The following is a 51,858-nucleotide window of genomic DNA, read 5'->3' as shown; positions in this document are numbered from 1 at the left end:
TGTTATTCTTTTTTACCACCATTTTCTTTGTTAATTATTTTTTACCACCATTTTCTTTATTATTATATTTTTTTAACAAAAAATATGTTGTTGTATTTCTTAATAATAATATATTACCTTCAATCCTTAACTCTAACTCTAAGACATATCATGGAAAATAATTTCTCGTTCACGATTAATGTCACACCCCGCCTCGAGCCCGCACTCTTGAGCCCAAGGAGAGGTGTGAGGGACCGCAGATACCACCCTTTTATGATACCTACAATCCATCTGAACCTCTTTACTCTCAGTAAACTTTAAGTCAAGGAGATAAACGACAACCGATTAAGTAGGCCCATTTTATTACAACTATGTAATGTTTATACAACTCCAAGACTTAACTATAAAGTTTACAACAACAACCGTAAAACCCCTCGGAAGTGTAACTGTGGCTTGTGGCAGACCTTAACCTTAGCAGCACCTTGGAACTTCTCACCTTTCGCTACCTGGGAAGAAAAGCATGAAAGAAAAGAATGAGCTTCACAAAGCTCAGTGAGTGGTAAGCAACTTCTAGAGTCTATTTCAACTCATAAAAATAAGCATATCATAAATACGAGGTTACATTCAAACCTCAGCTTCGAATGAGTCTATTCTCAACTCTATCTACATGCACGGTAGATAGCTAAATTGATAACTACTTAGAATGAGTATGTTGTCTACCTATACACGGTAGATAGTTAACTGTTACTAATTACAAACACTTACTCTTTTGCGTTCCCTTTGTCCCCTATGTCCTCTATGTGCATATAGCTCCCCATTCATGGGCTCAGAAACTAGGCCCGTCGACCAGCTGACCATCCCATACGAGGATCCTCCCATAGGCTTAGGAACTAGGTCTATTGACCCCCTGACCATCCCGATCACATAATCTCATTCTCATGCTAGACACTCATTCATAACATAAGAATATACAATTTACTCTAAAAGATATGCTTTAATACTTAAAGGAAATTACCACTCACCTTGGTAAGGATAGGAATCTTTCTCTTAGAAGTTCCTTGATCTTTCCAGACTCCTCTTTTGAACCCTAAATTCTAGATTCAACATAAAGCTCAGATTACTCATAGTTCTAGGCTTAATATCAAGTCACTTCCTTCTACAAATATGCTCTAAAATATCTTAGGAAGCTTACCTCAAAATCTTAGCTTAGAACTTCTCGTGGTTTGGCCAGAATCTTCAAAACATCAAGACTGGCTCAACTTATCCGACAGCTCGACCCTTCTGTCTTTTCCTCATTGTCCAGTCCGATTCCTTGGAGCTTCTTCTCCGATACCCTACCCTAAAAACTAGACTCTTTTAGCTTTCAGGTGGCTTTGAAATCACTTCAAACCCACGAGTATTCTGGGAGATATCCTTGTCCCAAGTTGATGCTACTTCCAGACTTCACTGTCCGATAGCATCTCCTCCTCTTGGAACTTCATGACCGATGCACAACTATCTTCGAAACTACTCTTAAACGCTCTTCCTACTGTATTTCAGGGGAATTTCGGATTATGTACTCAAAAGAAGGCTTGTGATGGTATTTATAGGCTTAAGGAAATGATCCTTCTCATCTTTCAAGCCTCCAATGCAAGACATCTCCTATTCTTGAAGTGTTTACACCATGTTTTGCCACCACCTACTGCATTGACATTCACCTACTTCCATGCCACACATCTATTTGTGTTGTCCTCCTCATGCATAAGTCTTCCCTTTGCATGAAACTTAATTCGTCCAGCTCCTACTATCTCTGTTTCAGACTTCCGTTGATAAAGCCATTTGTCCTGATGAGCTCATCAATCTTGCGTAACGCAGTCCTCAGCACCGCCCTATCGTTTAGTTCCTACTTTTATTGTCTAGCTCCAACAGCCCATTGTGTAGCTCAATCTTTTATCAAACGATCTCGCTCTCAACGATCTCGCTTTCAAAGATCTCACTCTCAACGATCTCACTCTAAACGATCTCGCTCTCAACGATCTCGCACTAAACGATCTTGCTCTCAATGATCTCACGCATAGCTTATCGCTTAGCTACTGCGAGCATCGTGTACCTCCATCGTTTAGCGCTGATGCCTTATCATCGAACGCATCCTCTAATCGTTTGTGTCATCGCCCAACACCTGCCTATACGATCGCCTACCTCATCGTATAGCTCCTTGCTTTGCTACACGATCGTCTAGCGCCTACCTACATGATTGCCTACCTCATTGTGTAGCTCCCTACTTTGCTATACGATCGTCCAGCGTCAGTTTACACGATCGTCTACCTCATCATGTAGCGCCACTCACTTATTAAACGATCGTTTACCTCTTCGTGTAACACTGCTCATTTGCTACACAGTCGTCTACCTCATCATGTAGCGTTGCTCATTTGCTACACGATTGTTTGCCCAGTGCCTTGCGTTTAGCCTCTCGCTTTCTTTACTCTCGCTCACACATACCCAACGCATGAGCAACTCTTGGCAATGTCTCTTACCAAAACTTCGGCCAATCATGCGTCCAACCTTACAAATGCATGGTTGCCTTCTCATCTTATACATTAATGTCTCCTAACACTTAATGCATGGGTCCTTTTTGACCTTACACTTAGCCAAATTTCACCATTTAAGGATAACTCAAAACTACTCAAGGAAAATCTATTCAACATTTAGAAATTTCCTTCACTTCAACATAGGATTTAACTTTCACTTAGTTAATTCCCTTAATCACCTGCTTAAGTAAGAAAAATGGAAATCCGGGTTTCACAATTAACCTCAATCCTTTAATTTTATTTTCAGTTGGACACCGAGGAATAGTTGACAAATATGCAACCAGTCATCATATATCACTTTAAAAATGAGCTCACCATCAACAAGTAACTCGAACAATACTTTTGTGTTCTGTAGAGTGATAGTGCACTCTCCAGTGGGCACATGAAATGTATGCGTCTTAGACCTCCATCTCCATCTCTCGATCAATGTTGTGATGAGATGTCAATCTAGCTTAATGAATCACAATCTAACAACTCCATAAAATACAGACGTATGAAGTAACGATAGTATTCGAGAGTGGAGTGAGATAGTGCAATGAACAACGACCTCTCGACGTCTATATAATATCAGTGGTACGATCTTGTCATACAACTGATGATTGATGAATCGATTGGTAGTACATTGGGATCAATCGGTCCTGGATTTAAAGTCATGATCTAAAAGAAAAAATATTTATTTCTCGAGTAAGTAGTGTACAACTTAATAAAAAAAATGTACAACTTAATAAATTATAATAAAAAAATTAACTACACAATAAAATTATCATTTACACGATAAAAATATTATTTGCACAATAAAAATAATATTTACAAGATAAAAAATATTAATAATAAAAATCCCTAACTATCTAGAGCTTCGTAACGAAGGACATTTCCTTCGATTATGACCTAACTAATTACAAAATCCACATCATAGTCAAACACTTGGCTTTGTCCGATCCATCTAGTTGTGAACTCTTTGGTCTACCAGGTTTCCTCAATAACGATGGGTCAGTGTGTAAGACAGACATATTAGTGTGCGCGATCTAGTAATCTTCATGCGGTACAGGTTGAAATCGAGGAGAGTAACATGCAACATACGTTGATAGTTTATAGTAGTCCTCAATAAAATCTTCATAGTCCATGTTAAAATGTGAGTAAACTATCATAAAATGTGAGCATGGAATGCCAAATACTTTCCACTTGATACATGAACAACATTGCTCATACCCGTTTAGCCTTGGTATTTGAACATTTTCTCCTTTAGCATTAAGGTTGTGACGTCCGGTTGTCACAAAAAACTCACCTTCATATGGATTGTATGACTATACTTCATGTTTACTAGATCTTGCAATCTATTTATTAATTTTTCATGTGTGTACTTGAATTTTTACTTGCTTAGTATTATAAATATACTTGAAAAAAATGTTAATTACAAAATAAAAATAATATTACTGGGTGTATTTATCTTGACGCTCCAAAGAAACTCTTATTTCTTCTTTCTTTTTTTGAAATAATTTATGCACTTGAAGAATGTTATTTAAACAAGAGTATTTATCGACAACATTCGAGGTCCTTTGAGAACGCCATTTAAGCACTCTGATACATTTTTCGCTATCCACCCATATTCTGAACCCTTCATCGTATGCTTGAGTCCATTGCTCTATATCAATGTTGTAAAAAAAACTCAGACAACTCCAATTTATTCCTTTGATGTTCTCAATGACTTTATTAAACTTTCAAATTTGAAATTGACGTCCAAAACGATAAATATAATTATTTAATGTGTTACATTTGTATTTTTTATTGAAGCTATTGACGATGTCGTAAGAAGGATATATGGTGACATTTTGGTCCCGTCCAACCATTTGCTGAATTGTTCACTACTAAGATAATGTCAACATGTAGATCTAAAATTAAACACATCTCTTTGTGTGTAACAATTCTTCTCAAGTGTTCCCAGAACCATCCCCATGAATCTGCAGACTTCTACAACGGTGAATGCAAGTCGAAGAAGATGTCCGGTGAATGCAAGTCGAAGAAGATTTCTGTTTGAATCAACTAATGTAGTAATTAGTAACTTTCCTCAATATTTTCCATACAAGTGGGTACTGTCTATCTGGATCACTAGCTGACATTTATTAAAAGCTTCTATACAAGGAGAAAATGCCCAAAATACAGAAGTTAGGATAACATGTCCTTCAGTTGGCATTTTTTTCACTGTCCACTACTTAACCATATACAACCACTTGGGTAACAATTTTTCTGAGAAACTTTAGCTAATGCTTTTCTTTTGCCCTCCCACACCCTATGGTAAGGAACATGATATCCAATATATTATTTTATATATATATATATCGGACTGCAGTTATGCCATGTTGATAGATAGTTTTTCTCTTACAACATCATAAAATTCTAATGCAATCATCGATGAATCTAATTGCACATGACTTTGACTAAGTTTTGAGTAAAAACATGTTTGTGATCAACATACTCAATGATCTCAAACAAGCCATTCGAATTTTTCTTTGTTGCATGAAGTCTCCATTTGCAACCTTATTCCCACTTTTTACACTATGTCGATTCTACAACCTCATATGGTGTGTGACACTTAATAGCAAAACATTTGACGACATATTGTACTATTTCTTTGTCTTGACAAATCATCCCCTGATACATTTGGGTATTGTCTACATCCACAAGGGCTACAATTGGGTCATGTTCTCGAATGTTATCTATTACATTCATATCCAAATCGTTGAATGTATTTGAAAGTAACTCATGTTCATGACCATCAAAACCCAACTTTTCAAATTCATCGTTCGTTTCTGATCTAAAATCTCTGTATTGATTATTAGCCACCATATCTTCATTATCACAGAATGGTGCAATTGATTCTAGAACAGGGTCAGTACATTGAGTCGGATTTTCAAACTGACTAAAGGGTGCATTCAAGTTTATATCTAAACCTACCCTACTCATATTAACATATAAATGCACTAAATTCGGGAGTGACATCACAATTGAGAACTCCATTAGGAATTGGGAATGACATAAACCTTATTGATCCTGATTGTGTTATATTAGGATGTTAATATATTATTTCTAACTGATTTGCTCTAATATCAATATATTATTTCTAACTGATTTGCTCTAATATCTACATCAAGTGACATCTCTACCATTTCAATGAATTGTTCAAAAACAAGCGTTTTGTTCACAATTATGCTAAAATCCTCACATGGTAATCACCTCCATCAACACCATCAATCATATTACCATTTGTAAATAACATAAATCTCAAATATTTGTCCGCCATTTTCTAAAAAAAAAAAAGGACAAACAATACATTACTAGTTATTTTACTAGTTATCAAACTTAAATACAAACAAAAACAAACAAAAATTAACTTAGTTTGAACATCAAACTTATTAAAAACTAAAAAAAAATCTAATAAAAATATTTAAACATCAAATTAATAATTTTGTATTCAACTATAAACTAAACTTTCATATTAAAAAAAATCACTAAAAAAATACTAAACTTTTTAAACGATAAATATCAAAGTTAATATTAAAAAAATCACAATAATTTTGTATTAAATTTTTATATTAAACTAAAAATACTAAATTTTTTAAACTATAAATATCAAAATTTATAAGAATTATATATAACAAATCATTCAATAATAATTTTGCATTAAACTATAAACAGAAACAAAACAATAATTTTCATACAAGAAAACAAAAATACTGGTGTGGCGGTTTCGCTTCATCTCTAAAATATTGGTGTGACGGTGCTTCTTGTTGATAATGAAATGGAAACACAAGTTATGAGCTCCCGTAAAGAAAAGGAATTTGAAAAAAAAATAAAAATAAGTTATTAAAAAACCTGTAACAAAAGTTAAAAAAAAAAGTCCAAAAAAATAGTGAAAAAAAGGTTGGAAAAAGAAATAAAATTAAGAAATAAAAGAAACTTGTAAAAAAAAAAGCGAAGAAAGTTAAAAAGAAAGAAGCAAATAGAAAAAAACAAAAACAAAAAGAAGAAAAAAAGGCAAGAAAAAAAGGAAGTAAAAAAAATTATATGGAAAAATAAAAGTAAATTGAAAGAAAAAAAAAAGAGTTGAAAACAAATAAAAAAAATTAGTAAAACAATCATTGAAAAGGAAAAAAAAAAACAAAAATTAAAGAAAAGGTAAGGAAAAGAAAGAATAACATGAAAAGATCAACAAAAGAAAAAAAAACCTAAAACTCTTTCCTTTTTTATTCCAACAGCCACCTACCATCTTTCTTAATTCTCCCTCCCAAATCTCCTCCTCTTACTTGCATCCTCTCTCACTCATGCTCTTGAGTACTATAAAGAAGGTGAAGGAAATCAGACATGAGGATCTCCATAAGTAGTAGAATGATCGTTCCAAATTCCATTCACAATTGAACAATAACAATTACAATCACGAAATAGAAACTTACAAGTCATGTACAATACAAAATTACAACATGCTTAACAATGAGATAAAGGGAAAGATTATACATACCTTTGAAGACTCTTGCTTCAAACTCCCTTGATCACGAATGCTCGTTCAGTCTCCAAGACAGTAACACACAAGCGCTCGAACACAACGACCGCAACACTGCATGATCAACAGCAAACATGAACTCAGCAAATGGCCTCCAAAACCTCGAACTCAGTCGAGTTGAGTAAGACACCACCACAATGGCTACCTTGGTATTCTCGGTATGAGAATCTAAAAGTGTGGGCTCTGTGTGGACTTGGTTAGAGGAAGAGACCGGAGGAATAGCGATCGTGTAAACGATTGAGCAAGTGGAAGATGATAAGAGTCTATCGTACAGACAAATACTCAATCATTTAGAAGTCGACAAGCTATCGTATAGCAAATGCCCTGCGACTGTTTAGCTACAACCAACATAGTGAATTATTGTATAGTGCCACTCCACGATTGTTTAGTCTCTCTTTTAGCTATCGTTTAGTGAATACAATTCTCACTTGATAGCAAATTGTGAGTTCTTTTGCAAGAATGGTAATTCTAGCAAATCTTCTAATTTTAGGAAAATGTTTTTTCCTTTTATCTCACGGTTATCATGAAACCACCAATAACCTACCACTCGGTTGGTTATTAGAGAAAAAGATATAATTATCCAATAATTAATATTATTATAAATAAATATGATAACCAACTTATCATATTATATTTATAACCAGTAACATTTACATTAATCCTCTATTTCATGTATGTCATACATCACACCGATCAGTTTTTATCACTGTTAACATTAATAGACTTTAATCGGCCTCTATCAATGATAGACTTTTATCAGCCTCTATATATTATAGACTCCTATAAGTTGATAGACTTCTATCCGCGTCTATCTTTGATAAACATTATCACAACTATCTAAAAGTAATAAAATTTTCAATAACAATGTCTAGTGTATGTATCATAAATTATCTTAAAAAAAAACTACCAATAATTAGAAGCAACATAATGATTATCTATTGATAGAAAATTAAAAGGGTGTATCTATAATAGATAATAGTGTTCTATTACTTGGTCTATCACTTGGCCTTCGATTGTCTATGATTACCATTCTAATTACTATTTTGTAACTAGCAACAAAACTACCAAAAGCTACTATCACTTGATCCATAATTTGGTCTTCTATTGTCTAACATTGTCATTTTAATTAACATTTTTGAACTAGCAACAAAAATATAAATAGAGAAGAAGAAGAAGATTTATAATGGAAGTAGAACTAATTAATATTTTTGAACTAGCACCAAAATTAAAAATAGAGAAGAAGGAGAAGAAGAATTAAAATCGAAGGAGGAGAAGAGGAAGAAGTAGAAGCCAGAAGATAGAGAAAGAGAAAATAAATAAATTCTATTTGTGTAAATATTTTTTCTTATTTTTCTATTTTTGTAAACCAATCAAATTATATTAACAGATAATAACATGGGTTTTTTTATATATATATATAAAATGTGATTTTTCTTTTAAAAAAAATCGGTCTTGGTAGTAAAGATTAATTTTCTAAAATGTTTTTTTTTTCTTTTAAAGAAATCCCTTATTTATTTATTTATTTTTTTTACATGAATGGTTATTTTTTTAATGTTAAATTTTGGATCTTCAATCAAATATTAGAGATAAACAAAATTTAATCCTATAGATTTTAATTTTTCAGCATCAATGATATTTGTTTACAACAAATTTTTAAACTAATCAAATATGCTGTTCATCTTGAATGAGACTTTTAATGATATTAATAAAATATTCAAAATAATCATTTTTTTACATGTATGCACAAAAATAGGAGAGATTTTTTTCTTTCTTTTTTTTTTTTTTTAAATACCAACTTTTAACGTCTATGCACAAAAATAGGGGATACTTTTTTCCTTATTTTAGGGTGAAAATGAGATTTTAGGGAAAATCAATTTTTTAAATCCCTACTTTTAACATGTATGCACAAAAATAGGGGAGGTTTTGATTTTCTCTTTTTTTTTAAAAAAAAAATAAAAATTCCTACTTTTCATGTGTATGATTTTTTCTTAAGGATAAAATTTGGATCCTGAATCAAATATTAGAAATATCCAAAATTTTAACCACTTTAATATAGATTTTTTTAATGATTTAATACAAAATTACACCATATATGGGTTTTCATTGATTTTCATGTATATGAGTTTTTTTTAATTAAATCAAATAATAGAGATAATATAAATTTAAACCATTCAAATATGGATTTTCATTAATTTTCACATATATCGGTTTTTTGAATGATATAAATTACATTAGTCATATCAAATCTCAGGATATTTTATATTTTTAAAAATTTTAAAAAATTGATGAGACAAAAAGACTATATGTAAACCCCGAACTCTAGGTTTCCTAGATAAGCATGTTTAGCAAAGGAATGTTATATTATATATTTATTAAGTAACAATTCATGCTTGTCTATAGGAGTTATGATGGAAGGGAAGGAAAAACATACTAAATGAGGGGTGACATAGCAGTTAATCCTTGAACTCTGGAGGCGGCGAGAAGTTTTTGGAAGAAGAACTTCAAAAGCGTGGTTTCGGTAATTGACATGAGCAAATTTAGGAAAATCAGTGCTATTCGAAAATTGAGAGAAGCTAGTTTGCGAGGTTGTCTTGCCGGAGGAAGATTGCACAAGGAGAAGAACAAGAAGTGAAGAAAGAACAGAGGAGGCAGAATCTTGGGTTAATCAGGGCCTGATGTGAAGATTGGCAGTTCCAGGTCAAACTAGAAAGAATTCTTAGCTGAAATTCTAAGGTAACTCAATTCTAAACAAGTTTATAGAAGGAAGTTTCTTGAAAACAGCTCTGAATTTCGAGTTATGAATTTTTAAAGTTGTAACAGGGAAATGGTGCATAAGCAGACAACTTCTTAGGTTGAACAAACAACCAGTTCACCATGGGAGTTATAGCGAGATGTGGGGATGAGGATCTCGCCTATAGAGAAAATCTCACTGATCTCGCTCTAGAGAATCTCGCCAATCTCACCCTAGAGGGAAATCTCGCTAGAAATTGGGGTGAGTATCGCTAGGATGAAAATTTGCCAAGAAAAGCTTGATCTCACTCTAGAGGATCTCGCTGGTATCGCTGTAGAGGATCTTACTAGCATGGCTCTAGAGGATCTCGCTGACCTCGCTCAGGGGGATCTCACTAGTAAAACTGTCTGTGTTGATGAAAGTTCCTTTAATAGATGAATTAATTGAAGTATTTTACTAAGAATTCTAAGTAGTTTAACCGGGAATTATGTTCTTTCAGGCCAAGAAGAGCTAGAAGAGGCGTATAAACCATTAAGAGCTTGACGAGAGGTGAGTGACTAAGTGAATTAATGTCTCCAGTACGTATGTATATAAGATCAAGTAAGTTATAGTGACATTAGTGATGAATTTATACTTCCTCAAGCAACAAATAGGTGGAGAATAACTTAATGCATGTTCCCCGACTTGTATATGTGTAGCACAGGCCAAGATATGTCATGTAGTCATTTCAACAGTTAAGTTCCAGTGTTAAAATATGCTTTCTAGAGTAAGGCTATGAGAGAATGAGTTCTTGTGTAGATGGTAGGCAACAGAACTTAACTTAATGATACAAAATATCTCGGTATCGAAGGACATTTAAGAAGGTACCTGACCAACTTGATACCGAAGGATATTTGAGAAGGTATCTTAGTAGCTCGATACTGAAGGACAAATTTGAGAAGGTGTCTGAGTGGAAGTACCTAAGGTATGATGGTACTTAGTATGGCCACGTGCACGTAGGTAGTGCTGAATGAGAGGCCGAAGTATGGGTCTCTTGGTCGGTAATAAACGTTGGGAGCTAGAGCATTTAGGCTCGTTCTCAACTAGGGAATAATGATGTCTGATGATATCTAAGAATGGTTTAAAGCTACATTTAGAGACAATTGCTTGAAACACTCATTAATATATTTACATGTTTATAGTAATGTAATGCATAATGTTATACGATTTTATAGTCACTCACTGTGCTTTAAGCTCACGGAACCTCTGTGTTTTCCTTTCACAGGTAGCGGTCAGATTCCTCAAGGTTGATCCTGCTGCTGCTTGCCACCTAAAGACTCGGCTTAATAAGAGGACTTAGGTTGATGATCTGTTTATGTACACATGTTTTGTGAGGGACTAGGGCTCTGTTAGAGATGTTTAGGCCATTCGTGAATGTTTCTCCCTTATATCATAGCTAGTAGGTTGACATTTAGATTAGAGAGCTTTGGTGGTGGGTGCTGGCAGTGGGGCTAGCAACTACCACGGTCATATCCTCTTTTAAATTATGAGGGTAATCTGGGAGGGGGTGTGACACTATATATATAGAGAGAGAAAAATAATATATATAATCACGTTAAAAATAAAATATTTTAAAATTTTAAAATATTATATTTATTTATATTAAATTAAAAAAAAATTCACAAAATAAAATAAAAAATGTAAAAAGATCAAATCTTTTAGAATTTTAAAATCTCATGTTTAATCATCTCAGAAAATTTTTTTTAAATAACCTCATTTTTTATTATCTTTTAATTTGAATGTTTTTTCTTTCTTAAAAATTTAGATTATTTAATGATTTATATGTGAAATGACCTAAAATATCCGTATAACCATCTATTGAAAAAGACAAAAGGAAAAACCAAATGTTTTTCCCAGTATAGATTTTCAACGACATTTTCATAAAATAAAGATGCCGATATTTCATCAACATCAACATTTAAAATCCGGGTTTCTAACCTTCAACTACTTAATATTTAATTATTTCTACCATTAATTTTAGGTGGTATATCATGTAAATAAAATATTTCACAAAAGGTAAAAAGCAATCTATTTTTAAAAAATAGTATCATTATATATTGTTATAGATTGGATTTTATCCTTTTTCTATATTCAAATTTTAAACAGACCTAAACTGATCTTTTTTCTCTTTATTTCCCCCTCTTCTTGCTCCTTTTTATATTTGAGTTTCTCTTGATATTTCCTTGTCTTTCAGTGATTGGATTAATCATTTCATTTTTTTTATTAATTAATTAACTCATTCAATTTGTATAAATTTGATATCAATATTGAAGATATTTGGATGAATTTGATTTATTCGATTTTTTTAAAAAAAATTACCGTACTTCGTCTTATTCAAACTGTCAAGTTTATTTTTATTTAGAAAGGAACAATTGCTGAGAGAAAATATTTTGAATAAATAAAAGTCTATTTGAGAATTTACAGAGCAAAATAATTTTTGAGTTTACTTCTAAGCATTATGTTATTCAACTGTTGAAAAACACCATAAATTTAAAGTGCCGTTGAAAACAGAGAAAACAGGAATTAAAATTGGAAGAGAATTTTTATTCCATGAGAATAAAACCATATACAAGAATAAAAGTTTGGAAATAACAAAAAAAAAAAAAAAAAAAAAAAACTAACATGGTAAACAAATACTAAGACTATATAAGGAAAAAAGTAGTGCAGTTATAAGGGTTTGGACTTCAAATCCTAAACTTGGGGACGGACTTCAACACGTTCTTGAGGCATATATCTACTCCAAAACCAATGTTGTCTCCAAACACATGACATGTCTTCAATTGGAATATTTTATGTCTCCGGCAAGAAGAAATAGATGAATAGAGTCATCAACGCCACAAAAAAAGCAAAGAAGAACAACCCAAATTTCATATGGAAGAGCATGGTGAGAAAGATTTGAGAAATCAAAAAGGTAGAGAACATGTTCACTGAGACTGTTACACTTTGAGCTGGGAAAATTTCACTTGGAACCAACCATCCCAGAGGTCCCCAAGACCATGCAAAGGCTTGAACATAAACACATATGAACAACACCACGACACCCGCATACCACTTGGGTAGATAAGCGACCTCACCAGAAACTCCAAATTTTCAAACAATAAATACAGCCAGCCAAAACCTACAAATACAGGTTATGTACGACAGAAATTATAACATGCTGAACAATGAGATCAAGGGAAAGATTATGAGCTCCGATAAAAAAAATGAATTTGAAAAAAAAAATAAAAAAATAGGAAGAAAGTTATTAAAAACAACCCGTAACAAAAGTGAAACAAAAAAGCATCCAAAAATATAGTGAAAAAAAAGAAGGAAAAAGAAAAACAAAGTAAGAAATAAAAGAAAGCTGTAAAAAAAAAGGAGAAGAAAGTTAAAAAGAAAAGAAGCAAATTAAAAAAGACAAAAAGAAGGAAAAAAAAGGCATGAAGAAAAAAGTAAAAAAAATTATATGGAGAAATAGAAAAGTAAATAGAAAGGAAAAAAAAAAGTTGAAAACAAATAAAAAAAATTAGTAAAAAAATCATTGAAAAGGGAAAAAAAATTAAAGAAAAGGTAAGGAAAAGAAAGAACAACATCAAAAGATCAATAAAAGAAAAAAAAAAAAAAACCTAAAACTCTTTCCTTTCTTATTCCAACTGCCACCTACCATCTTTCTTAATCCTTCCCTCCAAAATCTTTCCCTCTGAACTTGCATCCTCTCTCACTCATGCTCTTGAGTACTGTGAGGATGCTGAAGAAATTCAGACATGAAGATCTCCATGAAGAACGGAATGATCGTTCCAAATTCTATTCGCAATTGAACAATAACAATTACAGTCATGAAACGGAAACTTACAGGTCATGTACAATACGAAATTATAACACGCTTAACAATGAGATCAAGGGAAATATTATACATACCTTTGAAGACTCATGCTTCAAACTCCCTCGATCACGAGTGCTCGTTCAGTCTCCAAGATAGCAACACACGAACGCTGGAACACAACGACCGCAACACCGCACAATCAACAGCAAACACGAACTCAGCGAACGACCTCAAAAACCTCGAACTCAATCAATTAAGTTAGACACCACCACAATGGCTACCTTGGTATTTTCGGTGTGAGAATCTAGAATTGAGGGCTCTGTGTGGACTTGTTTAGAGGAAGAGACCGGAGGAATAGTGATCGTGTAAACGATTGAGTAAGTGGGAGATGATAAGAATCTATCGTATAGACGAATGCTCAATCATTTAGAAGTCGGTAAGCTATCGTATAGCAAATGCCTTGCGATTGTTTAGCTACGACCAACTGAGTGAACTATCGTATAGATAGTGTTACTCCACGATTATTTAGTCTCTCTTTCAGCTATCGTTTAGTGAATACAATTCTCACTTGATAGCAAACCGTGAGTTCCTTTCTGAGAATGGAAACTATAGCAAATCTTCTAAATCTAGGAAAACATATTTTCTTTTATCTCACGGTTACCATGAAACCACCAATAACCTCCCACTCAATTGGTTATTAGTGAAAAAGATATAATTATCCAATAATTAATATTATTATAAATAAATATGATAACCAACTTACCATATTATATTTATAACCTATAGTTTTAATATTTCATCTCATGAAACATATAAACCATAGTTCTTTTTCTATTTCATGGTACTTAATATAAATCACATTTACATTAATTCTCCACTTGATGTATCTCATACATCACACCGATCAGTTTTTTTCACTGTTGACACTAATAAACTTTTATCAGCCTCTATCAATGCTATACTTTATCAGCCTTTATATATTATAGACTCCTATAAGTTTCTATCCTTGACAGACGTTGATAGACTTCTATTCGCGTCTATCTTTGATAAACATTATCACAACTATCTAAAAGTAACAAAATTTTCAATAACAATGTCTAGTGTATGTATCATAAATTATTTTTAAAAAAAAACTACCAACAATTAGAAGTAACAAAATGATTATCTATTGATAGAAAATTGGAAGTGTCTATCTATTATACGTAATAGTGTTCTATTACTTGGTCTATCACTTGGTCTTCCATTGTCTATGATTATCATTCTAATTACTAGTTTGTAACTAGCTACAAAACTACCAAAAGTTACTATCACTTGGTCTATAATTTGGTCTTCCATTGTCTAACATTGTCATTCTAATTAACATTTTTGAACTAGTAATAAAAATATAAATAGAGAAGAAGAAGAAGATTTATAATTGAAATAGAACTAATTAATATTTTTGAACTAGCAACAAAATTATAAATAGAGAAGAAGGAGAAGAAGAATTAAAATGGAGGAGTAGAAGCCAAAAGATAGAGAAGGAGAAAATAATTAAATGCTATTTGTTTAAATATTTTTCCTTATTTTTCTATTTTTGTAAACCAATAAAACTATATTAACAGATAATAATATGGTTTTTTTAAATATAAAATGTGATTTTTCTTTTTAAAAAATGGGTCACGGTAATAGAGATTAATTTTCTAAAATGTTTTTTTTTTTCAAGAAATCCCTATATTTTTTACATGAACTGTTATTTTTTTAATGTTAAATTTTGGTTGTTCAATCAAATATTAGGGATAATAAAAATTTAATCCTATGGATTTTAAATTTTCAGCCTGAATAATTTTCATTATTTTTTTTATAACACTTTTAAACGAATCAGATATGTTGTTCATCTTGAAGAGGCTTTTAATAACATAAATCAAATATTCGAAATAATGATTTTTTTTTTTACATGTATGCACAAAAATAGGAGTTTTTTTTTTTTTTTTTTTTTTTTTTTTTTTTTTTTTTTTTTTTTTTTTAAATACCTACTTTTAACGTATATGCACAAAAATAAGGGATATTTTTTCTTTCTTTTGGTGTGAATATGAGATTTTAGTTAAAAAAAAATTCCTACTTTTAATGTGTGTGATCTTTTCTTAAGGATAAATTTTGAATCCTAAATCAAATATTAATGAATATTAGACATAGCCAAAATTTTAACATATTTAATATACATTTTTTAATGATTTTAATACAAAATTACACCATATATGATTTTTCATTGATTTTCATGTATATAAGTTCTGTTAATTAAATCAAATATTAGAGATAATATAAATTTAAACCATTAAAATATGGATTTTCATTAATTTTCACATGTATGGGTTTTTTAATGATATAAATTACGTTAATAATATCAAATCTCAGGATATTTTATATTTTTAAAAATCTTAAAAAATTGATGAGACAAAAAGACTACATGAGAGAAAAATAATATATATAATCGTGTTAAAAATAAAATATTTTAAAATTTTAAAATATTATATTTATTTATATGAACTTCAAATAAAATTTCACAAAATAAAATAAAAAACGTAAAAAGATCAAATCTTTTAGGATTTTAAAATCTCATCTTAAATCATCTTAGAAGAAAATTTTCTAAAAACCTCATTTTTATTATCCTTTAATTTGAATGTTTTTTCTTTCCTAAAAATTTAGATTATTTATGATTTCTATGTGAAATGACCTAAAATATCCGTATCACCATCAATTGAAAAAGACAAAAGGAAAAACCAAATGTTTTTCCCAGTATAGATTTTCAACGAAATTTTCATAAAATAAAGATGCCGATATTTCATCAACATCAACATCTTAAATCCGGGTTTCTAACCTACAACTATTTAATATTTAATTATTTCTACAATTAATTTCAAGTGGTATATCATGTAAATAAAACATTTCACAAAAGGTAAACTAGTAAAAAGTAAACTGTTTTTAAAAAATAGTAGCATTATATATTGATATAGATTGGATTTTATCCTTTTTCTATATTCAAATTTTAAACAGAACTAAACTGTCTTTTTTCTCTTTATTTCCCCCTCTTTTTGCTCCTTTTTATATTTGAGTTTCTCTTGATATTTCCTTGTCTTTCGATGATTGGATTAATCGTTTCATTTTTTAATTAATTAATTAACTCATTCAATTTGTATAAATTTGATATCAATATTGAAGATATTTGGATGAATTTGATTTATTCATTTTTTTTTAAAAACAAATTACTGTACTTCGTCTTATTCAATCTTTCAAGTTTATTTTTATTTAAAAAGGAACGATTGTTGAGAGAAAATATTTTGAATAAATAAAAGTTTATTTGAGAATTTACAGAGCAAAATAGTTTTTGAGTTTACTTCTAAGCATTATGTTATTCAACCGTTGCAAAACATCATAAATTTAGAGTGACATTGAAGACAGAGAAAACAGGAATTAAAATTGGAAGAAAATTTTTATTCCATGAGAATAAAACCATATACAAGAGTAATAGCAAATGCCTTGCGATTGTTTAGCTACGACCAACTGAGTGAACTATCGTATAGATAGTGTTACTCCACGATTATTTAGTCTCTCTTTCAGCTATCGTTTAGTGAATACAATTCTCACTTGATAGCAAACCGTGAGTTCCTTTCTGAGAATGGAAACTATAGCAAATCTTCTAAATCTAGGAAAACATATTTTCTTTTATCTCACGGTTACCATGAAACCACCAATAACCTCCCACTCAATTGGTTATTAGTGAAAAAGATATAATTATCCAATAATTAATATTATTATAAATAAATATGATAACCAACTTACCATATTATATTTATAACCTATAGTTTTAATATTTCATCTCATGAAACATATAAACCATAGTTCTTTTTCTATTTCATGGTACTTAATATAAATCACATTTACATTAATTCTCCACTTGATGTATCTCATACATCACACCGATCAGTTTTTTTCACTGTTGACACTAATAAACTTTTATCAGCCTCTATCAATGCTATACTTTATCAGCCTTTATATATTATAGACTCCTATAAGTTTCTATCCTTGACAGACGTTGATAGACTTCTATTCGCGTCTATCTTTGATAAACATTATCACAACTATCTAAAAGTAACAAAATTTTCAATAACAATGTCTAGTGTATGTATCATAAATTATTTTTAAAAAAAAACTACCAACAATTAGAAGTAACAAAATGATTATCTATTGATAGAAAATTGGAAGTGTCTATCTATTATACGTAATAGTGTTCTATTACTTGGTCTATCACTTGGTCTTCCATTGTCTATGATTATCATTCTAATTACTAGTTTGTAACTAGCTACAAAACTACCAAAAGTTACTATCACTTGGTCTATAATTTGGTCTTCCATTGTCTAACATTGTCATTCTAATTAACATTTTTGAACTAGTAATAAAAATATAAATAGAGAAGAAGAAGAAGATTTATAATTGAAATAGAACTAATTAATATTTTTGAACTAGCAACAAAATTATAAATAGAGAAGAAGGAGAAGAAGAATTAAAATGGAGGAGTAGAAGCCAAAAGATAGAGAAGGAGAAAATAATTAAATGCTATTTGTTTAAATATTTTTCCTTATTTTTCTATTTTTGTAAACCAATAAAACTATATTAACAGATAATAATATGGTTTTTTTAAATATAAAATGTGATTTTTCTTTTTAAAAAATGGGTCACGGTAATAGAGATTAATTTTCTAAAATGTTTTTTTTTTTCAAGAAATCCCTATATTTTTTACATGAACTGTTATTTTTTTAATGTTAAATTTTGGTTGTTCAATCAAATATTAGGGATAATAAAAATTTAATCCTATGGATTTTAAATTTTCAGCCTGAATAATTTTCATTATTTTTTTTATAACACTTTTAAACGAATCAGATATGTTGTTGATCTTGAAGAGGCTTTTAATAACATAAATCAAATATTCGAAATAATGATTTTTTTTTTTACATGTATGCACAAAAATAGGAGAGTTTTTTTTTTTTTTTTTTTTTTTTTTTTTTTTTGAGTTATTTTTTTTTTTTTTTTTTTTTTTTTTTTTTTTTTTTTTTTTTTTTTTTAAATACCTACTTTTAACGTATATGCACAAAAATAAGGGATATTTTTTCTTTCTTTTGGTGTGAATATGAGATTTTAGTTAAAAAAAAATTCCTACTTTTAATGTGTGTGATCTTTTCTTAAGGATAAATTTTGAATCCTAAATCAAATATTAATGAATATTAGACATAGCCAAAATTTTAACATATTTAATATACATTTTTTAATGATTTTAATACAAAATTACACCATATATGATTTTTCATTGATTTTCATGTATATAAGTTCTGTTAATTAAATCAAATATTAGAGATAATATAAATTTAAACCATTAAAATATGGATTTTCATTAATTTTCACATGTATGGGTTTTTTAATGATATAAATTACGTTAATAATATCAAATCTCAGGATATTTTATATTTTTAAAAATCTTAAAAAATTGATGAGACAAAAAGACTACATGAGAGAAAAATAATATATATAATCGTGTTAAAAATAAAATATTTTAAAATTTTAAAATATTATATTTATTTATATGAACTTCAAATAAAATTTCACAAAATAAAATAAAAAACGTAAAAAGATCAAATCTTTTAGGATTTTAAAATCTCATCTTAAATCATCTTAGAAGAAAATTTTCTAAAAACCTCATTTTTATTATCCTTTAATTTGAATGTTTTTTCTTTCCTAAAAATTTAGATTATTTATGATTTCTATGTGAAATGACCTAAAATATCCGTATCACCATCAATTGAAAAAGACAAAAGGAAAAACCAAATGTTTTTCCCAGTATAGATTTTCAACGAAATTTTCATAAAATAAAGATGCCGATATTTCATCAACATCAACATCTTAAATCCGGGTTTCTAACCTACAACTATTTAATATTTAATTATTTCTACAATTAATTTCAAGTGGTATATCATGTAAATAAAACATTTCACAAAAGGTAAACTAGTAAAAAGTAAACTGTTTTTAAAAAATAGTAGCATTATATATTGATATAGATTGGATTTTATCCTTTTTCTATATTCAAATTTTAAACAGAACTAAACTGTCTTTTTTCTCTTTATTTCCCCCTCTTGAGTTTCTCTTGATATTTCCTTGTCTTTCGATGATTGGATTAATCGTTTCATTTTTTAATTAATTAATTAACTCATTCAATTTGTATAAATTTGATATCAATATTGAAGATATTTGGATGAATTTGATTTATTCATTTTTTTTTAAAAACAAATTACTGTACTTCGTCTTATTCAATCTTTCAAGTTTATTTTTATTTAAAAAGGAACGATTGTTGAGAGAAAATATTTTGAATAAATAAAAGTTTATTTGAGAATTTACAGAGCAAAATAGTTTTTGAGTTTACTTCTAAGCATTATGTTATTCAACCGTTGCAAAACATCATAAATTTAGAGTGACATTGAAGACAGAGAAAACAGGAATTAAAATTGGAAGAAAATTTTTATTCCATGAGAATAAAACCATATACAAGAGTAATAGCAAATGCCTTGCGATTGTTTAGCTACGACCAACTGAGTGAACTATCGTATAGATAGTGTTACTCCACGATTATTTAGTCTCTCTTTCAGCTATCGTTTAGTGAATACAATTCTCACTTGATAGCAAACCGTGAGTTCCTTTCTGAGAATGGAAACTATAGCAAATCTTCTAAATCTAGGAAAACATATTTTCTTTTATCTCACGGTTACCATGAAACCACCAATAACCTCCCACTCAATTGGTTATTAGTGAAAAAGATATAATTATCCAATAATTAATATTATTATAAATAAATATGATAACCAACTTACCATATTATATTTATAACCTATAGTTTTAATATTTCATCTCATGAAACATATAAACCATAGTTCTTTTTCTATTTCATGGTACTTAATATAAATCACATTTACATTAATTCTCCACTTGATGTATCTCATACATCACACCGATCAGTTTTTTTCACTGTTGACACTAATAAACTTTTATCAGCCTCTATCAATGCTATACTTTATCAGCCTTTATATATTATAGACTCCTATAAGTTTCTATCCTTGACAGACGTTGATAGACTTCTATTCGCGTCTATCTTTGATAAACATTATCACAACTATCTAAAAGTAACAAAATTTTCAATAACAATGTCTAGTGTATGTATCATAAATTATTTTTAAAAAAAAACTACCAACAATTAGAAGTAACAAAATGATTATCTATTGATAGAAAATTGGAAGTGTCTATCTATTATACGTAATAGTGTTCTATTACTTGGTCTATCACTTGGTCTTCCATTGTCTATGATCATCATTCTAATTACTAGTTTGTAACTAGCTACAAAACTACCAAAAGTTACTATCACTTGGTCTATAATTTGGTCTTCCATTGTCTAACATTGTCATTCTAATTAACATTTTTGAACTAGTAATAAAAATATAAATAGAGAAGAAGAAGAAGATTTATAATTGAAATAGAACTAATTAATATTTTTGAACTAGCAACAAAATTATAAATAGAGAAGAAGGAGAAGAAGAATTAAAATGGAGGAGTAGAAGCCAAAAGATAGAGAAGGAGAAAATAATTAAATGCTATTTGTTTAAATATTTTTCCTTATTTTTCTATTTTTGTAAACCAATAAAACTATATTAACAGATAATAATATGGTTTTTTTAAATATAAAATGTGATTTTTCTTTTTAAAAAATGGGTCACGGTAATAGAGATTAATTTTCTAAAATGTTTTTTTTTTTCAAGAAATCCCTATATTTTTTACATGAACTGTTATTTTTTTAATGTTAAATTTTGGTTGTTCAATCAAATATTAGGGATAATAAAAATTTAATCCTATGGATTTTAAATTTTCAGCCTGAATAATTTTCATTATTTTTTTTATAACACTTTTAAACGAATCAGATATGTTGTTCATCTTGAAGAGGCTTTTAATAACATAAATCAAATATTCGAAATAATGATTTTTTTTTTTACATGTATGCACAAAAATAGGAGAGTTTTTTTTTTTTTTTTTTTTTTTTTTTTTTTTTTTTTTTTTTAATACCTACTTTTAACGTATATGCTACAAAATAAGGGATATTTTTTCTTCTTTTGGTGGTGAATATGAGATTTTAGTTAAAAAAAAATTCCTACTTTAAATGTGTGTGATCTTACTTAAGGATAATTTTGAATCCTAAATCAAAATACTATTTAATTGAATATTAGACATAGCCAAAAATTTTAACCTATTTAATATACATTTTTTATGATTTATTAATAAAATTACTAATTATATGATTTCATTTGATTTGATGATTTTCATGTATATAAGTTTCTTTTAGTTTAATCAAAATATGAGATAATTATAATTCTAAAACCATTAAAATTATGATTTTTCATTTTAATTTTCACATGTATGGGTTTTTTAATGATATAAATTACGTTAATAATATCAATCTCAGATTTTTTAATTGTTAAAAATCTATCAAAAATGATGAGACAAAAAAGACTACATGAGAGAAAAATAATATATATAATCGAGATAAAAAATAAAATATTTTTAAAATTTTAAAATATTATATTTATTTATATGAACTCAATAAAATTTCACAAATAAATAAAATACGTAAAAAGATCAAATCTTTTAGGATTTTAAAATCTCATCTTAAATCATCTTAGAAGAAAATTTTCTAAAAACCTCATTTTTATTATCCTTTAATTTGAATGTTTTTTCTTTCCTAAAAATTTAGATTATTTATGATTTCTATGTGAAATGACCTAAAATATCCGTATCACCATCAATTGAAAAAGACAAAAGGAAAAACCAAATGTTTTTCCCAGTATAGATTTTCAACGAAATTTTCATAAAATAAAGATGCCGATATTTCATCAACATCAACATCTTAAATCCGGGTTTCTAACCTACAACTATTTAATATTTAATTATTTCTACAATTAATTTCAAGTGGTATATCATGTAAATAAAACATTTCACAAAAGGTAAACTAGTAAAAAGTAAACTGTTTTTAAAAAATAGTAGCATTATATATTGATATAGATTGGATTTTATCCTTTTTCTATATTCAAATTTTAAACAGAACTAAACTGTCTTTTTTCTCTTTATTTCCCCCTCTTTTTGCTCCTTTTTATATTTGAGTTTCTCTTGATATTTCCTTGTCTTTCGATGATTGGATTAATCGTTTCATTTTTTAATTAATTAATTAACTCATTCAATTTGTATAAATTTGATATCAATATTGAAGATATTTGGATGAATTTGATTTATTCATTTTTTTTTAAAAACAAATTACTGTACTTCGTCTTATTCAATCTTTCAAGTTTATTTTTATTTAAAAAGGAACGATTGTTGAGAGAAAATATTTTGAATAAATAAAAGTTTATTTGAGAATTTACAGAGCAAAATAGTTTTTGAGTTTACTTCTAAGCATTATGTTATTCAACCGTTGCAAAACATCATAAATTTAGAGTGACATTGAAGACAGAGAAAACAGGAATTAAAATTGGAAGAAAATTTTTATTCCATGAGAATAAAACCATATACAAGAGTAAAAAGTTAGAAATAACCAAAAAAAAAAAAAAAAAAACTAACATGGTAAACAAATACTAAGACAATAGAAGGAAAAAAATAGTGCAAGTTATAAGGGTTTGGACTTCAAATCCTAAACTTGGGGACGGACTTTAGCACGTTCTTGAGGCATATATCTACTCCAAAACCAATGTTGTCTCCAAACACATGACATGTCTTCAATTGGAATACCTTTTGTCTCCGGCAAGAAGAAATAGATGAATAGAGTCATCAACGCCACAAAAAAAGCAAAGAAGAAGAATAACCCAAATTTCATATGGCAGAGCATGGTGAGAAAGATTTGAGCAATAAAAAAGGTAAAGAACATGTTCACTGAGACCGTTACACTTTGAGCAGCTGATCGGATTTCAAATGGGAAAATTTCACTTGGAACCAACCATCCCAGAGGTCCCCAAGACCATGCAAAGGCTTGAACATAAATACATATGAACAACACCACGACACTCGCATACCACTTGGGTAGATAAGCGACCTCGCCAGAAACTCCAAATTTCAAAGCAATAAATACAGCCACCAAAACCTACAAATACAATTTTATTAGAATCAATACAATCAAGAAAGAAAATGCTTTTGAAGAACAAGAAACAACATTCATTAGTTTAATAATTAAAGAAAACTTTAAAGAAGCTAAAGAAAAAATGTACTCACCTGAAAAACGAACATGATGATTCCACCAAGTAAGAAAAGGATCCTCCTTCCCCACTTGTCGGTGCCATAAATAGATACAAAAGTCGCCAGAGCATTAATACCACCAGTAATGACAGATGAAAGAAGAGAAGCATTGTCTCCAAAACCAATGGTCTTGAACAACACAGGAGCATAGAACATGACCACATTGATACCAGTCAATTGCTGGAAAAATGGGATTAAAATCGACATTACCAACTGTGGCCTATTTTGTCTCTCTCTCAAATTCCTCCATGGATGCTTCACTGCTTTGGCAGCCATACTTGCCGCCACAATATCTTGAAATTCTGCCTCTACATCCTTCTCAGACACACCACGAATGCGTTGGAGCATGGCCTTTGCTTTCTCTACTTCGCCTCTCTCCAACATTGAGTTTGGAGTGTCAGGAAGGAATAGAACTGAGATAGTGATGAACAATGCAGGCACAACTGCACCACCCAAACTTACTCGCCATCCCCATCCACCATGAATATTAGCAGTACCATAGTTGACAAAATTAGCCACTAGAATACCAATTGTAATAGAAAGTTGAAAAACAACATTGAGAGAACCTCGATATTTAGATGGGGCCATCTCTGAAACATAAAGTGGAATAGATTGAAGTGAAAATCCAACCCCAATACCTAAACAAATACGGCCAATGATGAGCATGACTTTGTTTATAGTTGCCGCATTAACGATAGCACCAACTAAGAACACAAAGCTTCCCAGAAGCATGGACTTTTTACGACCAAAGGTTTTGGTAACCCAAGAGGCTACAAACGAGGCCAAAAGAGCAGCCAAATAAAGAGAAGAAGTGAACATAGTGAGAGTAAGACTATCAAACTTGCAATATTGATTAGTAGAAGTGTCCAGAGCTTCTTTTTGATAAACAGATGGAAAAAACTCTTGCAAAAAGGGAGCCATAGAGGTGACACCACCTGATTGACAAAAGCAAAAAATAAAAAAGTGAGTGAGTGAAGACAATAAGGGGAAGAGAGAACAAACAAAGAGAGAAAAGTAAAAGGAATTTTGAGGTAAATAATTACCAGAGATACCAATGTCATAACCAAAGATTAGCCCACCCATGGCAGCAACAATGCAAGTTATCAACACGTAGCAAGTGAGCTCTCCTGGATAGTTCTTTATCCCGTTGTCTTCATTACGACTTAACTGGAACCCACCACCAGCCATCTTAGTAACTGAGACTAGAGAGAAAAAATCGAAAAGTAGAAGAACTTGGTTAGTATGATTTATGGAGAGAAAAGAGATTGACTGAATGTGAAAAAAGATGTGATGTATGGGAGAATATATACTCTAAATATTTCCCTAAGTTATTAGAAATCCTTTTCCTATTCAAAATCCGTATGTGGTGAATTAAGACAATTATTAGGAATAGTAAGATGTTTAGACCGATAATTAGATAATTATATCCATATTAATTTAATGTGTTTAAAAAGATAATTAACCCAAAATTCCAATTTTTTTTTTTAAAGTTTTATCTTACAAATAAAAATATTTGGAGACCATAAAAACTACATAGGACTAAATTCTCCATGCAATTCAAGAAATCATTCGGATAGAAAATAAATTTGATAATTTCCTAAAAGAAAAAATAATTTAAACCATCTACTTTTTAAAAATAAATAAATAAATAAATAATTAATCCATATACTTTTATCTAATCATTTCAAATAAGTTCGTAAACTTTAAAATATATTTAAACTTTTAATTTCATGGTCATGTAGGTTCTAAATTTTAAGAAGTGTTTAATAGATCTTAAATGTTCAATTATGTGTAATATATCTTAACATTTTTAGTTTAGTATATAATAAATATTTGACCTATTTGATGTATGTTTTTAAATTCACCAATCTTCTCAAAGTAAATTTGAAATTTTAGGATGTCGTTAGACATAAATTAAATGTTGTATCTCATAAGTCAATTACCAACTATTTTTAAAAAATATAATATATCCATTACCAAATACAAAATTGAAAGTTTAGGACCTGTTAGTTACAATATAGTGATGTTTAGACATAAAATTGAAATTTCAAGAAACTTTGAGGGAGTGTTTGGGGCAAAGAGTTAGTTATTATAGTCTTAGGTTATTATAGTTGAGTTATAATTGTTTGTATTTAGGGTGTAGATTATTTTAGTTTGGGTTCTAATAGTATGTGTTTAAGGTGTAAACTATTTTAGATTGAGTTAGATTACAGTAAACATTGTATTCAAGAATAAAAAAATGATGAATGTAAAATAGTAAAACATGTAGCAAATAGTAAATACTATAACGAAAGAGTGTTGACTATTGTAATAGGTGGTGGTTATTATAGTTTAGGATAGTCTTTGCCCCAAACACCTCCTAAAGGTTTATGATCCAATTGAGAAAAAAAATGGAAAAAAAAAAACTAAACCATTATACATATATACACATTATTGAATTTCAGTCGACATGTCTCATTTCCATTGATCGACATTGACATTTCCAACATATTTGAAAAAAAAAATTCATCAAACACAAAAAAAAATAATGTAACCAATATGAAGATAAGTAATATCAAACATTTAAACTCATGTCAAAAGCATAAAATATTTATGTCTTAATTATTTTGGTTAAAATACCATTCTGATCCGCCATAGTTTGAAGTTTGTTTATCTTTAGTCCTCATAATTTCAATTGTCCAATTTTAGTCTCCATACTTTCAATAAATCTTAAATTTAGTCCTTCAAAATTACTTTTACCAAAATGTATTAAGTAACAACAATAATTTTCATACAAGAAAATAAAAATACTGGTGTGGCGACTTCGCTTCATCTCTAAAATGTTAGTGTGACGGTGCTTCTGGTTGATAATGAAATGTGAACACAAGTTATGAGCTTCGATAAAAAAAATGAATTTGAAAAAAAAAAAATAAGGAGAAAGTTATTAAAAAAACCTGTAACAAAAGTGAAACAAAAAAACATCCAAAAATATGGTGAAAAAAAAGAAGGAAAAAGAAAAAAAAAAGTAAGAAATAAAAGAAAGATGTAAAAAAAAAAAGGCGAAGTTAAAAAGAAAAGAAGCAAATTAAAAAAGACAAAAAGAAGAAAATAAAAGGCATGAAAAAAAAAGTAAAAAAAATTATATGGAGAAATAGAAAAGTAAATAGAAAGAAAAAAAAGAGTTGAAAACAAATAAAAAAAATTAGTAAAAAAATCATTGAAAAAGAAAAAAAAATTAAAGAAAAGGTAAGGAAAAGAAAGAATAACATCAAAAGATCAACAAAAGAAAAAAAAAACCCTAAAACTCTTTCCTTTCTTATTCCAACTGTCACCTATCATCTTTCTTAATGCGTCCCTCCCAAATCTCTCCCTTTTAACTTGCATCCTCTCTCTCATTCTCTTGAGTACTGTGAGGATGGTGAAGGAAATCAGACATGAAGATCTCCATGAAGAGCAGAATGATCGTTCCAAATTCCATTCACAATTGAACAATAACAATTACAGTCATGAAACGGAAACTTACAGGTCATGTACAATATGAAATTATAACATGCTTAACAATGAGATCAAGGGAAAGATTATACATACCTTTGAAGACTCATGCTTCAAACTCCCTCAATCACGAGCGCTCGTTCAGTTTCCAAGATAGCAACACATGAACGCTTGAACACAACGACCGCAACACCACACGATCAACAGCAAACACGAACTCAGCGAACAGCCTCTAAAACCTCGAACTCAGTTGAGTTAAGTTAGACACCACCACAATGGCTACCTTGGTATTCTTGGTGTGAGAATCTAGAATTGTGGGCTCTGTGTGGACTTGTTTACATGAATAGACCGGAGGAATAGTGATTGTGTAAACGATTGAGCAAGTGGGAGATGATAAGAGTCTATCGTTTAGACGAATGCTCAATCGTTTAGAAGTCGGTAAGCTATCGTATAGCAAATACCCTGCGATCGTTTAGCTACAACCAGCTGAGTGAACTATCTTATAGATAGTGTTACTCCACGATCGTTTAGTCTCTCTTTCAGCTATCGTTTAGTGAATACAATTCTCACTTGACAGCAAACCGTGAGTTCCTTTCTGAGAATGAAAACTATAGCAAATCTTCTAAATCTAGGAAAACATATTTCCTTTTATCTCACAGTTACCATGAAACCACCAATAACTTCCCACTCAATTAGTTATTAGTGAAAAAGATATAATTATCTAATAATTAATATTATTATAAATAACTATGATAACCAACTTACCATATTATATTTATAACCTATAGTTTTAATATTTCATCTCATGAAACATATAAACCATAGTTCTTTTTCTATTTCATGGTACTTAATGTAAATCACATTTACATTAATCCTCCACTTGATGTATCTCATACAACACACCGATCAATTTTTTTCACTGTTGACACTAATAAACTTTTATCAGCTTCTATCAGTGCTATACTTTTATCAACCTTTATATATTATAGACTCCTATAAGTTTCTAACACTGACAGACGTTGATAGACTTCTATTCGCGTCTATCTTTGATAAACATTATCACAACTATCTAAAAGTAACAAAATTCTCAATAACAATGTCTAGTGTATGTATCATAAATTATCTTTAAAAAAAAAACTACCAACAATTAGAAGTAACAAAATGATTATCTATTGATAGAAAATTGGAAGTGTCTATCTATTATAGATAATAGTGTTCTATTACTTGGTCTATCACTTGGTCTTCCATTGTCTATGATTATCATTCTAATTACTATTTTGTAACTAGCAACGAAACTACCAAAAGCTACTATCACTTGGTCTATAATTTGGTCTTCCATTGTCTAACATTGTCATTCTAATTAACATTTTTGAACTAGTAACAAAAATATATATAGAGAAGAAGAAGAAGATTTATAATTGAAGTAAAACTAATTAATATTTTTGAACTAGCAACAAAATTATAAATAGAGAAGAAGGAGAAGAAGAATTAAAATGGAGAAGGAGTAGAAGCCAAAAGATAGAGAAGGAGAAAATAATTAAATACTATTTGATTAAATATTTTTCCTTATTTTTCTATTTTCTAAAATGTTTTTTTTTTCAAGAAATCCCTATATTTTTTACATGAACTGTTATTTTTTTTAATGTTAAATTTTGGTTCTTCAATCAAATATTAGAGATAATAAATATTTAATCCTATGGATTTTAAATTTTCAGCATGAATGATTTTTATTATTTTTTTATAATAAACTTTTAAACGAATCAAATATGTTGTTCATCTTGAATGAGGCTTTTAATGATATAAATCAAATATTCGAAATAATGATTTTTTTTTTTACATGTATGCACAAAAATAGGAGAGATTTTTTTTTTTTTTTTTAAATACCTACTTTTAACGTATATGCACAAAAATAGGGGATATTTTTTCTTTCTTTGGTGTGAATATGAGATTTTAGTTAAAAAAAAATAATTCCTACTTTTAATGTGTGTGATCTTTTCTTAAGGATAAATTTATGATCCTAAATCAAATATTAATCGAATATTAGACATAGCCAAAATTTTAACATATTTAATATGCATTTTTAATGATTTTAATACAAAATTACATCATATATGGGTTTTCATTGATTTTCATGTATATGAGTTCTGTTAATTAAATCAAATATTAGAGATAATATAAATTTAAACCATTAAAATATCGATTTTCATTAATTTTCACATATATGGGTTTTTTTAATGATATACATTACGTTAATAATATCAAATCTTAGGATATTTTATGTAACGACCGAATCCTTACATACTATGGTCCGACCGCTACGACATGCATACTTAGACTTTCCTATTATGTGATGAATTTTGGACACAAATCTCAAAAGAACATATCTAAGATTTTATTAATTAGGTAGAAAACTATATCAAAAGTTTATTTTACAAAACACCAGGATCCATAAAACACTAGCGTAGTGATACAAAAATGCATATGTCTATAATAGTGAGTTTGATGGTTGGCTATTTGAGCGACGTCCAGTTCTTCCACCTACGTTGTGTCCTTACCTACAAAGTCTGTAAAAATAGGATGAGTATATAATATACCCAGTAAGTAGTTCTCACATACGGTAGTGACCAAATGCACAATCACATACAACATATCCTGAAAACATATGATTGGAACCGAAAACATATAATAACATGTGGTAGTCGGTTATGCTTCTAACGTAAATTTCTCCACCCTGATAGGAAGATGAGGAGTTAGGCAGAAACTAACCCATCTGATGATTAGCGGGTCATGTAGTCAGTAGGGCCTGAGTCGCATCCAACATCAACTATTAACATAAACGTAAGATTGGACTAAAGGGGTGCAACCATACATACCCTGTTAGTCCCTAGCATAATCTTGACATTGAATTGGGTCTAGAGAGGTGCAACCATACATGCCCTGCTAGCCCTAGAATAATCTTGACATAGAATTGGGTCTAGAGGGGTGCAACCATATATGCCTTGCTAGCCCTAGAAGCATAACCTTTATCTAATTAAAATTTAATCTTATGAACAAATATAATACATGGGGTCCCTTGTCGATAAACGTATTTTAAACATGTAATGCAACATAACAATAACATAATTATGCAATATATTAAAGGTACACTACCATGAAACACAGGTGAGATAACTACTTACCTTGACTGCGATCCTAGTTATTCCTTATTATTCCTTATGGTTTGATCAGTAGAGCTTTCCCTCTTAAACTATAAGGAAATTTGGGCAGCACCTCACCCGAGCTTTATCTCTTCTAACCTCACAAAACTTCCTCACTCATACTTACTCTTTCACACCATTCTTTGTTACCGAGATTTGTTTGAGAATGGGTTAAATCTTCCGACAAAGGGTCCTATTTATAGTGGTTTAGCTCTTCTAAGTGTGACAACTCATCCTACAAATGACTTCTTTAAAATTACTTAGGTTTAAGAATTTCTCTTAATAAGACACCTAATTTTGGCTAACGTTTGCCCTTACGTCTTCAACCTTTGTTTGTATTCAATTTTAGGGTTCTCTATGTATAATCTATAAGATCATGGCTAAATTCAAAGCATAATCCACGCTTCTGTCCAAATCTTGCTCTTTCTATTCTCAGAATCTCGCTCTCTCCATCTTTCTCGCTCATTTGGCTCTCGCTGCTCTCGCTCTCGCTCCCGCTCCCGCTCTCTCCCACTGTCTCACTGTGAATCTCACTCTATCTACTCTCGCTCTCTCCAATTTTCTCTCCACTCTCACTTTCTCCAATTTTCTCTCCAACCTCGCTAGTTTTCACGCGTGGTTGCCTTCACTACTTGTGGATTCCACTTCCCCTTTTTAACTTTTTCAAATTTTAAGAGTATATGGGCAATTAATTCACATCTCAAAATGGCATTTTCTTTTGATCCAATTTTTTTTAAAATAAAAAAATACAAACAAATTCTATATTGTTTCGGGTGCGTAACGCGTGGGAATCTGCCGTTAAATTAGAATTAGACGTGAAATCTAGAAATATTTCTTTTGTGTGAAGACCATTTGGGAACAAGAAAATGACATCGCAAGTGAAATTTGATCTCACCAAAGAAGAGTTCGACCCAATGCTTTATTTCTGAGAGCAGGACGGGTTATTCACATTTCATTTGATGGTCAGAGGCAAATTGAACCAAATTTGCCTGATGTAGAGGCAATCAAGAAAGCCGCATAAGTAAATATATAACCTACAGAAAAGTGGGCCATTTAGGAATTTATCCATCTTCCATTGGGAATTGTTTGATCGTCTTTCTCCGAGGAAGAGGCGAAACATAATCAACTTGAATTCAAGAATTTCGTATAGAGCTAGAACGACCCTCAGAAATTGCTATTGCTATTCATAATGGAAAGGACCATATCTAATTGAATGAAATTTTTCATAGATCTAGCCCATTTTTTTTCTCGAGTTAAGCAAAAGATTTTTTTTTTTCGTTCCTATTCTTCTTTCTGAGAAAAAGGGGACTTAGCGGTCAAATAGGATCATTTTCTGCTCGGGAACGAATTCACCGCCGTATGGCTGACCGGCCGGTTCAATGGCCCTATACGAATTAGCAGTTTTTGATCCCTTCCAATGAGCAGTGCCCAAACAAAAATTTATCTACTGCCCGTTGTCTCTTGAATTAGCTAGCATCCAACTTCTAATTAATCCTCCCTGATTCTGCCCCCTTATTCATTATTTTTGGATAATTAATAAATTTCTTATTTATTTCCAATTCTAAATTTCCACCCGACTTTCTTATTAAGTTTATATATTTTTCATTCTTAATTATATATTTTATTTGTTTTTCCTTCTTTCTAAATTAGGGTTAGGGTATTACATTTACCATCCCTTTAAATAAAATTTCGTCCTGCTTAACATTTGACATTTAATTTCTTGTAGTGTATGCGTACAAATTTGGGTTGTTACAATCTCCCCCCCCCCCCCCTTAAGAACTTTCGTCCTCGAAAGTTTCTTGGTTCTTAAACAGATAAGGGTATTTGACTTTCATCTCTTCTTCTCGTTCCCATGTAGCTTCTTTTACTTGCTGATTTCTCCAGAGAACCTTTACTAAACTTATTTCTCGATTACGAAGTGACTTCTTTTCTCTTGCTAGGATGCAAACTGGAGTCTCTTCATATTCCAAGTTTTCACTTATTTGTAGAGGTTCATAATTTACTACATGTGATGGGGCAAATACGTATTTTCGAAGCATCGATACATGAAAGACATTATGTATTGTAGAAAGGGTAGGTGGTAATGCTAATCGATAAGCTACTTGGCCAATACGTTCTAATATTTCAAAAGGTCCAATAAAGCGGGGGTTAAGTTTGCCTTTTCGTCCGAAACGCATAATGCCCTTCATTGGTGCTACCTTTAGAAATACGTGATCTCCTACTTTGAATTCCAACTCTTTTCGACGGTTATCAACATAACTCTTCTGTCTGCTTTGAGTTGTTGGCATTCTTTCCCGAATTAGCTTAATTGACTCTGATGTTTGCTGCACCAATTTAGGTCTTAGTAGTGTTCGCTCCCCGACTTCATCCCAGTGTACAGGGGATCTGCATTTCTTTCCGTATAAGGCTTTGAAGGGAGTCATACCAATTGTCGCCTAATAACTATTATTATAAGCAAATTCTATATGATGTATCTGCGAATCCCATGCTCCAGTAAAATCCAAAGCACATGCCCTCAATATGTCTTCTAGGATTTGATTAGCTCGTTCTGTTTGGCCATCAGTTTGTGGGTGGAAGGCTGTGCTGAAATTTAGCTGTGTGCCCATTTCTTTCTGCAAACTTTTCTAAAACTTGGAGACGAAACGAGGGTTTCGATCTGAAACAATTGATACTGGGATTCCATGTAACCGGATGGCCTCTTTTAAGTACATTTGAGCTAGTGCTTTCGTAGTGTGAGTAGTCTTGCATGGTAGGAAGTGGGCTGATTTGGTGAGTCAATCTACAATCACCCAAATCATATTGTGGCCTTTAACAGTTCTTAGGAGTCCTGAGATGAAGTCCATAGAAATATGCTCCCATTTCCATTCTGGAACATTTAGAGGCTGGAGGAGTCCTTGTGGTCGTTGCCGTCGAGCTTTCACTTGTTGACAAACCAAACATTTACTTACATAGTCGGCTATATCCTTTTTCATGTTACCTCACTAGTAATGTGCTTTCAAGTCTCGATACATTTTGGTACTCCTAGGATGTATTGAAAAGCATGATTTATGAGCTTCCTTCAATAGTTCTTTCTTGATTTCTTCATCATCTGGTACACATAGACGTCCATGATAGAGGAGTGCAGGGTCTGAGGCTGTAGAGAATTGACTGGTTTCTCCATGCTCTGATTGCAGTTGTTTGTTTAGGTATTTATCTATTTGTTGTGCATCAATTATTCTTTGCCTTAATGCAGGTCTTGCAATTAACTGTGCTATTTGAGTTGTGAAGGTTTCTGGTATTAGTGAGATCTCAGCTCTTTCAAGGTTATCCATTATGTGTTTGGAGACGGTACTTAGAGCTGCTGTATGAGCTGACTTTCTGCTAAGAGCATCAACGACAATGTTAGCTTTTCCTGGGTGATAAAGGATCTCACAGTCATAATCTTTGACTAATTCTAATCATCTTTGTTGCCTCATATTTAACTCTTTCTGGGTAAAGAAGTACTTAAGGCTTTTATGATCTGTATAAATTTGGATCTTTTCCCCATATAAGTAATGTCTCCATATCTTTAAAGCAAAGACTACGGCAGCTAACTCCAAGTCATGAACGAAATAATTTTGTTCATAAGGTTTTAGTTGTCTTGAAGCATATGCTATTACCTTTCCATGTTGCATCAATACACAACCAAGCCTCTTCTTCGATGCGTCACTGTACACAGTTAAACCCCCTGATCCGTCAGGTATAGTGAGAATAGGGGCTGTGGTCAACCTTTCTTTTAGTTCCTGGAAGCTTTGCTCACATGCTTGATTCCAGACAAAAGGATTATTCTTCTTGGTGAGGTTAGTTAAGGGTAATGCTATACTTGAGAAATTCTTCACAAATCGTCTATAATATCCTGCTAATCCAAGGAAGCTTTGCCCTTCGCTAACTGTTGTTGAGCAAGGCCACTTGCTAACTGTTTCTATCTTAGTAGGATCTACTGAGATTCCTTTTTGCTTTACAATATGTCCTAGGTAGGCGACTTGTCGCGTCCAAAACTTAAACTTGTAGAATTTGGCATATATCTTTTCATTTTTTAGTATGGAAAGGACGTTCCTAAGATGTTTTTCATGTTCTGCCTCAGACTTGGAATAGACCAAAATATCATCTATAAATACGATCACGAAGTTATCAAGATAGTCCTTAAAAATTCTATTCATCAAGTCCATGAAGGCTGCTGGGGCATTCATTAATCCAAAGGGCATCACAATGATTTCATAATGCCCATATCTTGTTCGGAAAGCAGTCTTGGGTATATCAGACTTCTTGATTCGTAGTTGATGATAACCATATCGTAAGGCTATTTTGGAGAATACTGAGGCTCCTTGTAATTGGTCAAATAGGTCATCAATTCGTGGGAGTGGGTACTTAATCTTTATTGTCAACTTATTCAACTCCCGATAATCTATACATAAATGCATGGATCCATCCTTTTTCTTAACAAATAAGACAGGTGCTCCTCATGGAGACACGCTAGGGCGTATAAATCCCTTATCTAACAATTCTTGTAATTGTATTTTGAGTTCTTTTAATTCCGCAGGTGCCATTCTATATGGTGCATTAGATATTGGTTTAGCTCCGGGAATTAGATCTATACAAAATTCTATTTCTCGACTAGGTGGTAAACTTGGTAACTCTTCTGGGAATACATCTTCAAATTCCCTTATTACAGGAATGACCTTAACTTCATCCTTTTGGTCTCGTAAATCCACTACACTTGCTAAATATGCCCAAGCCCCATGGTTAAGCAAATGTTTAGTTTTTAAGGCTGAAATTATTCTTGGGGTTATTGTGTATTAGAACTCTTAAACGTAAACTTGGTTCCTGTTGGAAAGATGAATATGACCTCTTTATTATGGCAATCTATGCTTGCATAGTTTACTGCTAACCAATCTATACCTAGTATTATGTCGAAATCACTTATGTCTAGGATGATAAGGGTCACCCCTAGCACTTATGTCTAAGATGATAAGGGTCACCCCTAGTTTATGTCCTGATACTGACAATTCACAGTTTTCTTCTACTGAGTGGGCCAACATAGATACTCCGACAGGAGTAGCTACGGATAGAATGTAGCCTAAAGGCTTTGATGTTAATTGAGCATATTGTGCAAATGTTGTAGAGATGAATGAATGACTAGAGCTCGAATCAAATAAAGTGAAGGCATAATACCCGAGGATGGGTAATGTACCTGTAACCACTGCATCTTGATCCTCTGCCTCTTGACGTGTAACAACAAACACCCACCCTTTCTGTTGTTGGGTAACTTTGTTACTAGTAGGTTGGGTAGTTAATGCTTGGTTGATGAGCTTTGGGCAAGCCTTGCATAGTGACCTGTCTGGCCGCAGTTGAAACACACCCCTAAGTTCCGAAGACATTGCCCCTGATGGTGTTTTCCACAATTTCTACACTTAGGATATGTGAATGTTTGATTATTCTGTTGTGACTGTACGCCGTGAGTGCCTTGGAAAATTTTTGCTTGCCGTTGTGAACGATGGAAGCCTTGTTGGGTGAATTTCCTTTTTTTGATTTGGCATGAATCCTTGTCCAGAAGTTGAGGTTTTGGTAGCAAGATCTACTTCCATGAGTAAGGCCGACTCGAGGGCAAGGGCATACTCTTTGTGTCAGAAAGCAGTAACAATGCCTCAAATGCCTTCTCTTAATCCCCAAATAAACCTTTCCACATTCTTCTCTTCTGTGTCCACTAGTCGAGGGACAAAGTGGGACAAGTGATCAAATTTTCGTTCATACTCTGCCACCAACATGTTCTCTTGACGAAGATTAAGAAATTCCACTTCCTTTTGATATCTCACTGTCAAAGGAAAATACTTATTGTAAAAAGCCTGATTGAATTGCTGCCATGAGATTGTACCTTTGATTGTTCTTTGTGTGGATTCCCACCAGAACTTTGTATCGCCTCTTAACATGAAGGTGACACAATTTACTTTCTGTTCTTCTGGGATGTTCATATGGCGGAAAATAGTTTCTATTTCTGTTATCCAATTCTCAGCGATAATTGGATCCACAGATGATCCATCAAATGTTAAAGGATTGAACTTCCTGAATTCTCGAATGATCTTCGAGTCATTTGTATCGTTGGTTGTTGGTGTGGTGGACGAGGTTGTGTTTCCATTACTTATATTTTGTATTAGTATTTGTAGTGCCTCTGGTGTAAGTAACACGTAAGGCATCTGTCCATGTCCTTGATTTTGATCCCTTATGGATTCACTTCGAGGTCCGCCTCGTCGTGTTGGAGCCCTTTGTGGTGGCATCTGGTATACACATTTTATTTTCATAATAAGAAAGCAATCTAATTTTATGTTTACTAAATTATTTACGAAATTACTCGTTTGAAAATTCTACTTACCAGCGTATTTGGCATAACTATGGACATCACTTAACAGGCCGAACCATCAAACACCACGACTCTTCTAATTAGTAGAGCCTAATTGGCTCGAATGCTCTGATACCAACCTGTAACGACCGGATCCTTACATACTATGGCATGCTTAGACTTTTCTATTATGAGATGAGTTTTGGATAAAAATCTCAAAAGAACATATCTAAGATTTTATTAATTAGGTAGAAAACTATATAAAAAGTTTATTTTACAAAATGTCAAGATCCATAAAACACTAGCATAGTGATACAAAAATGCATATGCCTATAATAGTGAGTTTGATGGTTGGCTATTTGAGCGACGTCCAGTTCTGCCACCTACGCTATGTCCTTACCTACAAAGCCTGTAAAAATAGGATGAGTATATAATATACCCAGTAAGTAGTTCTCACATAGGGTAGTGACCAAATGCACAATCACATGCAACATGTCCTGAAAACATATGATTGGGACCGAAAACATATAACAACATGTGATGGTCGGTTATGCTTCTAACGTAAATTTCTCCACCCTGATAGGAAGATGAGAACTTAGGCAGAAACTAATCGTTCTGATGATTAGCGGGTCATGCAGTCAGTAGGGCCAGAGTCGCATCCAACATCAACCATTAATATAAATATAAGATTGGACTAGAGGGGTGCAACCATACATACCCTGTTAGTCCCTAGCATAATCTTGATATAGAATTGGGTCTAGAGGGGTGCAAAGCATAACCTTTATCTAATTAAAATTTAATCTTATGAACAAACATAATGCATGGGGTCCATTGTCGATAAACGTATTTTAAACATGTAATGCAACATAACAATAACATAATTATGCAACATATTAAAGGTACACTACCATGAAACACTAGTGAGATAACTACTTACCTTGACTACGATCCTAGTTATTCCTTATTATTCCTTATGGTTTGATCAGTAGAGCTTTCCCTCTTAAACTAGAAGGAAATTTGAGTAGCACCTCACCCGAGCTTTATCTCTTTTAACCTCACAAAACTTCCTCACTCACACTTACTTTTTCACACATTCTTTGTTACTGAGATTTGTTTGAGAATGGGTTAAATCTTCCGGCAAAGGGTCCTATTTATAGTGGTTTTCAGCCCTTCTCAGTGTGACAACTCATCCTACAAATGGTTTCTTTAAAATTATTTAGTTTTAAGAATTTCTTTTAATAAGACACCTAATTTTGGCTAACGTTTTCCCTTACGTCTTCAACCTTTGTTTGTATTCAATTTTAGAATTCTCCATGTATAATTTTTTAGATCGGGGCCAAATTCAATGCATAATCCATGCTTTTGTCCAAATTTCGCTATTTCTGTTCTCAGAATCTCGCTCTCTCCAGCTTTCTCGCTGGTTTGGCTCTCGCTCTCGCTGCTCTCGCTCTCACTCCCACTCTCTCCCACTGTCTCGCTGTGAATCTCACTCTCTCTACTCTTGCTCTCTCCAATTTTCTCCCCACTCTCGCTTTCTCCAATTTTCTCTCCAATCTCGCTAGTTTTCACGCGTGGTTGCCTCCACTGCTTGTGGATTCCACTTCCCCTTTTAACTCTTTCAAATTTTAAGAGTATATGGGCAATTAATTCACCTCCAATTCTCCCAATGAGTAGTGCCCAAACAAAAAGTTATCTACTGTCCGTTGTCTCCTGAATTAGCTAGCGTCCAACTTCTAATTAATCCTCCCTGATTCTGCCCCTTATTCATTATTTTTGGATAATTAATAAATTTCTTATTTTTTTCCAATTCTAAATTTCCACCCGACTTTCCTATTAAGTTTATATATTTTTCATTCTTAATTATATATTTTATTTGTTTTTCCTTCTTTCTAAATTAGGATTAGGGTATTACATTTACCACCCCTTTAAATAAAATTTCATCCGGCTTAACATTTGACATTTAACATTTAATTTCTTGTAGTGTATGCGTACAAATTTGGGTTGTTACATTTTATATTTTTAAAAATCTTAAAAAATTGATGAGACAAAAAGACTATATGTATAGAGAGAAAAATAATATATATAATCGTGTTAAAAATAAAATATTTTAAAATTTTAAAATATTATATTTATTTATATGAACTTAAAATAAAATTTCACAAAATAAAATAAAAAACTTAAAAAGATCAAATCTTTTAGGATTTTAAAATCTCATCTTAAATCATCTTAGAAGAAAATTTTCTAAAAACCTCATTTTTATTATCCTTTAATTTGAATGTTTTTTCTTTCCTAAAAATTTAGATTATTTTTTATTTCTATGTGAAATGACCTAAAATATCCGTATCACCATCAATTGAAAAAGACAAAAGGAAAAATCAAATGTTTTTCCCAGTATAGATTTTCAACGAAATTTTCATAAAATAAAGATGCCGATATTTCATCAACATCAACATCAACATCAACATCAACATCTTAAATCTAGGTTTCTAACCTACAACTATTTAATATTTAATTATTTCTACAATTAATTTCAAGTGGTATATCATGTAAATAAAATATTTCACAAAAGGTAAACTAGTAAAAAGCAAACTGTTTTTAAAAAATAGTAGCATTATATATTGTTATAGATTGGATTTTATCCTTTTTCTATATTCAAATTTTAAACAGAACTAAACTGTCTTTTTTCTCTTTATTTCCCCCTCTTTTTGCTCCTTTTTATATTTGAGTTTCTCTTGATATTTCCTTGTCTTTCGGCGATTGGATTAATCGTTTCATTTTTTAATTAATTAATTAACTCATTCAATTTGTATAAATTTGATATCAATATTGAAGATATTTGGATGAATTTGATTTATTCAATTTTTTTAAAAACAAATTACTGTACTTCGTCTTATTCAAACTTTCAAGTTTATTTTTATTTAAAAAGGAACGATTGTTGAGAGAAAATATTTTGAATAAATAAAAGTCTATTTGAGAATTTACAGAGCAAAATAGTTTTTGAGTTTACTTCTAAGCATTATGTTATTCAACCGTTGCAAAAGACCATAAATTTAGAGTGACATTGAAAACAGAGAAAACAGGAATTAAAATTGGAAGAAAATTTTTATTCCATGAGAATAAAACCATATACAAGAGTAAAAAGTTAGAAATAACAAAAAAAAAAAAAAAAACTAACATGGTAAACAAATACTAAGACTATAGAAGGAAAAAAACAGTGCAAGTTATAAGGGTTTGGACTTCAAATCCTAAACTTGGGGACGGACTTTAGCACGTTCTTGAGGCATATATCTACTCCAAAACCAATGTTGTCTCCAAACACATGACATGTCTTCAATTGGAATACCTTTTGTCTCCGGCAAGAAGAAATAGATGAATAGAGTCATCAACGCCACAAAAAAAGCAAAGAAGAAGAACAACCCAAATTTCATATGGCAGAGCATGGTGAGAAAGATTTGAGCACTAAAAAAGGTAAAAAACATGTTCACTGAGGCCGTTACACTTAGAGCAGTTGATCGGATTTCAAGTGGAAAAATTTCACTTGGAACCAACCTTCCTAGAGGTCCCCAAAACAATGCAAAGGCTTGAACATAAACACATATGAACAACACCATGACACCCGCATACCACTTGGGTAGATAAGCGACCTCACCAGAAACTCCAAATTTCAAAGTAATAAACATAGCCATGAAAACCTACAAATACAATTTTATTAGAATCAATACAATCAAGAAAGAAAATGCTTTTGAAGAACAAGAAATAACATTCATTAGTTTAATAATTAAAGAAAAATTTAAAGAAGCTAAAGAAAAAATGTACTCACCTGAAAAACGAACATGATGATTCCACCAAGTGAGAAAAGGATCCTCCTTCCCCACTTATCGGTGCCATAAGCAGATACAAAAGTCGCCAGAGCATTAATACCACCAGTAATGACAGATGAAAGAAGAGAAGCATTGTCTCCAAAACCAATGGTCTTGAACAACACAGAAGCATAGAACATGACCACATTAATACCAGTCAATTGCTGGAAAAATGGGATTAAAATCGACATTACCAACTGTGGCCTATTTTGTCTCTCTCTCAAATTCCTCCATGGATGCTTCACTGCTTTGGCAGCCATACTCGTCGCCACAATATCTTGAAATTCTACCTCTACATCCTTTTAGGACACACCACGAATGCGTTGGAGCATGACCTTTGCATTCTCTACTTCGCCTTTCTCCAACATTGAGTTTGGAGTGTCAGGAAGGAATAGAGCTGAGATAGTAATGAACAATGCAGGCACAGATGCACCACCCAAACTTACTCGGCATCCCCATCCACCATGAATATTAGCAGTACCATAGTTGATAAAATTAGGCACTAGAATACCAATTGTAATAGAAAGTTGAAAAAAACATTGAGAGAACCTCGATATTTAGATGGGGCCATCTCTGAAACATAAAGTGGAATAGATTGAAGTGAAAATCCAACCCCAATACCCAAACAAATACGGTCAATGATGAGCATGGCTATGTTTATAGCTGCCGCATTAACGATAGCACCAACTAAGAACACAAAGCTTCCAAGAAGCATGGACTTCTTACGACCAAAGGTTTTGGTAACCCAAGAGGCTACAAACGAAGCCAATGAGGATGGGACCAATGCATTGGTTAACTCAACCGCACCATGCGGGAATACCTCTTTGATTATAAATGGACCAGACCATCTTGACTTTAATTTTTCAGAAAAAGTTGTAGCCGAGAATTGTATAACAAGACCTTCTGTCCAACTTGGAGATTCTTCTCGCATAATTGTTTGTCATGCCAACGTTTTTTGCGCTCCTTGTAGATCTTGGCATTTTCATATGCTTGAGTTCTCCATTCGTCTAGCTCAATCAACTGAAGTTTTCTTGCTTCCTCTGCGGTCTTCAAATCAAAATTGAGTTTCTTTACTGCCCACTTTGTTTTATGCTCCAATTCAAGCAATAAGTGGCATGCCTTTCCAAACACCAGTGCATATGGGGACATGCCTATAGGTGTTTTATAGGTAGTTTTGTATGCCCACAAGGCGTCGTCCAGCTTCATGGCCCAATTTTTGCATAAAGGCTTTACCACATTCTCTAGGATTAGCTTGATTTCCCTATTGGACACCTTGGCTGGGACGTTTGTCTGTGGATGGTATGCGACGACGACGACCTTATGGTGGATATTATATTTGAGCAGAAATTTGTTGATGACGCCATTGACAAAGTGGGAGCCTTCATCACTTATTATGGCACGTGGGGTGCCAAAACGAGTGAAGATATTTTTCCGTAAGAACTTGAAGACTATCGCCACATCGCTTGCGACACACGATACCGCTTCAACCCATTTGGAAACATAATCGACGGCCAACAGTATGTATTTATGACCATTTGATGGTGGAAATAGTCCCATGAAGTCTATTACCCATACGTCGAATAGCTCCAATTCTAAGATAATGTTCATCGGTATCGCATTCTTCCATGAAATGTTTCCAGTGTGTTGGCACCTATCACATTTCATTGAATAGTCTCTTGTGTCCTTGAATAAAGTTGGCCAAAAATATCCACTTTTTAACATCTTTGCTATTGTGCATTGACCTCTAAAATGTCCACCATACGGCGAGTCATGGCATTGGGATAATATGCACTGGTGAGCAGTCTCTGATACACATAGACGCAGGATCTGGTCTGACCCCCTCTTGTAAAGATTTGGCTCATCCCAATAACATGATTTACATTCGTGTATAAGCCACCTCTTTTGGTGGGTTGTGTAATTTTCCGAGAATTGTGCACAGATCAGATAATTTACCACATCTGTGTACCATGGTAATTCTTCAATTTTGAACAGTTGCTCATCTGGGAAGGTTGCATTCACCTCTGACTGGTTGCGGTCAACTTCTGGCTTTTCTAATCTTGATAGGTGGTCCGCAACCTGGTTCTCCGCCCCCTTGTGATCAATGATTTCCATGTTGAATTCTTGAAGGAGAAGAATCCATCGAATTAACCTTGACTTTGTATCTTTCTTTGTCATTAGCGATCGCTTAGGTAATGGTGCTTTGCGACATCATAGTCGTTTACATGATCGCGAAAGGCAGGCACTGTGCGGAGCGCGATAAGCGACCGTGTACCTCAGGCTTCATCGCTTAATAAAAGGTACACGATCGTGTAGTAATAGCTAAACGATCATTTAGGTTTTTCTAAACGATCGTGTAGTATTTGCTAAACGATTGTTTAGCTCTGGGAGCGTTGGTAAGCGATTGAGCAAAACGTTTGTTTTATCGTGTAGACGATCGCGGGGAGTTTAGTACACGATGGTTGGAGACGCGATGCTTTGTCCGAGCGGTTCAAGACCCGGTTCGCCTGTTTGAACCGAAGAGTTCTTGTCTTTGTAATAGTTAGCTTTCCTTTTGTGTATTTAAGGTAATTTTACCTGGTTCATCCACATTGGTTTTTTATACATGTGATGTATGGTGCTTATATGCCAAAGTGCTTGACATACAGTTTAAAACCCACCTTAGGTTGTGTAATTATTCATGCATCATGTATTATAATAGTTATAATCGAGCATGATGAAATTACTTGAAAGCATGCACATGCATCATGAAATATAAGAGTTATATTTTGCATGCAGTGAGCATTATCATGCATCATCCTTTTAATATAAGTGTTATATTCTAAGGGTGAATGGAAGCATGTTATGCTTGTTTCATTGATATTTTGTATAAGTGTTATATAAAAGAAGTAGCAATGAATGGACAATGCATTGAACATAACACTTAGGCTGTTTATAAGCGTTATGAATGTCTTGCGTGTGTTAGCTTTGCATTGTGGGGTTGTTTCCATTTATAAGTGTTATAAAGGAAATTAGACCTAAAATCAATAATTCAGAGTTGCAAGCGGACTTAGGGTGAACTCAAGTTTTTAAAAAAGGGTTTTAAAATTGGATTGAGATAGACCTAAGTTCAAGTGGTTCTAAAGAGTTTAGTAAACTAGATTAATCTTTTAAAATCGATTTAATAGGATTAAATTATTTGAAATAAAAGAATAAATTTATTGTAAATCTATCTATAAAGGACCTTTTGTCTAAGGCAGGTTCTAGCTAGGCTGGGGTTCTTAAGTTGATGGAAACGTAACACCCCTACCTGGGAATCTACCTGGAAAGGTGAATTAGATAGATTTTCAACAAGCATGCGACAATTTGGTCAAAGACTCCGTCAAAGTGTTTAATGGATGATGATCAAAAGTTGTTTAACTATCCAAGGTAAAAGTTACTCTTGAGAAAACCTAAAAGTCACTTAGTTAAAATCTTTACCCGTGTTTTTTCTAAGTAAGCTAAACCCTAGGTTTTAAAATATTCAATGGGAGGAGGAGATATATCTAATATGTCTATGATTCCATTCACGTTTCTCCCTGTATGTTCAGACCGTGAGATTCATACTTGGTCTTGTAGTGCCCTAGGAGTATCCCTCTTCGGATGGTGATTGCATGAGTCAATATCAAGGTGAACGGAGAGAGTGTTTATAGTACGTGGGTGAAGGGTGTGTGTCAATACGTTCTATGGTCTCTGTCATTGGTTCACACCGTTAGATCATTTTGTACTCCCTCGTGTCGCCTTTAAGTATCCCTCTTCAGATGGGTTTTGTGCAGTTGGTCAAGATCAAGGTGAACTCCAGAAATGAATAGGGTCGCTTTAGGTTTTTCCCCAACCAGATTTTTTTCCTTCGAGTTGGCTTTTTTAGGGCGGACCTCTAGGGCCTAAAATGGCGGGTCACACTTACAGGAGATTGTTAAGTAAGTTATGATCTCTTGACCAAATCAATGATGGCTAGTCGTTATAGGAGCAAGAGTTTTTCTGGTATTAATGACTGGTTTAGAACTTCTCAATTCAGAGAAGGGATAACTGACCTCCCTTCGGTGGCTTTTATCCTAAACTTTTGAAGCATCATTGTGAAACTAGATGTCACACGGGTTCATATTAGTTTTGCTAAAACCTTATTGGATGTTGTTTTGTTTTACAATGGGTATTTGCTTAAAACCTAACATAGGTCAATGTGTTTTTCTTTTCAGCAACTCGTTAGTATTTCCGTCTAAAGATTTTAATATGACCGATTACTTAAAGTGGAAAGAATCGTGTGAAAAAAATTTTGTGGTAAACAACCTCGATCCCACTACACTCCAAAAAAGGAGACAAGACAGTAAATATGATTTATTGGTCTTGGAGACATGTTTGATAGAGAATGATGATTTTACCTGAATCCTTGATTCAGGTGCTACTAATCATGTCAGTTCCTCTTACTAAGGATTCAGTTCCTGGTAAACGTTGCCACAAGGAGAGATGACTCTTCGAGTCGGTACTAGTGAGGTTCTTTCAACTGTTGCTGTAGGCAGGCTGAAGTTATTTGATGACAAGAAACGTTATCTGTTACTGGATAAATGTTTTTGTAGTTCCTCATATTAAGATGAACTTGATCTCGGTTTCTTGTCTCATTGAACAAGCCTATATCGTCTCCTTTTCTGAGAATAAAGTGTTTATTTTCAAGAATGGAATGGAGATTGGTTATGGTTCAGTGGAAAATAACTTATATGAACTAAGATTGTTAGTCATAAAAGCCTTGTTTAACACTGAAATGTTCAGTATGGCAACAACAGTTAAAAGACCAAAAGTTTCTCCTAAGAAAAACACCCATCTTTGGCATCTAAGGTTAGGTCACATCAACCTCAATAGAATTGAGAAGTTAGTGAAAGTGTACTTCTAAAGAGTTTAGAAGAAAACTCCTTGCCGGTATGTGAATCATGCCTCGAAGGCAAGATGACCAAACGACCTTTTACTGGAAAAGGTTACAAAGCCAAGGAAGCCTTGGAGCTTGTACATTCAGACCTCTGTGGTTCGATGAATGTTAGAGCTCGAGATGGGTATGGACATTTCATCTCTTTCATAGATGATTATTCAAGGTTTGGGTATCTCTACCCAATGCAACGTAAGTCTGAAGCCCTTGACAAGTTCAATGAGTATAAGGCTGAAGTTGAAAACTTGTAGGTAAGAAGATAAAAATACTACGATCTGATCGTGGTGGAGAGTATATGGACCTCCAATTCCAGAACTATATGATAAAACATGGGATTGTGTCCTAACTCTCGGCCCTCGGTACACCTCAGTAGAATGGTGTATTAGAAAGGAGAAATGGAACCTTGTGGGACATGGTTCGGTCTATGATGAGTTATGCTCATCTTCCAGACTCATTTTAGGGTTATGCAGTGCAAACTGCATGTTATATCCTGAACAACGTTCCCACAAAAAGTGTTTCTAAAACGCCTTTTGAGTTATGGAGAGACCGTAAAGGTAGTTTACGCCACTTTAGAATTTGGGGCTGTCCGGCATATGTGCTAGCAACTAATCCAAAGAAGTTGGAACCGTGTTCGAAGGTTTGCCTCTTTGTAGGCTACCTCAAGGAAACGAGAGGTGGATACTTCTATGATCCGAGTAAGAACAAAGTGTTTATTTCTACAAATGCTATCTTCTTGGAAGAAGACCACATGAGGGATTATAAGCCACGAAGTAAGCTCGTTTTACGTGAAATCTCTAGTGAGACTGAGACTGCTGGGGGTTCAACAAGAGTTGTTGAGGTCGGTACATCCAGCCAACCAGCTCAAGAGTTGAGACTGCCTTGACGTAGTGGGAGGGTTATGAACCCATCGGATCACTACATGGGTTTGACTGAAGCCCAAAACGTCATTACAATTGATGGAGTCGAGGATCTGTTGTCTTTTAAGAAAGTAATGGAGGATATTGACAAAGATGAATGAGTTAAAGCCATGAACCAGGAAATGAAGTCTATGTACTTCAATAACGTCTGAAAGCTTATTGATCCACCTGATGAGGTAAGACCTATTGAGTATAAGTGGATCTTTAAGCGAAAGAGAGGTGTAGATGGAAAGGTGCAAACCTTTAAAGTTAGACTTGTGGCGAAGGGTTATACCTAGGTTGAGGAAGTTGACTATGAGAAAACATTCTCACCTATTGTCATGCTCAAGTCTATCTGGGCTCTCCTGTCCATGGCCACATTTTATGATTATGAAATATGGCAAATGGACGACAAGACTGCCTTTCTTAATGATAATCTTGAAGAGACCGTCTATATGACTCAACCAGAGGGTTTCATAGTTCCAGATCAAGAGCAAAGAGTTTACAAGCTTAATAGGTCCATTTATGGCTGAAACAAGCATCTAGATCTTGGAACATCAGATTTGACACTGTTGTCAAGTCATTTGGCTTTGATCAGAATGTTGATGAGTCTTGTGTTTACAAGAAGGCCATCAACAGTTCAGTATCTTTCTTGGTACTGTATATGGATGATATCCTACTCATTGGGAATGATGTAGGTTATCTAACTGACATTAAGAGTTGGCTAGCTGCCCAGTTCCAAATGAAAGATTTGGGTGAGGCATAGTATGTTCTCGGGATCCAATTCATTCGGGATCGTAAGAACAAACGGTTACCCCTGTTTCAGGCATCGCACATTGATCAAATGTTGATCAGGTACAAGGTGCAGGATTCCAAGAGGGGCTTATTACCCTTTAGGCATGGAATCGTTTTGTCTAAGGATCAATGTCTTATGGCACCTCAAGAGGTTGAGGAGATGAGACGGATTCCCTGTGCTTCTACTGTAGGAAGCTTGATGTATGCAATGTTGTGTACTAGACCTGATATTTGTTATGCAGTAGGGATTGCCAGTCGGCATCAGTTCAATCCAGGATTTGATCACTGGACGGCGGTCAAGACGATCCTCAAGTATCTTCGGAGAACGAGGGACTACGTGCTCATGTATGGAGATAAGGATCTGATCCTTACAGGATACACAGACTCTAATTTTCAGACCGATAAAGATTCTCGCAAATCGACATCGGGGTCAGTGTTTACTCTGATTGGGGGGGTTGTAGTATGGTGAAGCATCAAGCAAGGATGCATCGCAGACTCCACTATGGAAGTCGAATACGTAGCCGCTTGTGAAATAGCTAAGGAGGCTATTTGGCTGAGGAAGTTACTTTTAGATTTGGAAGTTGTTTCAAATATGGATTTTCCTATCACACTGTATTGTGATAATAGCGGGGCTGTGGCAAATAAAAGTCTATTTGAGAATTTACAAAGCAAAATAGTTTTTTAATTTACTTCTAAGCATTATGTTATTCAACCGTTGAAAAACACCATAAATTTAAGGTGGCATTAAAAACAGAGAAAATAGGAATTAAAATTGGAAGAGAATTTTTATTCCATGAGAATAAAACTATATACAAGGGTAGAAGTTTGGAAATAACAAAAAAAAAAAAAAAAAAAAAAAGGGCTAACATGGTAAACAAATACTAAGACTATAGAAGGAAAAAAATAGTGCAAGTTATACGGATTTGGACTTCAAATCCTAAACTTGGGGATGGACTTTAGCACGTTGTTGAGGCATATATCTACTCCAAAACCAATGTTGTCTCCAAACACATTAAATTTCTTCAATTGGAATACCTTTTGTCTCCGGGAAGAAGAAATAGATGAATAAGGTCATCAACGCCACAAAAAAAGCAAAGAAGAAGAACAACCCAATTTCATATGGCAGAGCATGGTGAGAAAGATGTGAGCAATCAAAAAGGTAAAGAACATGTTCACTGAGACCGTTACACTTTGATCAGCTGATCGGATTTCAAGTGGGAAAATTTCACTTGGAACCAACTATCCCAGAGGTCCCCAAGACCATGCAAAGGCTTGAACATAAACACATATGAACAACACCATGACACCCGCATACCATTTGGGTAGATAAGTGACCTCACCAGAAACTCCAAATTTCCAGGCAATAAACACAGCCACCAAAACCTACAAATACAATTTTATTAGAATCAATACAATCAAGAAAGAAAATGCTTTTGAAGAACAAGAAATAAAATTCTCATTAGTTTAATAATTAAAGAAAACTTTAAACAAGCTAAACAAAAAAATGTACTCACCTGAAAAACGAACATGATGATTCCACTAAGTAAGAAAAGGATCCTCCTTCGCCACTTTGGTGCCATAAACAGATACAAAAGTCGCCAGAGCATTATACCACCAGTAATACTGGTGTGACTAAATTGTAACCACCAGTAATAGTTTTCGAAGTATCCTATTTCACTAATTATTTTTTAAACTGAAATATTTAAATAAAAAATCCCTTTTAAACTAATTCCTCAGACTAAATTGGCCCAAGACTCAACACAACCGTGACCAAAAATGTATTTTTCCCTTTGGAATTTTATATTGATAAAATGATATCAATATTTTAAATGTGCTTATTAATCACAAATAAAATGAATAAAATTAACAAAAATAATATATTAATAAAATACAAGAAAATAATTTCAGTTTGACATATTTTTTTTTCTTCATAAAAATGAAATCAAACTATTTTTACGATAACTTTTCATCTCATGTTCATTTGGTATAAAATTAAGTATTTATTTTTAACTTATTTTTTTTAAAAAAAAAAGAATCATATCAATAAAAACAAAAAACGAAATATGTTATCAAATGACCTAAGACTACTAAATAAATTTCAGAACCATTCCTAAGTTATAGCCAGGATTCTTCAAATAATCAAAATTGAAATATATCATAAATGAGAATAAGCACCTTAATGAATACAAAGTAAGAAGGAAAAGCACACATTTGAAGAAAGAAAGCAAAAGATAGGCAAAGCAAAAGCATCCTTCAAATAGTCCAACACACTGAAGATGTTGTCCTAGATGACAAGATCTTCACGTTAACAATCACAAAACACTTAGATACAATAGTCGATAACAATTTAAGAGTCAGAGGAGATAGAATGTTGAAGCTTGAAAAACCTTCTGTCTTTTACCAAATGGTTGCACGATCGTATAGACGATGAACCAAGAACTAAACCATAGTTCAATTAAGTAAAGGATTGGAGGAAGCGTTAAACGATCGTGTAGACGATAGTTGACTGAAGCTAGATGATCGTGTAAACGACAGTTGAGGAGCTAAACGATCGTATAGACGATTATATGCGGAGCTAAACGATTGAGTACACGATGCGATAGGAACTACACGATCGTGTAAATGATACTTTAGCAAAATCTAAATGATTGTAGAGGTAAGAAAAAAAGACACAGGAGTTTAAGTGGTTCGGCTAAAAACCTACGTCCACTGTACAAATTGGGAGGTCCTCTTTTATTACTCTTCAAAGTATTACAGAACGAATATCTTGCTCTCTCAATTTCTTATTCACTCTTACAGTAATCTTACATTCATTTTTCTCTATATATGTGCAGGCGATTCGGTCAACAATGAAACTCTGGTGTTTACAACACTTAACAGAAAGAGGTCGAAAATGGTTCAACTGCCCGAAGTGATGTCCTTCTTGATTTCGAGTCTTTCTGTAACAATCTTCACCTTTGTAAGCATCCAGAATTTCTTCCCTCCTTGCTTCACTGAGCTGACTTGAGCTAACCTTTTTCAAGTAACTCAAACCCGAGAAGGTCCAAACATCTGCCAAGCTTGTTTAATGGAATAGTTTTAGTTAGCATATCAGCTGCATTATCAGAGGTATGAATCCTCACTATCTCGACTTTCCCTTTCTCAATCTCTTGTCTGATGAAATGATATTTAAAATCAATGTGCTTGGTTCTGCTATGAAACTGTTGATTCTTATATAGGTATATTGTGCTCTGGTTATCACAATAGATTCTGATTTTTGTTTGTGTTACGTTGAAATCGTTTAGTAAACTTTTCAGCCGCAAACCTTCCTTCATAGCCTTAGACAATGCGATGAACTCAGTCTCTATTGTGGAAAGGGCAATAACAGGCTACAAAATAGCTTTCCAATTGATCAAATTGTTCCCCCAAAAGGAAAAGATAGCTTGATACTGAATGTCTTTTGTCCAAGTCCCCTGCATAGTCTGCATCTACATAACCGGTGTGCGAATCAAGCCAAAGAACAAACTTGAGAGATTGGTGAAGAATGAACTTCTAAGTGAGTTAGAAGAAAATTCTTTACCGGTGTGCGAATCTTGCCTTGAGGGTAAGATGACTAAAAGACCTTTTACTGGAAAAGGTTATCAAGCCAAAGAGCCTCTTGAGTTAGTACATTCTGACCTTTGTGGTCCTATGAATGTGCGAGCCCAAGGTGGCTATAAGTATTTTATCAGTTTTGCTGATGATTACTCTAGGTATGGGTATGTTTATCCAATGCAACAGAAGTCTAAATCCTTTGAAAAGTTCAAAGAGTTCAAGGCTAAAGTTGAAAATGCATTGGATAGACGGTTTAAAACACTTTGATCAGATCGAGGTGGAGAGTTTTTAGACTTGGCATTCTAGGACTATGTGATATAACATGGAATCGTTTCCCAACTCTCAGCAATGAGTACACCTCAGCAGAATGGTGTACCGGAGATGAGAAATAGAACCTTGTTGGATATGGTTCGTTCAATGATGAGTTATGCTTCCTTACCGGATTTGTTTTGGGGTTTTGCAGTGGAAACTGCGGTATACATACTCAACTGTGTTCCTTCCAAGAGTGTTGTGAGAACACCTTTGGAGTTGTGGAACGGGCATAAAGCTAGTTTATGTCACTTCCACATTTGGGGTTGCCCTGCACATGTGCTTGAGGCGAATCCCAAGAAGTTGGAACCACGGTCGAGGTTATGCCTCTTTGTAAGCTACCCCAAAGGTACAAGAGTTGTTGAAAATCTTGCTTCATCAGCAAGGGTTGTTGATGGTAGTTCATTTAGTAGGTCGGTTCCACCTCAAGAGTTGAGGGAACCTTGAAACAGTGGGAG

The 51,858-nt window shown here is 32.7% G+C and overlaps 1 protein-coding gene and 1 pseudogene across 1 annotated transcript; both read right to left on the bottom strand.

Annotated features, from left to right (window-relative positions):
• Positions 1-23,384: 23,384 nt before the first annotated feature.
• On the bottom strand, positions 23,385-25,205 carry LOC150035372 (sugar carrier protein C-like). Its single transcript, XM_090314830.1, has 3 exons — positions 25,061-25,205; positions 23,994-24,952; positions 23,385-23,865 (listed from the first exon to the last, which is right to left on the bottom strand). The coding sequence occupies exons 1-3, from the start codon at positions 25,203-25,205 to the stop codon at positions 23,419-23,421; spliced, it is 1,551 nt and encodes a 516-aa protein (XP_090170956.1). The 3' UTR covers positions 23,385-23,418.
• A 15,043-nt stretch (positions 25,206-40,248) lies between these two features.
• On the bottom strand, positions 40,249-49,098 carry LOC150035371 (sugar carrier protein C-like; annotated as a pseudogene).
• Positions 49,099-51,858: the final 2,760 nt, after the last annotated feature.

Source organism: Benincasa hispida, chromosome 6 (assembly GCF_027475165.1).
Source record: "Benincasa hispida cultivar pf3 chromosome 6, pf3_genome.v1.1, whole genome shotgun sequence".
NCBI lineage: Eukaryota > Viridiplantae > Streptophyta > Magnoliopsida > Cucurbitales > Cucurbitaceae > Benincasa > Benincasa hispida.
This window is presented reverse-complemented; position numbering and strand designations above follow the sequence as displayed.

Bases quoted from the DNA above. Each gene is read 5' to 3' on its own strand.
- LOC150035372 (XM_090314830.1), bottom strand. From the start codon at position 25,205: ATGGCTGGTGGTGGGTTCCAGTTAAGTCGTAATGAAGACAACGGGATA. The intron at 24,953-25,060 runs GTAATTATTTAC...TTTGTCAATCAG, and splicing joins TTATGACATTGGTATCTCTG to GTGGTGTCACCTCTATGGCT. The intron at 23,866-23,993 runs GTGAGTACATTT...TTGTATTTGTAG, and splicing joins TCATCATGTTCGTTTTTCAG to GTTTTGGTGGCTGTATTTAT.